The following is a 72,089-nucleotide window of genomic DNA, read 5'->3' on the forward strand; positions in this document are numbered from 1 at the left end:
CAATAGGAACCCTCACTACCAATCAATAATGCATGCATGGTTTTCAAAATATTAATGCTCTAGAGATAGTGTGAGTGGCATAAATTCAGCGCATGGAATAATAAATTGTTGATCATAGTGTCAATTTCTTACTCTGGATGGTGATTGGTGATTTAATGGCACACATTCATTGGATCGAATAAAAAGTTCTGCAATTTTCCATGTAATTTTATTCACACACTATATTTTTTTTTTCGAGAGAATCATTAATCTTGTGGTGTAATATTGGTTAATAGAGTAATTAATTTTCTTTGCCACTTTTATTAAAAAAGCACTAAAATTATCTTTTAAAGAATATTGTATAGTTGTGCGCAATTATATGGCAATATACTTTTGGTGGAATAAAATATAAGCTAAATTAAATAAGATTGTTTTTTTTGCTACAAAAGAAAATATTTGGGTGTTTAATAATATTTGAAAAATAATAATCAGTCAAAATAATTTAAATCTGTTTTATTTAAATTTATTAATTATCGATATTTAAACATTTTTTTACTAAATTAACCCAGGTTTCATAACCTTTCTGTAAGTTTACTATTAATAGAACTATTTATTTTTACACCCCTTAAAATAAAATAAATTATTTAAAACTAATTGAAATAAAAAAATAGTATCTATCTATTAATTAATATTTTTTATTTTAAAATTATATAATACTTTTTAATTTATCTCTTAAATAATCTTGTTTGTAACAACTATTTTTGGATTAAAAAGTATTTTATATCATAAATATTATAACAAATAAACTTTCTAATTCAATGGGTGGTAATTAATATTCTATTATAACAATTGTTTAAAAGTATAGAAGTTAATTTTGATATATTAAAATATATATTTTTTTACATAGTCATTTAATTACATTTATTCTTTTAGATAACTATTTACGTGATGAATGTAAAAAGTTATTTTTTTAATTACAATATATAATTAAATAGATACATAAAATCTTTAATCTGAATGAGTATCAAAAATTAAATTAAAAAATACATAAAAAATTTAATTATTTAAAAAAAAGAGATAAAAATAATTATAAATTAAGTTTTTATTTTTTATATACAGGTTTAGTTTTTTTTTTTTTTTGGTATTTATATATAATTCTAGTTTCAAATTCTAAATACTAGTATATCAATAAACGCTAACGTGTCAACTAATTCACTCTTTTTATTATTAAATGTGTATAAAAGTAAAATTAGTTAGAATGACAAGTTATTTATAATTTAATTAAGATGTTTTAAGTCCAATTTTAAAATAAAAAATAACTTTTTATAAATTATATATAATAAATAGTATTTTAAGAATGAAAATATTTATTAACTCTTTTTAATTTTTATATTTCTATTATATTTTTAGTATAATTAATAATGTTCAATAACATTTATTTTAGTATAGATATTTTACCTCCCACTCTTAAAATTTTTGGTCCGTCATTGTTTTTGGAGGAATAGAATATAAGCTAAATTAAATTAGATTGTCTTTTTTGGCTACAAAAGAAAATATTTTGGTGTTTAATAACATTTGAAAGACAATAAAAAATCAGTCAAAAATTTAAAATAGATTAAATTTATTTTATTTAATATTTATTAATTATTTAAAATACAACTATTTATTTTTACACACCTTAAAATAAAATAAATTACTTAAAACTAATTTTTTACTAAATTACTTCCATAATTTCTTACACAACCAATTAAACAAAAAACAAAATTGTTGTGTACAAACAAAAATTATTATAATAAAGTTTTTTTTTTCCCCTTAAATATATAGAGCGCCAGCCACTAGCACACTTTCACCTTCAAGCTCCGGCACTCATACTCCTTCTACAACTACCATAAAGCATTTTCGTTATGTGCCGCGATCGCCATTGCGCTCGGTGGTGACGATAGCTGTGGAGAGAAGAATATGATTTTTCCTTTTTAAATCTTCTAAAATTCCACAATGTGATTGCCGACATCCATACACAAAACAAATAATAATTATATTAATAGTAAAAGGCTATTTGTAGTTTTGTACTGTAACCAACTAAAAGGGAGGGCACTGCTAATATCAGAAACAAAACATGAGAATGAAAATTAAATAAATTAACTATGTCGGCCAGACATAGTGGCACATGGATAATATTTTATGTAGCGTATAAAAAAAATGATTATGTAAACGAAAGCGATGTGCAAGTAAATAATTGTCTATTATTATTGGCTTCAAAATAAAACTCCATATCCTCGTAAAAAAATGTATACAGACGAAGGACCATAAAAAAAAAACATTAATTAATAAATTAAAATAAATATAATTTAACTTAATGATCGATCATTTTAATTAATGATAAATTGATTTCAATATATAGTAGCTTAATTTCTTAAAGAGAGTACTTTTGTTTATAATAATAATAATAATAATAATAATAATAATAATAATAATAATAATAATAATAATAATAATAATATCAACAAATTTTCTATTAATAATTTATATATGTTATAGAAGACATTTGATAATTTGTATACATTTTTTTTATTTGTCAGTTATATGTATTTTTTATTTTTTATAGCTAGTCCTAAAGAAAAATAGTACAACTGTTTTACATTGAATAAAAGAAAAAGTTTCTACAAATTAAAATTAAAGCTTGAATTTAATTAAATTAACACCTTTTATTTAGTTCAAAGGTTAATTATTGACATTGATTAGAACGAATTTAGAGTTTAGACACTAAATTTTAGAAAATTAATTTTGATTTAAATAAAAGATAATTAATCAACAAAGAAAGCAAAAGAAGACCCTCAATCTCTATCTATGTCTATTACCATTCAAACCATCACATTGTCTATTGATACAATTAGATATTATCCGCATATATATCGGTCACTACTTACTGGAGTTAGTTAATAATGGCTTCACCTCCCTCTTCCATTTCCAAATTAAATTTGCTGCACTACTTAATATTACGAAAATGTTTGATAACCTTCACTTTCTCATAAAAGACTTTAGCAATAATGTACCAATACATGATAATTAATAGTCCATAATCATACTGAATTATGAGATTTGTTTAATTTATTTCTAGTAAAACTTTGTATTTTATTTCTATATATTGTCAAAATAAATTAAAAAATTAGAGTCTAATTTATGAAAAACTTCAAAGTGAATGGCCAGAAATTAATTTATTTATGGAAGTTAAAAAGGTGATGTGCAACTATATTGTATTATGGTGAGTAATCCACAAATGTAGAACTGCTGAAGTCAGTAACCTGCAAAACGTAGCTTACGTTTTGACTGAGCTGATTTCAAAAAGGCTGCATGCACTGCAAAATGAAGCTTGTGTTTGGCATGGGAGGAGAACAAAGCTTCGAAACGTGTCCCTGCCCCCTGCATGCCAACACCACAAAGCTCCAAAGCAACATGCGTTTGGCAAGGTGCACAGCAAAACGCAACCTGCGTTTGGCAGCCTTCCCACCTGCATGTGTGACACGTGTAAAGGAGAGTGGTGGAGCCGGTCTTTAAAACCAAAACGCAGCCCATGAGAGTTTCAGTTTCCCTTTCATTTTACTTGCTGTGAGTGAGAGTTTTGAGAGTGAAAGGGTTGGGGTTAAGGGTGAAAGGGAGTAAGTTTGTAAGCAGAAAGTGAAAGTTTGGGGCTTCATTTAGTGAAGAAGGAAAAATGGTTCGTAATTTTACTTTACCTGAAGAACACATTATTGAATATTTGAATCATTCTCAATGGATAAGTAATTTTTTTTTAATTTTATGATGAATAAATATATTTATTTATATGTTTTAACTAATAAATTTATTATTATTATTATTATTATTATTATTATTATTATTATTATTATTATTATTATTATTATTATATGTTTATAATAATCATGTCTATGATATCAATAATAATTTTTTTATCATACTTGTAACAACCGCCCCTTCTAGAAACAAAATTAAATTTGAAGTTTGAAAATCAGTTAGAAGATAAGTTTAGAATTTTGAAATTTTGGATAGGAACCTGGTAACCACCCTCAGTTTGAAATTTAAAATATCCCAACCACCCCATCCCCAAATGTATATAAATAGGGGAGCACCCATAGGTAGAAAATCACTTCTCTCAAACACTTATCCTCTCCCTTCTCTCTCTACAAAGAAATAACATTCTGTGGGCAAACACAAGAGGCAAGCTCAAAGAAGCGTTAGAAAAGAAGGTAGGGAATTATGCCTTTCTTACTTATGTTGGCATGTAGTATGTTTTATTTTGTTTTCTTCCATCCATGCATGGCTATCACCTTTCATGTATTTTATGGCATGAATTATTCTTTGCATATACATTGAGCATGATTATCTATTTTGTCAATTATACCCTCTTGAAATCCATTAATATGTATCCCATATCTTTTCTATGTGCATTTACATGACCCTTTAATCACTATTCCTTTTATGTTAAGAGTACATGTCCCTTTATAACATTTTATTAAATTATTTAACATTCCCTAATTTTACTATGTGCCCTTACATGACCGTTGATACCGTTACCTTATTATTATTCCTTTTTATGTTAAGAGTACATGCCCCTTTATAACATTTTATTAAAATTATTTAACATTCCCTAATTTTATTATGTGCCCTTACATGACCTTTGATACCGTTACCTTATTATTATTCCTTTTATGTTAAGAGTACATGCCCCTTTATAACATTTTATTAAATTATTTAACATTTCCTAATTTTACTATGTGCCCTTACATGACCTTTGCTACCGTTACCTTATTATTATTCTTTTAATATTGAGAGTACATGCTCCTTTTTATATCTTGTTCAAGGAACCCTATTTTATTATATGCAACTAAATGACCCCTTATATCATTATTGCTCCTTTATTTTAAAGATCAAGGGTACATACTTTTTATAATATCTAATCCAAGTATTTCAAATACTCACTTTCTTACTATATGCACTTAGATTATACTTTTTACATTATATCATTAATATCTTCGTAGGGTCAAGAATATATGTTTTCTTATAGTTGTTTTATTCAGCTAATTAATATCCTATTTTCTATAATGTACATTTATTTTATACCCCTCTAGGGACGAGAGTACCTACTTTCGTATAAAATCTTATTTAAACATGCTTATTTTATCATGATATATGTCTCTCCTCTCGCATGGTTCATTCTTGTATATGCCTAAAATAACCGTACTTGTTAAAGAACTGAGGGAATGATCCTTCGGTAAGGGAAGGTGACCCCCAAAGACAAGATATCGAGATGATCCCTCGGTAAGGGAGGGTGATCGATCGAGATGATCCTTCGGTAAGGGAAGGTGATCGCCAAAACGTTTGGGATAAGAACCTTCGGTAAGGGAAGGGGACTCCCACTTATACCGGTTTGAGCTCAATACCCTCCATATAAGTTATAAATTAAGAAAGAAGAAGGCACGAATGAAAGCTTGAGTTCTATGTTTTCCTTAGATTTAATTATGATTATGTTGATGTTATCCTTCTATTTTTCTATATGTTTTCCCTTTCTTTTACACACATGTTTTACAAAAAAGAAGATGCATATTACATGCCATGTTATACGCTTGTTTTTAAAATCCCGCACGTGGGCTGGAGATGGATATGGAGGTGTTACATAGCACTCCTACTGAGACGTTAGGTTCTCACTCCCTTTCTTTTCCCATACTATCTCCAGAGGAACATGGCACAGCGGATAGAGACGACGCAGTGCCCCCCGAGCGTAACTTCTGAGTATGACCCCTCAAAGCACGCGTGGGTAGTTGCGACCACTACTACCGTACTCCAGACTATCCTCTTAGGTCGAGAACCCGTGGAAGAAGAACCCCAGCTGCCCGTCATAACCTTCCTAGATAAGAATGCTTCAACATCTAGAAAGCGGTCACCTAAGGTGGCACACCTCGAGTCCGACTCCGAGGCCGAGGAAGAGAAATCCGACGACCCTGGCCAGAAGGAAGACACCATGGAGGCGGATCCAGAGGAGAAGTTGAACCCTTGTGGAGGCCCAAAGGTGGAATACATGCCCTACTCCCCCACTTCGGCACCCCGTCGAGTTTTGGTTCATCCCACGCAATGGAATCAGGTCTTCACTGCGCGAAAGGGTGTTGGAGGGAGACCCCTGGTACCTCGATTCGTGAATAACTAAAGACTCCTGATCAAGGATAGGATGGGATGCAAGTAGGGGAGCCTCTTCGACGAGATTAGTTTAGGACGTAGTTAGCTTCTTTTCCTATTTTAGTTCCCTATAAGTATTTTGAAACGTACTCATGGTTAAGATGTTTATTTCACTCTAATTCAAATTCCAACGTTTTAGCGCTACTCGTTTTCCGCTCTACACGTATTTACTCTTGCCTCGCGTAACGATTAAGTCATTCTTTTTCTTGGATCAAGTGTGGCACCTTATTCTAAAAACCTCCACGATAGTATAAAAACTTAGGGTGTTACATTATTGGTATCAGAGCAAAGTCGATCCTAGGAGATATGACTAATGAAGCCTCTTCCTATGGTTATCCATAAACAGGGAATGTCCAACAGTTCCCCCACCCTCTGTCGATGCACCCCAACGTCAAGGACGAGTCTTTGCCCTCAGCAGGTCTGTCAGAGGGTTTGCATCCTCATTTCAAGTAGATCATACCTTGCTAACCTAGTGTGCCTCCCTTTAGTAGGATTAGACATCATCCTAGGAATGGACTGGCTCAACGAAAACCGAGTCTTGTTAGATTGTTTTGAGAGAAAAGTCATCTTCCCTCCTCAATCCATACGAGACACACGTGACCTTCCAAGATCCTCCGAAGACACCAGTACGAGGCAAGAATATGCCTTGCTAAATTCGGTAAAAGCAGACTCCCATCAGGAGTTCTGTGAGATACCAGTAGTACACGACTTTTCAGATGTCTTTCCCGAAGATATACCCTTATTTCCCCCAACACGAGAGGTTGAGTTCTCCATAGAATTGATGCCTGGGACAGGGCCAATCTCCATAGCCCCTTACCGGATGGCTCCATTGGAACTCACTGAACTGAAGAACCAACTAGAGGAGCTGCTGCAAAAAGGATTCATCCGACCAAGTGCCTCTCCCTGGGGAGCTCCAGTATTGTTTGTGAAGAAAAAGGACGGCAGCATGCGTCTCTGCGTGGACTATAGGCAACTCAACAAAATCACGGTGAAGAACAAGTATCCCCTCCCAAGAATAGATGACTTAATGGACCAACTACAAGGTGCAACAGTGTTCTCAAAAATCGACCTGAGATCAGGGTATCATCAAATAAGGGTAAGAGAGGAAGACATTCCAAAGACAGCATTTCGAACGAGGTACGGACACTACGAGTTCACCGTAATGTCTTTTGGGTTGACTAATGCCCCGCCGTCTTTATGGACTACATGAATAAGAATTTTTCGACCTTACCTCGACAGTTTCGTGGTGGTATTCGTAGATGATATTTTGATTTTCTCCAAGACAGAAGAAGAACACAGGGAGCACTTGCGTGTAATACTGGGAACCCTTCGAGAAAAAAAAAAGGTTGTACGCAAAACTATCCAAGTGTGAGTTTTGGATGAATGAGGTATAATTTCTTGGACACATGGTTTCCGGCAACGGAATATCAGTGGATCCCAGTAAGATAGACTCGGTACTAAACTGGGAAAGGCCGACGTCAGTCACAGAAATAAGGAGTTCTTTTAGGATTGGCAGGCTACTATAGAAGGTTTATAAGAGGGTTTTCTCAACTAGCCCTGCCATTAACCCGTTTAACCAGGAAGGATACCCCGTTTGCTTGGACGCCAGACTGCGAAAGAAGCTTCCAAGAGTTAAAGTGTCGCTTGACATCCGCCCCAGTACTAGCCTTACCTAACCCCGACATGGCCTTCGAAGTTTACTGCGACGCCTCAGGACAAGGATTGGGTTGCGTACTAATGCAATTCAAAAAGGTAGTGGCGTATGCGTCAAGACAACTGAAGACCCACGAAGCCAACTATCCAACTCACGACCTTGAACTAGCCGCGATAGTATTTGCGCTGAAGACATGGAGGCATCATCTGTACGGAGTTGAGTATTCTCCGATCATAAGAGCTTAAAGTACCTGTTCGACCAGAAGGAACTCAACATGCGACAAAGGAGGTGGATGGAGTTTCTTAAAGATTATGACTTTGTTCTAAATTACCACCCAGGAAAGGCTAACTTGGTGGCTGACGCTCTGAGTCGGAAGGTACTCAAGGCATCATGGCTAATGATAAAAGAGGCAGAGTTGATAAAGAATTTCAGAGACATGAACCTACAAGTCACCCTCGCTCCAAAAAGCATACGTCTGAACCACCTAACAATGGCAAGTCAATTCAAAGAACAAATAACTAAGGCGCAAAGTTCCGATCCCGATTTTCAAGAAACCCTGAGCCTTGTCAAAGAAGGAAAAATTGAAAGGCTTCACCGAAGGAGAGGACAAGGTACCAAGGTCGAATCTGTGTCCCAAAGGAAGGCGATCTTCAAAGCAAGATTGCGGAAGAAGCCCACAAAGGAGATTTTAACATTCATCCTGGCATGACAAAGATGTACCATATTTGAAAAAGATGTTCTGGTGGCCAGGGATGAAAAAGGATTTAGCTACGGTCGTGAATAAATGTCTGGTTTGTCAGAAGGTAAAAATTGAACATCAGAAACCATCAAGGGTATTGCAACCCCTTGGCATCCCAGAATGGAAATGGGAGGACATATCGATGGATTTCGTCATGGGACTACCTCGTACTCAAACAGGGCGTGACGCTATATGGGTCATCGTGGACCGACTTACAAAGACTGCCCACTTTCTACCAGTCAAGGCGACCGACTCATTGGAAAGACTAGCCACGCTATATATCAAAGCTATCGTGAGGTTACAACAACCATAGTCTCGGACAGAGACCCAAGATTTACCTCGAGGTTTTGGAACGCACTGCAGAAGGCATTCGGGACAAAATTGTGCCTGAGCACATCGTACCACCCGCAAACAGATGGACAAACGGAGAGGACCATCCAGACGTTGGAAGACATGTTACGAGCTTGTGTCCTGGACAGACCAGGAAAGTGGGAGAGTCACCTACCACTGATCGAGTTTGCTTATAACAACACTTACCATGGTAGCATCGGGATGGCACCATATGAGGCACTGTACGGGCAAAGATGCCAATCTCCTTTATGCTGGTACGGACCAGAAGAGAAAGACTACTTAGGACCGGAGTTAGTAAGACAGACCACGGAAGATATCAAGAGGATAAGAGAAGGAATGCGCACTGCCCAAAGTTGACAAAAGAGTTATGCAGATCAACGAAGGAAACCCCTCGAATTTCAGGAAGTCGATCATGTATTCCTAAAAATCACCCCCACCACCGGGGTAGGGAGGGCTCTTAAGGTACAAAAACTAAGCCCCCGGTACCTGGGTTCATTCCAAATCCTCCGGCGTATAGGAAAGTTGGCATACCATCTTGCCCTACCACCAAATCTATCAAGACTACATGACGTGTTCCATGTGTCCCAACTCCGAAAATACCAGCACGATCCAAGCCATGTGTTGCAGCAAGAGGATGTAACACTCAAAGACGACCTGACTTTTGAACTACCAGCCATAGAGATTGTAGACAGAAGTACGAAGCAACTAAGGAGCAAGACGATACGACTGGTAAAGGTGGCATGGGGTAGCGGCAATTCCAGAGAATACACATGGGAAAAAGAGGCAGACATTAGACAGAAGCTCCCGGACTTATTTACAAGTAACAATCGTGGTGAGGATCTCCTTTCTCCCCAACAGTAAGGAAATTTCAGTAGGACCCCTAAGTTATTTTAAACGACCCTTATCAACCAAGTTCAGACATGGAATTTGGGGACAAATTCTTTTCTTATGGGGGTGATAATGTAACAACCGCCCCTTCTAGAAACAAAATTAAATTTGAAGTTTGAAAATCAGTTAGAAGATAAGTTTAGAATTTTGAAATTTTGGATAGGAACCTGGTAACCACCCTCAGTTTGAAATTTAAAATATCCCAACCACCCCATCCCCAAATGTATATAAATAGGGGAGCACCCATAGGTAGAAAATCACTTCTCTCAAACACTTATCCTCTCCCTTCTCTCTCTACAAAGAAATAACATTCTGTGGGCAAACACAAGAGGCAAGCTCAAAGAAGCGTTAGAAAAGAAGGTAGGGAATTATGCCTTTCTTACTTATGTTGGCATGTAGTATGTTTTATTTTGTTTTCTTCCATCCATGCATGGCTATCACCTTTCATGTATTTTATGGCATGAATTATTCTTTGCATATACATTGAGCATGATTATCTATTTTGTCAATTATACCCTCTTGAAATCCATTAATATGTATCCCATATCTTTTCTATGTGCATTTACATGACCCTTTAATCACTATTCCTTTTATGTTAAGAGTACATGTCCCTTTATAACATTTTATTAAATTATTTAACATTCCCTAATTTTACTATGTGCCCTTACATGACCTTTGATACCGTTACCTTATTATTATTCCTTTTTATGTTAAGAGTACATGCCCCTTTATAACATTTTATTAAAATTATTTAACATTCCCTAATTTTATTATGTGCCCTTACATGACCTTTGATACCGTTACCTTATTATTATTCCTTTTATGTTAAGAGTACATGCCCCTTTATAACATTTTATTAAATTATTTAACATTTCCTAATTTTACTATGTGCCCTTACATGACCTTTGCTACCGTTACCTTATTATTATTCCTTTAATATTGAGAGTACATGCTCCTTTTTATATCTTGTTCAAGGAACCCTATTTTATTATATGCAACTAAATGACCCCTTATATCATTATTGCTCCTTTATTTTAAAGATCAAGGGTACATACTTTTTATAATATCTAATCCAAGTATTTCAAATACTCACTTTCTTACTATATGCACTTAGATTATACTTTTTACATTATATCATTAATATCTTCGTAGGGTCAAGAATATATGTTTTCTTATAGTTGTTTTATTCAGCTAATTAATATCCTATTTTCTATAATGTACATTTATTTTATACCCCTCTAGGGACGAGAGTACCTACTTTCGTATAAAATCTTATTTAAACATGCTTATTTTATCATGATATATGTCTCTCCTCTCGCATGGTTCATTCTTGTATATGCCTAAAATAACCGTACTTGTTAAAGAACTGAGGGAATGATCCTTCGGTAAGGGAAGGTGACCCCCAAAGACAAGATATCGAGATGATCCCTCGGTAAGGGAGGGTGATCGATCGAGATGATCCTTCGGTAAGGGAAGGTGATCGCCAAAACGTTTGGGATAAGAACCTTCGGTAAGGGAAGGGGACTCCCACTTATACCGGTTTGAGCTCAATACCCTCCATATAAGTTATAAATTAAGAAAGAAGAAGGCACGAATGAAAGCTTGAGTTCTATGTTTTCCTTAGATTTAATTATGATTATGTTGATGTTATCCTTCTATTTTTCTATATGTTTTCCCTTTCTTTTACACACATGTTTTACAAAAAAGAAGATGCATATTACATGCCATGTTATACGCTTGTTTTTAAAATCCCGCACGTGGGCTGGAGATGGATATGGAGGTGTTACATAGCACTCCTACTGAGACGTTAGGTTCTCACTCCCTTTCTTTTCCCATACTATCTCCAGAGGAACATGGCACAGCGGATAGAGACGACGCAGTGCCCCCCGAGCGTAACTTCTGAGTATGACCCCTCAAAGCACGCGTGGGTAGTTGCGACCACTACTACCGTACTCCAGACTATCCTCTTAGGTCGAGAACCCGTGGAAGAAGAACCCCAGCTGCCCGTCATAACCTTCCTAGATAAGAATGCTTCAACATCTAGAAAGCGGTCACCTAAGGTGGCACACCTCGAGTCCGACTCCGAGGCCGAGGAAGAGAAATCCGACGACCCTGGCCAGAAGGAAGACACCATGGAGGCGGATCCAGAGGAGAAGTTGAACCCTTGTGGAGGCCCAAAGGTGGAATACATGCCCTACTCCCCCACTTCGGCACCCCGTCGAGTTTTGGTTCATCCCACGCAATGGAATCAGGTCTTCACTGCGCGAAAGGGTGTTGGAGGGAGACCCCTGGTACCTCGATTCGTGAATAACTAAAGACTCCTGATCAAGGATAGGATGGGATGCAAGTAGGGGAGCCTCTTCGACGAGATTAGTTTAGGACGTAGTTAGCTTCTTTTCCTATTTTAGTTCCCTATAAGTATTTTGAAACGTACTCATGGTTAAGATGTTTATTTCACTCTAATTCAAATTCCAACGTTTTAGCGCTACTCGTTTTCCGCTCTACACGTATTTACTCCTGCCTCGCGTAACGATTAAGTCATTCTTTTTCTTGGATCAAGTGTGGCACCTTATTCTAAAAACCTCCACGATAGTATAAAAACTTAGGGTGTTACAATACTGTTAGTCATGAGATATTATTATTATTATTATTATTAATAAGATAATAATAGTAATAATACTGTTTAGTTGCCGTTTTTTATTATTATTATTATTATAGAATACTGTATAATAATTATTATTATTTTTTAATAATTTATTATTATTTTTTAAGATAATAATAATAATACTGTTTAATTATTGTTGCTATTTTTTTTTGAATAAATTGTTAACTGATATTATTTAGAATTTAATAATTATCATTTTTCTTTTTACAGACTATCAGGAATTTGTTGCCCAGAAAACTCGATCCACTAGATACCTTTAACGAGGTAGCAGCAGTGGCACTGGTATTGATTGGGTTTTAACATGTTTCGCGTGTAGGCAAAATGAGAGGTCATTCTGCACTATTGAGTGCCTTGGTGGAACACTGGAGGCCGAAAACTCACACATTTCATCTTCCGGTCGGTGAAGTAACGGTGACGCTGGAAGATGTGAGCTATATTCTTGGTCTCCCGATTAATGGGGAGGCCATTACGGGTAGATCAGATAGCAGTCACCAGTTTTTGGTGGAGAACTGCATTGTGTGTTTTGGTCGGGAGCCCGGTTCACAAAATCACGTGTTGGGGAAGGTTAATCTTGCATGGGTCCGGCGATGCAGAGACACCGAGCCTTGTGACACTCAGGATTCTGTTGAGCGGTACATCCGGGCGCACATTTTCTGCATGCTCGGAACAGTTGTGTTCCCGGATAAGTCGACCACTTCATTTAACTCGAAGTTTCTACTGCTACTTCGGAATTTCCACCGGATTTCAGAATACAGTTGCGGGCAGCTAGTCTGGCACACCTATACAGATCATTATGTCGTGCTTCACGATACAACTGTAAAGAGATGGACAGCCCACTGATACTGCTTTTTGTTTGGGCGTGGGAGCATATGCCGCTCCTGGCACCTATACCCCGCGATCAGCTCGGCGATGTTGGTATTCCACTTGCGCGACGGTATTATTTTTTGTTGTTGTTGTTGTTGTTATTATTATTATTATTATTATTATTATTATTATTATTATTATTATTATTATTATTATTAATTTGTTATTCTTATTAATATTATTATTCTGTTTTTTGTTAGGTGGAGTCATTGGCGCCGACATACAAGATATATACGGAGGCCTACTGCACATTTTAGGCGAGGACTCAACGACATGGGAGTTGACGATGTAAGTTGTAACCATTAATGTCAAACGTTTTTATTCAGAAGAATAATTTTTCTAATCGGCCTCTTGGTAACTAATGTGCAATTTATATGGCGGCCGTATATGGGAGTGTGGGTTCCGGATATTCTCGCTGCCCATTTGGTTATGTGCTTCACCCAGTCGCCGCTAGTGTCATTCGAGTGCATAGAATGGCACCCGACAGACCGAGTTAGACGACATTTCGGGATACAACAGCTTCCACCAGGCCCGGCGTTCGACCTTGGTCGTGATCATTGCAAGCGGTTGACAGGAGTACAGAACCATGATTGGGGAGAGATTTACAGTCAATAAATTAACAGGTGGAGATCTTACCGCTATAACACATTGCAGTTAGGCGAGGAGATTATTGACTTTCATCCTCTCCCAGTGTACTACGAGTGGTCCACACAGTAGTATAGGATTCACCTGCGACTGTCAGATAGAGTTGCCGGTGAAAAGATTAGCGCTGATGAACCACAGCAGCAACAGGAAGAACCAGCTGGCCCTCAGCAGCAAGTCCCACCTCATGAGCAACAGTTTCAGGTATTATTATTAATTACTAGTATTATTATTATTAATTTTACTGTTTTAAATTATAATTAATTATTATTGTTTAGGTTTATCTATTATCATTAATTACTATTAATTATAATTAATTGTTAATTAGGTTCTGGCATATGAGCACCACTATCAAGTCCCGGCATATGCCCAGCAGTTTCAGGATCCGGCCTACGGCCAAGAGCAACAGCAGTGGCCGGCATACAGCAGCAGGCACCATATATACCGGAACCACAGTTGCAGCAGGTACCTGAGCCCTACATACCACAGCTGGTAATTCCAGCCGAGGGTCACTTTAGTCCGTTGGGTAGATCTGACACCATCAGCTTCTCTCAGGTCCTGAGAGATACAGATTATCTATTTCTGACGCCGCCGCAGGAAGGACTGCTACATCTCAGCAGTCTGGTGGTCGTCGCGCCACTTCAGGTCATGCCAGTGACTTCGACTTTGATCAGTCGACGGGTCATGTAGATCCGCCCGGTCCTTCCGCACCACTACGCTCCCAGTTGTTTGATTTGAATAAGTACCCGCAGCAAGAAGAGGGAGATTTGGGGTACGACTTGCAGCACTGGTATGATCTTGGTGGAGCGAGTGCTCCGGGGATGAGTGCTTCACCTACGACATGCGCACCACCATCAGTCAGACAAGGCAAATAAAATAAGCACTATAGGAAACTTGAGTTAATAATCATAACATATCGGTATTCGCATACTCGAAAAATTTCGGGGCATGCATGGCTTCGAGATCTAGAGTCCGCATAAAAGACAGAACACCAAACGGGTGCTGGCTTACAATCGCATTCGCTTCATTTTGCACCGCCGGATTGCCTACCAAGTCTCCGTCATCGTTTTCGTCATCGACTTCATAGTTAGCTTCGAATTCCTCTTCATTGTCATTATTATCTTCTTCTCAATCTATATCCCCGAACTCATCAACATTGACCTCCTCGCCGACCACGCCCAACCCTGACTGCTGTTCAAACTCAACGTACAGCTCTATCATCGGCACATGAAATCGGGTTTGTAGATAAATACACAACATCTGCTGCATACTGGCATCGTCAGTGATGAGTATTATTTGAAACTGTATTAGCCCACCAAATACTTGCACAGGACTTCTGTATAAAAGATTGCTCGCCCTTTTCAAAATGTGGCTTTGAATGTTATTACAAAGCCCATTTTGCAACTCGACAAAATTCATGGTACATGGAATAGCAAATGACAATGGACATTCACAAACAAAAGTCACTCTTTCATGTGTGTTTGGTATAACTTCACCGTTATAATATACTCGCAAATTTGTAATATTTTTCATAACTTCAACCTCACCTAATCCGACTTTTTTGACACACCTAATTGCCAAAAAACTAAGAACTACAACATATGTACAAGAAAGAAGAATAGGATGAGTAGAAGTGGAGTGAGGCCATTTGGGCGAGTCTTGCTTCGTATTTATAGGCAGGCCTTTTGATTAAAATATTTTTCTTTTCACAAAACGCAACCTGCATTTTTTGTTTTCCAAAAAAATAATCTGACACCATAAAAAACGCAGCCTGTGTTTTGTATTTCCCAAAAAAAAAAAGCTGACATACAACACAAAACGCAAGCTACGTTTTGTTATTCCGAAAAAAAAAATATATTGCCCATCACAAAACGCAGACTGCGTTTAGGCTAAAACAAAATAAAAAAAATTGAAAACCATGCAAAAAAATTAAAACGCAGGCTGCATTTGTTGTTTCCTGAACCAAAAAAAAGAAAAATGAGCCAAAAGTAAAACATAGCATAACTTTTAAGTCTGACACTATAGCAAGAAAAAATTTGTCCATATATCCATTTTATTAACAACACCAATATTTATTCCATAACCAAAAAAAAAAAAATGAGCCGTGAATGGCATGTTTATTTTTCTGGGAGATAAAACATGAAAGAATCTGTAGAAATGCATATGCCATGATATTAAAGATGCAAATAAAGGCAGAGATGTCATCTATATATATAGAGAGAAAGGGGGAAAAAATATTGTCTTCTAAAATTTACTAATATCTAGTTGAATTATAATAATTTATTTACATTAAATATGTATTAATATAATTATTCAAAAATTAATTTAATATTTTTAAAATTTAATTAAATATAATATTATTAAGTACTTTTTATATAATATTTTTTAAATAATAATATCAAAGAGTTAATATAATGCGGATGATACATATATTTTCTGTTCATATTTATATTATTTTCATATCATAGAAATTTTAAAAAAATTTTTATTTTAAACTTCTATTGAAATTTTTTTTCATTTTATTTTGTTAAAAAAAATCTTTCAAATCACTTATTCTTTCTCTTTCCTTTTTTTTTTCAACAAGTATACTAGAAGAAAATTTATTATTTTCTTTTGGTGACTAAAGAATAATTCATTATCATCATATATTTGTATAATTATTATACTAATAGAAGAAGATGAAAAGATTAATTTAATGCCAAGATATTCCTTAAATAATTATTAATTATTACATAAAAATTTTCAAACCGAATTAAATTTAAAAATAATAAATTAAGATTGACTTTTAAATTATACTAATAAACAATTGACTTTTTGTTAGCAAAAAATAAGCTTTTTTTAAACGTTTTGTATAAAAAAAATCACAAAAAAAAAACGTTTAGTATATATAAAAAAAATTTTAAAAAAAATTAATAAATTGGTCCACTACAAGATATTATCTACATAGCGACTGATTCTGGCAGTCGCTAAAACCTTTGTCGATAAATTTAAAACAACGACCGATGTTTAGCAACTGAGCGTGACTGATTTTCAACCAAGGCCACTAAACTCTAGCAAACATTTTCAGTCACTAAATCAACCGCTAACAAGATCGGTCCCTAAATTGTGACCAAATTTTTCATATCTAAATCGGTTGCTGAAGCAATTAGTCGCTAAATGGCGACCAATATTTCAGTTGTTAAATCAGTTGCTAATTAGTGACCAAAACTTAGTGATCAGTTTTAGAGACCAATTTTTTGGTCACTAAATTATTTTCTGATGGCCAATTACCATTCTTAAGAGTGACCAATTTTTTTGTGGCTAAATCAGTCACTAATTCTAATTTTCATATAATAAATTTTCTTTTGTTAAATTTCACATATATTATTTTTAAACCTTGATTTTTATATATAATTATAATTCAATAAAATATAAAAATCATCACATAGAGATTTATAAAAGTAACTAAAATCATAACTACAATATCTTTAGTTACTATAAAATATAGAATGTAACTAAAATTATAACTACAATGAAAAGACGAGGACGGCAAACTCCGAAGACGACGGTGACATTGTTACGAACTTAGAAGACGACGGCGACAATGATGCTAAATGAGAAGATGATGACGACGCTGCAAATTCAAAAGGTGACGACGATTCTAAATGAGAAGACAGCAACAGCGTTGAGAAGTTAGAAGATGATGGCACCGCATGTTGTGTTGTGAGGTTCTTCCGACGGTGTCCATGTGTAAGGTACTTTTGAGATGGTGTGGCCATATGGGTGTGTTAGGGTTAGTGACGGTGGAGTAACTATTTTGTTATATTTAAAATAGTAACCGAACCGAATAGTTTATAACGTTATTTTTCACGTCACTAATTCGTCGCTAAAGATTAAATTAGCGACCAATATAGCAACCATGTCAGTAACGACCGATTTAGTGACCAGCTATGTTTATCCAAGTATATGCTCGTCGCTAAATTAAAAAATATTGACCAATTTAGCGACCAATGGTTTTAAAACCAGTATTTTATATTTGGTTGCTTAATCAGTCGCTATCTTAACAATTAGCAACCAATTTAGTGAGCAAATTCTTAGCGACCGAATTAACGACCAACTATTTTTCAGTTGATTTCTCTATTGGTTACAAAATTAGTCAATAAATTAATAAATAGCGACCGATTTTGTGATCGAAAGCCCTAGAGACTAACTTCTTTGTTTTGGTTGCTAACATGGTCGCTAAGTTAAAAGATATTGAGATTTTAGCGAGCAACTTTATTATGGTCATAGAGAAGACCTATCGGTTACCGAATTGATTACTATTAGTGACCAATTTTTTTGGTCGCTAAAATCTGTTGCTAAATGAAATTTAGCGACCAACTTTTTGTCTTGGAAATCCTATATTGGTCACCAAATCAGACGCTATTAGCAATCAATTTTGTTGGTAGCTAAAATCGGTCGTTATTCTAGTAATTTATTGTAGTGTGGTGATAGTTGATTAGAATCGATAATAGTCATTGTTCATACCATGATCTAATAATAAAGTTAGGCCCAAGGTGGACAAGTCCAATCTAAAAAATGCAAAAGACCTTTTCTTGTATGTTCGACCTGCGTAAGGAATAGATATATCTGCACCTATGGATTTGCCTAACAATTTAAATAGGAAATTTCAACAAACCCCTAAAAAAAAGGGACGTAGCAACCTCTCATTATAAGTGGATAAGTTAAAAAAAAAAGTAAGATTATTTTTTTTACTGTACAAATACCTATCAAGCATAGGTTTCTCAATTTTAATCGATAGAAAACCTCCCTCAAATCCTTGATGTTCCTGTCTGGTGAATCTGGGAAGAGGTATTGCTCGTGCGGTCCAGAGTTAAACTTACTTCTGCCAGGGCTGGGCGAGATATACATCGGACTCTCAAGAACGGCGGAGGTGAGCACATGTAAAGGCACTCCGACGCTGAAGTTAGAAAAAAATGAGGTGAGTATAATACAATTCAGAGTGAATAGCGTACCTATGACATAGTGAGCAGTTTGTATTTAATAGGAGTATTGTGCTATAGGTAGTTATTAGTATCTGCAGAATCGTGGAGTGATATTGTCCTGATTTTCTAGTAACTGCTTCGAACGTTATTTGATCTTATAGAAAAGTCCGTTGAGATAGAAAAATGCGTTCTGTTTGCTGACACACATGTTTATTTACTTTGTTCAGGTTCCGATTTATAGGTGTTCCTGGGCCGGGTTATAACGACCTAGTTTTCGAAAAGATGGAACTTTTTCTAAAGAAACAGAATTTTTTTGGAAGTTCAGTGAAGCAGGAACCTCCAAGAACCTCTACTGCATCATCAAGCACCTCAATCTACATCATCATTGCATCATCCTCAGGCAAGTACTTCCACTGAGTTAAGCTCTCGACGACTTAGTCGCAAAAAACCTAGTTTTTGAGCAACTTCGGTTAAGAATTTTGAAATTCTGATTTCGTGATTAGTCTCAGTTTAGCGAGTCGGACTCGAATTGCGAGAGAAAAAAATAATATAATAATAATATTATATTATTATTATTTTACCTGCTTGAGTATTATTATAATATTATTTGATCTACTTTTGTTAAAACGGGACATAAGTTTAGTAATATAATAACCGGTCTCACAATCTACTCATACAAGTTAATGCCAGCACTCTTTGATGACTTTAGCAATGCTAATGCTTCATCATATAAATAACTTCTATTTTCATGCTTATCATGTTACTAGTTTCATATATACTAGTAGCTCAAATGTTTATCTCTAGATATTTTACTAATTGTATCCTAATACATCTAACTTTAGTAATTATCCACCTGAGATATTTGTAACAAACCTTTTTACCAACCAATCACCATTAGCCACGGTTTCTCCACTCACAAGGTGACACCTAGCAGCCCTTATCTCTCCTCCAACCGAACTTGAAGAACAAGAAAAGAAAAGAGAAAAAACTCCATCGTTATTTGATCTTCAAAATTTGATTTCTTCCTAACCAAAACTCCAATAAAAATTATGAGCTGATTAAAGTAATCCTCTCTTCTTCCTCTTCAGATCCATGTCACTTTTCATGTTGCTATTATTGATTGGATTTAGGATGAAAAGTGAGGCTAGAAACATTTGGAAGTGCAGCTGATCTTTGGAAGAGCAAACTAAGGTAGAATTTGGTAAAATTAATCTTGATTAATTGTGTTTGTGTTGTGTGATTGCTGAATGGTTTGGTTGTGCTTGAAATTGATTGTTTATACGCATGTTTCTTGTTGAAAATTTGATGAAATCTTAAAGAAAATCAAGCTTGTAAGTTCGGTTATGAAGACTGCTGGGAAAACAAAATTCTAGTCTCGTTCCAGCCTTAAATTATTGTTGAAATTGAGTTGAAATCATGTTGAAAATAAAGAGTTTTGGTGGCTGAAAATTTAAATTGAATTTTGGTAAAAATCGGTTACCGAAAAGATTGAAAAACTAGTTAGTTAGAATTTAAGAATTTGATAAATTTATGAAGAACATAAAAAACACTTTGAATGTGATCAAGAACATGAAACCCTAGGAGTTTGATTATTTTGGGGTCAAAGTGAAATTATCAAAAAATTTTGGGATGAAAAGTTAATTAATAAAAAGTTTAGGAGTTAAAGTATAAATATCAAAAGTTAAGAGAGTTAAAGTATAAATACTAAAAAATTGGGGTCAAATATAATTTTCAAAAGTTTTGGAATAAAATATTATTTTATTAAAAATAATAAAATAATGATGAAAAGACAATTTTTTTTAAAAAGTTTTAGGAAGACAATTTTAAGTTCAAAATCTCATAATTACCTTCATAAAACATCTAGGGAGTGGTAAGAACATGTTGAGAAGATAAAGAAAAAGAAAGATAAAACATTAAAGAAAAGATAAAAATAAAAAAAAAAAGAAAATAAACCCTAAGGGTGTGTGTGGTTAGAGGTAATACAAGTGTATTCTCAGGAATGTTGAGATGGGAATATCTTATTTCCATGTTTGGTTCAAGAGTTAAAAATTTATTCCTGGATATATTTTATTCCCTGGAATCAAAATTCCACTCATTTCATTCCCATATCCTCCCTAGGTATCTCTAATTCCAGTGGGAATGGAATGTTAATAATAAAGTAAAAAGACCAAAAACACCCTTGTTAATTTCACTCCAACCCTTCTCTTCAGATTTTTTTCAATTCATTTCAAACAAAACGAAACCCTAGCAGAAACCCCTCCTCCATGAAAACCAATCCCTAGCGAGGCTTTTCTTCAAATTCACGGAGGTTCCACCGGCGTCGGTGCCGCCTCGCCGCCGATTTCGATTTGCACGACCACACGCTCCTTATTCTAGAGGAAAATCGTTTGCGTTTGTGTCATCATCACAGCTCACGGTTCCTATTCGTGCTTCCTGTTCGTGTTCATCGTCTCGAGTGGTGCTTCCTGTTCGTGTCGTCTCCTTCGCTTCTCTCCCTCCTCGCGTCTCAGCAATAGCCATCAAAGAGAGTTTAATTTTTCTTCTGCAACCTTGTTCATCTTTTTCAAGCACAAAATCTTCTTCTTCAGGTAAGGATCTTTTATTTATTATTTATTTATTTTTCCTGAACAATGTTTGTGCTATAATTTATTGGCATGAAGGTTTGTGCTAGGTTTAAAATATTTTGTCAAATAGTTGATTCATTGCTGTTAATCTTATTGTTGATTGGTTTGTGATACTGAATAAAATATATGGTTCTTTGAAATGCAATGTCATTAAGGAAGCATAACAAGAGGTTCTTTGATGATTACTACAACACTCAAAGCCCTTTGAAAAATGAAAGAAATTCTTTTTTGAAATTGGAAAAGGCTTTTTTTTACCTTTTGATCAATGTATATATAAGACAAAGACTATGGTGGATTGAATAAAAGGTTGAATGCTGAGGTTATAAAATAGAGTTATGTTTATTTTTTTCTTTGTTGATTCTGTTTTCAGTCATATGCTGTAACTTAGAATTGTTATTATTTTTTGGTCTGCATTATGAAATTTTGGGTTTGATTCTTGTGGCATAAGGATTCATAAAGACTGTGGAGTAAACACGCTAGTCCCTTTGCTTTGTATTCTCATAGCTTGTTCATAGAACAGAGTAGGATGTGGAGGAGCATGAATTACTCCAGAGAAAGACTGAAAAAGTAGTAGTTACAAGCTAACATGTTAGAAACAAATAATAATTATATAACCTCTTATCAAGGACTAGTAATCATTCAAGTGTAACTGTGAGAGTAAATAATAATAATAATAATAATAATAATAATAATAATAATAATAATAATAATAATAATACCATCCAAAGAAAGGATTGTGTCTTGGCCCTCCCAATTTCGTAATCTTAATTAATTATAACATTACATAAGTGTGATCATGATCTTGCACCCTGTAGCTTTCTCCTTTCATATCCAACAATTCTTATTTTCGGTTTGGTTTTATTTTCAACTCCTCACTAGTCACTAGGTTTGTTCCTTTAGAATTTTCAATAAAGGCATATACATAGATAGATAGATAGATAAAAGGGTGAAAGTGAAAGCAGGTAGAGAGGTTAATTAACAAGATAGATATATGGCTGATGCATTTGATGAGGAGTGTGATTATCTATTCAAAGTTGTTCTGATTGGGGACTTAGGGGTTGGAAAATCAAATCTGCTATCAAGGTTTTTGGGTCTGTATTATAAAATTTTGGGTTTGATTCTTGTGGCATAAGGATTCATAAGGACTGTGGAGTAAACATGCCAGTCCCTTTACTTTGTATTCTCATAGCTTGTTCATAGAACAGAGCAGGATGTGGAGGAGCTTTCTTTGCTTTAAACCCTTGTGTTAAATTTCTATGCTGTTTGACTAATATTGTGATTCATCTTTCATCTATTTAGAAGAGAAAAAAAAAAGCAGGAACAAATAAAAGAAGGGCAGGGATAGAAACTTTATCTTTATACAACTAGCTCTAGTCCACCTCCAATTAAACTCATTTATATATCACCAACACACACCCATAGGGCCAGAATGAATAAGCTACTAGAAGTGATTGAGTAACTTTGGGAGTAAAAAAATTTGATTTGAATTGAGGAAGTAAAATGACTATGCAACGATGCAGCAACAGCAAGTGAAGTACGTATGATAATGAACCAAAAAAGCAAATAAGCATGCATTCATTCAATTTTTCTTTCCATGTATTTTCAATACTATCTAACTTTCTATATTGACTCCTAACGTTCCTCATAATATATATTATATATGATCACTTCCCATTCTCTTTCTGGGAGTAATTAAGCATTTTTACAGTCGGTAACCTACTTTAATTTAATAAACCAATTGTTAATTTGCTTCTGATCTAGCCCTGTTGACTTAGCCAGTTCAATCTTGTCGGCTTCCTGGAAGCATCAACAATAGTTAATGTGTCAATGACTCATTTTGTTGTGTTTGTGCTTAGGTGACTATTTCTATTAACACTAATGAAGATGATATTGTAAACCGTTGGATGATTATTCATAATAACATTTTCAAGATGTGTTCCTTGAAGTAATCCTCTTGTGTTTAATTGATTTTCTTGAATTCCAGTAGTAATTCCTCTTGGCTAATATATATATCATGTGTTGTGAGATGTTCTTTTGGCTATTAATTTTATTTTTTAAATGATAGAAAAAAGTTTACATAGAATAAATAAATAGTAAAGTCTTCTAACTAAATATTTTAATATTTTTTTTGACAGAATAGATCCCAAACAGAAGATGAGAGTTATTGCCTGCTTGATTTTACATTTTAAATTAATGAATGACCTTATGGTTAAGTTGTTGATGATTTTCTATGTTTTGATTATATTGCAATTGAAAAAAAAGAAAAGAAAATGGAATGATAGTTACAATAGGCAAGTAATAAGGGATGTTAGTGTCGATAGGATTATTTATTTTAGTGATCTAGCATGTATAGAAAACACAAGAATGGATAGATGTGCCTTTCATGCATTGTGTAACATGCTTAAAACGGTTGGAAGGTTAGAACCAAGTAGGAATATGGGTGTGGAAGAAATGGTTGCCATGTTTTTACATATTATAGCACATGACGTCAAAATTAGAGTAATAAAGAGACAATTTGTGAGATCTGAAGAAACAATTAGTAGGCGGTTTAATGATGTATTGCTTGCTATTTTGAGATGTCATAATCTCTTACTGAAGAAACCTCAACCATTTAGCCAGGATAGAATGGATGAACGATGGAAATGGTTCAAGGTAATTTATCTTGCTAATGTTATTAAACCTAATATGCTTGGTGTGCTTTAGAATTGAGTTAATTGATATCTTTTCTTGGATTTTAGAATTGTCTAGGAGCCTTAGATGGTACTCATATCAAAGTCAATGTCCTTGAGGCTGATAAGCCTAGATATCGAAACAAAAAAGGTGACATAACAACCAATGTGCTTGGAGTGGTTGCTCCTGATATGCAATTTATCTAGGTATTGGCAGGTTGGGAGGATTCAGCTGCGGATTCTAGGGTATTGCGAGATGCACTATTTCGTAATGGGTTTAGTGTTCCCCAAGGTATTTTTATTGAGACTTTAGTATGTTATCAAAGTAACTATTTGATCTTTCATTAATTTTGTTCAATTTTATATGTTACACTAGGTCATTACTACTTATGTGATGCTGGATACATGAATTGTGAAGGATTTTTGGCACCTTATAGAGGACAAAAATATCATTTGAGTGAGTTTAATCCACATAATCAACCCAGTACAGCTCAAGAGTTTTTTAATATGAAACACTCACAAGCTAGGAATGTCATTGAAAGGGCATTTGGAGTATTGAAAGTAAGATGGGGAATTTTAAGGGGAAGATCATTTTATCCTATTAAGACTCAAGGAAGAATTATAACTGCTTGTTGCCTTTTGCATAATCATATTAGAAGAGTGATGGTTGTGGATCCTATTGATGAGATGGAAGATCAAAATATACTTGGAGTAGATGGTGAGACGATCCACCATATTGAGACAAGTGATGCTTGGGGTAGATGGAGAGATCAACTTGCACAAGAAATGTGGAACCAATGGAGGAGAAGACATCACGCTCGATAATTATAATAATTTTTCTATGTATGAGGCTGTCTGTCGTAACGTTGATTTCATTTTGTTGATGTGTTTGTGTTCTTGTATAAGAGTTGTGCATGTATGCTTATTAGTGCAAGTAATTTTTTACTTTTGAGACTTCTTTGTAACTTTTATTTGGATAATAGTAATGCTTTTTTAGTAAATTTAATTGTGATAATGTTAATTTTAATTAAAGATATTTGTTATTAAGGGTATTTTAGTAAATTTAAAAAGATTAGAATCGATAATAATTTTAATTAAACCTATTTTTATTAAGGGTATTTTAGTAAATTTTTTATTAGAAGTATTTTTGTAAATTCAAAATGTAAAAAAGTAATAATTTTAATTAAACATATTGTATTAAGTGAAATTTTGGAATCAATAATAATTTAGCTAAAGATATTTGATATTGTGGGTATTTTAGTAAATTTAAAAAAAATTAGAATAAAAAATAATTTTATTTAAATATATTTGATATTGGGAGTATTTAAGTAAATTTTTAAAAAAAATTAGAATCAATAATAATAGGAATATTAGGAATATGTTATTAGTAATAATTATTTTAATAATAATTATTTGATATTAAGAATATTTTAATAATTTAAAAAAATTTAGAATCAATAATAATTTTAGTTAAACATATTTGATATTGGGGTATTTAAGTAAATTCTAAAAAAATAAAATCAAGAATAATTTTATTTGAACATATTTAATATTAAGGGTATTTTAGTAAATTCTAAAAAAATTAGAATTAATAATAATTTTAGCTAAACATATTTATTATTAGGGGTATTTTAGTAAATTTATTATTAGAGATATTTTGTAAATTAAAAAAAATCAATGTAAAAAAAATAATATTTAATTAGCTTTATATCTATTTTTTAGTCATTAATATTTTAATTTAAATGAGTAAGGGTAATTTTGACATATTACATAATATGACCAAGAAATTTAAACTCAACCAAACAAAAATTTATTCATTCCTAGGATTATTACATAATATTCCAAGATATTAATTTTTATAAACAAACATAGGTATCTTATATTCCAAGTAATCTTATTTCTAAGCATTATATTCCTAGGAATGACATTCCTAGTAATAAAATTTAATCTTTGAACCACACACACCCTAAAAGTAAAGATGAAAATCACTTAGAGAAGTGAACTAGAGACAACATAGTTAGTACTTAACATTTCGTTTAGGGTTAAGCAAAGTATGAAAAGTCAAACTAGTTTAACATAGACTTAATGAACCTTTAGGTTTAATTTAATTCTCTGAGTTAATCTTAGCATGTAATTTTTCGAGTTAATTGTTGTTTTATTGTTGATTGTTGTTAATTTTCTGTGTTAATTGTTGTCTGAGTTAATTATTTTCTGATTTAATTAGTTGATTGTTGTTAATTCTCTGAGTTAATCTTAATTTGTTAATTTTTTAGTTAATTGTTGTCTTATTATTAATTGTTATTAATTTTTTGAGTTAATCTTAATTTGTTAATTTTTTAGTTAATTGTTGTCTTATTATTAATTGTTATTAATTTTTAGAGTTTATTGTTATTTAAATTAATTATTTTTTTGAGTTAATTAATTGATGGTTGTTAATTCTTTGAGTTAATCTTAATTTATTTATTTTATGAGTTAATTATTGATTTATTATTTATTATTATTAATTTTTAAATTTATTATTATTTAATTTAATTATTTTTTGAGTTAATTAGTGTTGTATTTTTTCACTTGTTAGTTTAAAAATTATATATTAAACTTTTAAAAAGGTCCAATAAAGTACCATAAATTACAAATAAAGTTTATGCTGTATGTAATAATGCTACAAAATAGTATTGATAATAAATTGCCAACTTATACTTAAAGAAAAAAAAAAGAACGAAGCATCCACAATAATAATAATAATAATAATAATAATAATAATAATAATAAAGAAAATCCAACAAAGCACCCTTTTATGAGACTAAGTTTAGGGTGCATGTGACAAATATTTTTCTGAAATGATTTTTCTTTCAATTTAATAATGAAACATCATTTTCACTTTAATCAAGCGCGTAAATGCATTATGTGAATGACAACTGATTGATCCTGTTATTGCATTATTATTATTATTATTATTATTATTATTATTATTATTATTATATGGACAATCTACCTAATTAAATAAATTGTGTGAATCGTTTATCTGAATATACAAAACAGAAACTTCTTACATGCATGTGCAATTTTAATTTTATGTAAACTGTAGGAGCTAACCACAGTTTTTAGTTTTTACGTATACGGTTGGAGGCTACGAGGGTTTATGGTTGGAAGAGTTTGGGCATAATCCGTGGCTACCTACCACGGATTATGAAGGAAAAAACTTAGGCATAAACCGTGGTTGCTTCCCACGGTTTATGAAGAGGAGGCCTTGAACGTAAATCTACCTTGGTTCCCATGGTTTACATGCTAATTACTATAAATACATAATCTGTTGATGGTCATGACGGATCATTTGTGCTGAAACAAAAATTGAAAGAGCTTGGGGGTTGAGAGAGTTTGAGGGAGAGGTTTGGAAGGTTTTGGTGAGATTTGGATAGTGGAACCATGGAAGACGAAGCTCGCTTTTATCGACTAAATAGCGTTGTTCACGTGGCTGGATACGTCACGAAGAGGTTAGATATTATTATTATTATTATTATTATTATTATTATTATTATTATTATTATTTTTAATTTGTTATTATGACTTCATAGTAGCAGTAGTAGTTGTATCATTATTACTATTATTATATTTGTTACTATTATGATAATGGTAGTTATTATTATTACTTTTATTTTGTACTAAAATTGGGAGGTGTTAACATTATAATTATTGTTATTGTTAGTAGAACTATTCCTGTTAGTATTGTTGTTATTCCTATTGTTTCGTTGTTGTTATTACTATTTATTAGAGGAAATAGAAAACCAAAGTCGGTATCTAATAAATTTTTTTACACTATGTTTGATGTTATTAGTATTGGTCGTATGTTGAGGGATTTTGTTACCCACATTTTGTAGCCTACTAGGGTTATTAGCGGCGTTAGGAGACAGTAGAATATGCCTTTACACGACTGAATTATACCGTATCTGGAGACCGCCGGCTTGTATCATTTGGCTAGGCTGAACAGTCACTGGTTCTGGGTTGATGAGCCTCTACTTAGCGTATTTATTGAGCGGTGGCGTCCTGAGACCCACACCTTTCATATGCCATTTGGGGAGTGCACTATCACTTTGCAAGATGTGGCATATCAGCTGGGTTTGCCGATCGATGGGGAGCCCGTCAGTGGGTGCCTGACTGAGTTTGAGAATCTGATGGAAAATGGAAGACCGGCATGGGTGTGGTTTCACGAGTTGTTTGGGGAGTTACCTCCGCAGAGTAAAGTCAAGTAGATGACAGTGTGTTACACATGGTTCCATGAGAGGTTCCGGGTTCTCCCAGCAGATGCTAGTGAGGAGACCGTGCGTATATACACGCGTGCCTATATTCTGATGTTGTTGTCCTCTCAGCTATTTGCGGACAAAAATGCAAACCGGGTCCACCTTTGCTGGTTGCCTTATTTGGCATCGTTGGACGAGTTGGGCAGATATAGCTGGGGCTTGGCGGCACTGGCCTGGTTGTAAAGATGTCTTTGTCGTAGGACAAACAGAAATGTTGTTAACTTGGCCGGGCCACTACAGCTTCTACAGTCTTGAATTTTCTGGAGGTTTCTCACTTTGAGGCCTAGTGGGTTTGATGGATTCGAGTTTCCGCTTGCATCCAGGTATGGTTTAAGATTTTCGGTTCATAACTTGGTCAATATCATGTGTTCTTGTTGGTTATGACATGATTTCAATGAAAATTGTAGGTGGGCTACATATCTACCGAGGAACGATGCAGGGGATCAAAGAGTGGTGTCTGTACGCCTTACTTTGGATCGATTGCGTGTCCACGATGTGAGTCATGTAGTTATTGCTCTTACTTGGACTGTTTTATGTTAAATCTGATGGTCTTACCTAACTGTAACTTTTTCGATACAGTTTGTGTGGGAGCCGTATTCTTCTACCGAGGTTGCTTCTGTTATTCATTCAGAGATACTAGTTGACGAGCACCGTAGGCTATGGACCAGCATCACCAGCCTGATATATTTTGCTGCGATTGAGTGGCATCAAGTGGATAGGGTGCTACCTCAGTTTGGCGGTGTTCAGCATCTCCCTCAGGGGGCTCTGAACATAGATTGGCTACATGCGAAGGATGGCAGGGATGGGGATCGATGGTTCCCCAGATATTATTAGGAGTGGCATCAGCATTGGGAGAACCGGCTTTATTCAGTCATACCGGTCGATCGAGTCCCTGACCCCGGTCCATCAGCTAAGTACCTTGAGTGGTGGTGCCGTGTGGCCCACAGATTCCTATCCCCGGCAGTCGAGCTATGAACTGGAGCTGATGTCCCAGAACTATCGACTCCAACCTCCAACTTCGCGAACAACTCGTGTATTCTGACCTCCGGAAAACTCCTAACACAATGAAACAGAACCCTAATATCTTCATCAGCCGCTAGCACAAAGGTATCATACTTAACACCGGTCGAGACAACTGCGATGGGAATCTTGTAGAATAGCTTCTTCACCCACTTGCTACCAAATACCCCAAACTTCTACAAGATGCTGTTCTTCAAATCTGACAAAGTGCTTGATGAACTGATGAAAACACTCAGTGGTTCTCTGTCAGTGAACTTCACACCATATATTTTGCTTTTTTGGATTTTTCCAGAGCAATGCACTAAGACAAGAAAACTCTCTTCCTCACTTGCCATTGTGACAATAATCTCTTCACCAGCTTGAATCTCACTCACATATATATAGAAGGAAAAAGTTTGGTAACCAAAATTTTCCATCCATAATTAGCCAAAACTTTTCATAATTCACTTCATTTATATCATTTAATATCAGTTTTATTTTTTATCTCACTCTCTTATCATTATACTTATCACCATTCTTATCAAATCTACTTATTAATGATATTAATTATAAAATCATAGCCCTTTTTATTAGGCATTATTGTAATCAATACTTAATATTCCTTTTTATAATTTAATTTTTATATATAAAAATACAATAAAGATTAATAATAATTATATTTAAGAACGGTAATTATAATATCAATTACATTAAATAATTGCAATTGATTCTTTGTCCGTTATGGTATTTATCATCAATTATTGGAGATATGAAACATGAAACCTATCCTAATATATACTTTATGTTAATTCAATCATATTCATTCAAAAATCACAAGAATAACACCATTGCAAGCACAATAGTGTATGAGCCAAGAAATTTTACAAGAAATTGTTCTTATCATTGTCATTTGTATGGCAATTGATTTCGACCTTAATACAGTACCTATGGCAGAAGGTGCTAAAAAATTTGAACAACAGACAGATTCACCTGATGAAATTGTTGCCAATCAATCAATTTCTGAGAATATAAAAAACTACGCTAGCTCTGATAAGATATAGTAATAGCCTAGATTATTTTTTGTGTATTTTTTAGCACTTTAATTATGTGCGTAACATTCTTGATAATTATTTGTTTGCTATTTATGTCTAGAAAAATAAATTTTTTATTATTTTTGTTATATTTTTTAATTTTTAAAAATAGTTTTATGAAAATAGAAGCATTTAAAATTTTTTTCGTAACATGTGAATTCACCTTTGATTTATTTTTGCATCTTTTTTTCAAATTTTTATTTGTAGTATCCTTAATTATATCTTTGGATCTCTTGTTAGCAAAAACCTAATTTTTATAGAGACTAAAAACTAAAAAATCAATAATTATTTTAGAAAAATGTTTTATATACCATTTTATATACGTTTCAAATGTATACCTTCAATTTTTATATATGTTTTAAATGTACACCTTTAATTTTTTAAAATAGTTTTATGATGTTGATCGCTAAAATAAGAAATATTTTTTTTTATATTTAAACTTTCTTTTGGTATTGGTATTTAAATCTTTTGATTTTGCTCACTAATTTTTTTTTTTTTTTAGTTATATGCATAATATTCGTATAAAGTTCATGCTTTACGCAATCAATAAGTTTATATGAATAACATCCATAATTACATGAAGTTAACATCCACATTAACATACATAATAAAACAAATTAGCACCTAAAATTATAGTATTGTGTTTTATTTGTTATACTCGATAGTGAAATTAGCCACTTTTTGTATAGTTATCCTTTATGGTAAAAGGTGCTGATGAAAAATTTGAACAACAGACAGACTCATCCGACGAGATAATTGTCAGTCAACCGATTTTTGAGAATATGAAAAATCACACTAGTTTAATGAGGTATGGTAATAAACCGATTTTTTTTTATGTTTTTATGTGTATTTATAATTATATTGTACTACTATGTTCATACACATAACATTCATACGTTTATATACATAACATCCATAATTACATACAACTAACATCTAAAAATTAAATTCATGTTTATTAGATATTACAACCATACACGTATCATTTTTTAGTTATTGCATAAGTAACTATTAGGTTAACACAAATATTTTTAAATTTTATCATAATTTAATTTAAAAAAATGTCAAATTCTTATATTAATTTATTTAATTGATAAATTTACTCATAACATCCATAAATTTATCCACATAACATCTATAATTTTATATTAATAACATCCATAATTTATACTCATAATATTCATAATTTCATACCTATGATGTCTATAATTAATAAATTTTTATAATTAATATTATCAAATTTTAAACTATACGTCTTATTGTATTCTTCAAATTATCTCATATGTGCACTAGTAGGTCGTGAGTTTAATTATTTTAATATTTTTTTAATATTCATATGTATGCTTATTTATTGATTTTAATATGACGAGTTAATAATTATTTTTAAAAAATTATTTTTAAATTTTTGTTTATATTTTATTTTTTATTTTTTTATAGTCTATATGTAAAATATAAGTTGTACAGTAGAAGTTGTTAAAATTTTTTAATTATTTAACTTTCATAATTTTTGCAGAGAATTATTGTATTTAATGGATAATAATGTGATTGAGAGATGTTAGAGATTTGATTTGAGAGAAACTGAAATTGATTTTGGAAAGAACATTAATGACTCCAAACATGCAGCAAAATGACAGGTGATAAGGAGGATAAGTGATAAGGAAATGTATGTCACTTGCTTATCAAGAGAATGAAAATTTTTACATGACATCTATATTATAATTATTTTTTGGCTACCTATCATTACCCTATATAGAATTTCTCTCCTCATAAACCGTTGCAGCTAACAAAGGTTTATGCCTACTCAAACTCCTTCATAAACCGTTGCTGCTTACAACGTTTTATGTGCATTTGCCTCCCTTAGTAAACCGTGATAACTTGCTACGGTTTATGAAGAATTCCATTCACAAGTAAACCATGCCTTGTAGTTACGGTTTATGTATTAAATTGAACCCGTGGTTGGCTCTCACGGTTTACATAAACATAAAAATGCATATGCGCGTAAGAAGTTTCTGTTTTGTGTATTTAGGTAAACGATTCACACAGTTTATTTAATTAGGTAGATTGTCCTTATTATTATTATTATTATTATTATTATTATTTATCAAATACTGACGTGGCTGAAATTAAATAAGTGAAATCTCCTAATTAAAAAGTAGTCTATAGTGTGTATTAAAAACGTGCGTTTTCTGAATACTATGGTGTATGGTGGGTTGAACAGGTGGATATATAATAATATAAAAATCAAAGGAAGTCTTAATCCACGTTTTTGTTACCCCGAAGATAGTGGGTAACAGAGGACCACTTTCTCTGCTTTCTGCTGTTTAATCCACTGTCTCTTTTTGGTACTTTTATGATAAGAGGGACATGCAGAATTTAACTCCATTAATAGAGGGGTCAAGCACTACCAATTTGTAGTTATCAATTTCAACTCTATTTAATGTATTTGGTATATAAATACATTGACTTAATTTTTTAGTGAACATCTATCTTAGTCTTTGTGTTTAGTTTAAATTAAGGTAATATTGTTGGTGTTGGCAATGTTAATAGTGTGAAAAAAAAGATAATAATGATAATAAAGTACGGTAATAAAATAAATGTAAAAATTACGATTATGATTTATGAGAATAGATTTAATTTAAAACCTACATAAATTAGGATTAGTTATCCTTTTCTTTTTTTTTTGGTTAAGAATTACATCGTTTTTTCTATAAATAGATATAGAATGAATTGTGTGTTTATTATTAATAGTTTAATAAATTTAAGAAGGAAAAGAAACACTTATTTTAGAAAGGAGATAATACTAAAAAATTTAAAATCATACTTTAATTATAGTAAAATATCAAATGTAATATCTATCTGTTTCGCCTGAATTTTGTTTGTTTTTTTTACCTGGATAGGAGGTGTCAACTAAACTTGTGTCAAGATTTTAATTTGAGAAGCAGATACGATTTTTTTTTTGCGAGTTGTTCTTAGGATTTAGAGATCGTACCCAATAAAAATGTAAAGAAGAATAATAATTAGAGTAAATAAGAAGTAAGAAAGAACAAATGCAAAAAATTAAAAATTAAAAATTATAAGATTTATATTAAAATATGTAAAAATTTACAAGAGTTTGAATAAAAATAACAAAATTTAATTAACAGAAAGAAAATAAAAGAGAAATTGGAGTTTTTCAATACTTACATAAACTTGTAACCCATATGTTTTCGTGCATCAGCGTGACTATGAATTTTAGAGTAAGTGAGTGTGTGAATGAATAAAAATTCTCCTAACTTATTGAAACTAATTTTATTTATAAAAAAAATTCTAAATTAATTGATATAATCTTAAACTTCAAGTAACTTGCTCTTCGAATAGTCTTGAACTTTAAATAAATTTAAATTTTAAATAGTCTTAAATCTCAAATAATTTTAGACCTTAAATAAATTTAGATCCAAAATAATCTTAAACCTCATACAGATTTAGACACTAAATATAAAATAGTGTGTTTTATACATATATAATTTTTTACTTCAACTGTCAAATTTTTTTCGATGTCGATTATTTGTGCCAAATTTTACTTTCATGTTTAAAAAGTATTGAAGAAAGGCAGAAAGACATATTATTAAAGAAGTGATATTATTATATTTTGAATAGTAATAGTACACTCAATTGGTTCCACAAACAGAGAAGATAGGGATCAAACAACTCAAAATGTTGGTTGCAAATAGTTGAACGCAACTTAGTTCATTTGTTATGGGATTCAAATTAAATGGTCACAATATAATAATGCTTCATGGCACATGGTTTAATTCTTTAATTCTTATCCATTATTTCTTAGGCATCACAGGCAAGAATTTTAGTCGTCACCACCATTATTCCTCTTTTTTTTATTCTTTCCTGAATAATTGACTCATGCAATCATTAAATTTGAGATATTAAAGAAAGAAAGATATAAAAAGGACTAAAACGTGATTCAAACATTTTTTTTCTTTTTTCTTTTAAAAAAATTTAATAACTTTAATAGCTTGAATTTAATTAACAATAATCCAAGTTTAATAATTTTTTATCTTCCATTTCCTTTTAAAGAAAAAGATAATAATATTGCTCCGAGGAAAAAACAGAAGAGCTATCTTGAATTAATAACCCAATAATTGTACACATATTCTAATTAATTCCACAACCAAGATGGTAATAAATTAGGGCATAATTGGAAAATCACTTTTGGGAAGTCAAAGATTCAACTTGAGATTTTCCACATGGTCCTTTGGTCCTAATGTAAAGTCTATATTCATCAAATGTCATTGGTGGATAGAGTGGTGGCCTATCCTCACTCACAAGCTCCTTAGCAGGTTGAATTAGTAAATCACTTCTTGGATTGTAAAAGAAGGCCAATGAAACTCTATCCTTGTTTGAGTTCACAATTACTCTATGTTCTATACTCTTGTACATTGCATTGCTTAGCACCTGAAATTAACATAACCAAATTCTACATTAACAATAATAAGTATATATAATTGCACAAATTTAAGGGGCCTTAATTAGCTTTTCCCCTAAATATTTAGTTCAATGGGTTATATAATATAAGGTATATATAGAAAAAAATTTAAGATTTGTTAGCAAATTCTTTTACGATACTAGTTTGTTAAATCCTAAAAAGTTATAACTTTAAAATAATATAAATATTCTATATATTTTTGTTAATTTTCACGGTACGATAGGATTAGATATTTCAGTAAATATTATCTAAAAATAATATATTATTGATAAATTCTATTTTTGTTATTGATAGACTTTTATTTTATCGACAGATATTGTCCGTCGTCAATAAAAATTTTGTTCAAAATCTTTATTTATTGAAAGATCTTTTTATTTGTTGGTAATTTACCGACGAATTTAACTCTTCTAAAGCCTTTTATCATTTAATATAATTATACAAATATTTAAAACAAAAATAAAAATAAATCTATTTAATTTAACTCTTTGCCCTTTCTAGTCTACCACTCTACTACCCTTCTTATGAGTTGAATTATTACTTCATTAAGAGAGAATTAATAAAATAGAGATTAGAGAGTTTATTAGTATTAGATTTGAAAATAACCTGAATTTGGTCACCAATGTTGATGATGAATGCATTTGGGACAGGCTTGACAGTGATCCAATGTTCTCCTCTGCGGACTTGAAGACCAGAAACATTTTCATCTGGTAAAAGTATGGTCATACCCCCAGGGTCTGAGTGAGATGAGAGCCCAAGAGTTAGGTCTGGTTGAGGGCATTTTGGGTAGAAATTAACCCTTAAGCATGCACCAATCTCACTCTCTCCACCAAATGAATTCATCAAGAAATCCTCCTTCAAACCAAGGTTTATTGATAACAATTCAAGAACCCTTCCTCCTAGCTTAACCACTTCATCACCATATTCATTAATCACATCCCTTTTTTCAAATAAAATAAAATAAAAATTAATAAGCAGTAATAATAAAAGAGTGACATAACTAATAAAATCCTTAAAAAAAATATTAAAAATTAATTAATTGTTATTATTTTTTAAATAATCTCCTGAGGAGAGCCATATAAATAATAAAATAAAAAAGTTGTTATTTCTAGTCCACTCTATTTATATAACACTAAGAATATTCTTGACTTACTATTTCACTTTACGAAAAATTTTACCTTGAAAAGTTTGAGAAATAATAATTATAAGATAACTACTCCTATTCAAATATTTTATATAACGGTAATGTTAAAAAGATAAAAGAAACAACCAAGAACTTATCTTATTTAATATTCATTAATTGTTATAACAATTAATAAATACTAAATAAGATAAATTACTTCTATTTTTTTTTATTATCAAATATTTTTGTTTATATAAAACATCATGGTACGAATAGTCACCCAATTAAACTTTTTTCCATCAACACATAGTTTTGGTTTTATCAATCAAGGATCTAAAATTTCCAATCCAAAATCCAATGTGCTGCTTGAAAATTCTTTCCCATGAGTAGTCAAGCTCATGCATGTTATTCATTTACATACTTTATGTGGATAGAGATTGTAAAACTTTATTCATCATAGATAGTGATAAGGTTGTACTATGTCTCTAAATAAAAACTCCAACAAAGAAACGACATGTCTTGCATACATACACAAATACACACACACACATACATATTTCACCTCAATTAACCAAAACAATTTATTATCTTACTTTTTTTGTTGAGACACAAAATAAATGACAAATATTTAGAAAGAAAAAAAAAAGTGGGTGGAGCTCAATTAATTGTTTTAATTTTTTTTTAAAAAATAATATATGAAAAATAAATTAAATAAATGTCCACATCCTATACGGCTGGTATTTTGTTTGTATTATTGTAAGCATACTTCTTTAATTAATTATTCTAGTTTTAATATATTTCATTTTGTAGTCCGTTGTTGACATTTGGCTTTAAAAATCTATAGTTCTCTATACACACGTTTTACATATGGCATATACCTGTTTATTCACACCAAATAAATAAAATAAGTGTACAGGTGCCTATTAAAAATATAATAATAAACGTCACTTTTTATTGTGTGTCGTGATGTGATTTTGTGTTTACTTTTAACATTTTAATAACATCTGGTCACTCAGCACCACTCGATTAATTAATGGCAGTGCTTTTTTTTTCTTTTATTTTATTAATTTTTGCACTAAATGTATAAAATCGGTTAAAATTTTTATATATGAATAATTTTAGTATGAAATATGAAAATATTTAATTATTTTAATATTTTATATTATTATAATAATAGTATAAAATATGACGTTTGTAAAAAAATATTTTTTAATTATTAAAGACAAAATATTATTAATATTTTGCAAAAAATATATTATTTTAATTATAAAAAGATAAAATATCATTTGACATTTTGTAAAAATTCACAATAATATATAACATAAAAAAAATAAAAAGTCACTGACATCTGTAAAAAATTCATCACCCATAATTCAATATATAAAAAAAGGTTCATAAAATCTATGTTAAAGATATGTCCATGAATTTTCAGTCTCATCATTATGAGTGAGACACACATATCTAGAATATAAAATAGCGGTTATTGAGCATGTGAAAATTTTCTACTAATGGGAGATGCAAGTTCCCAAGGATGATATGGTACTCCTACCCTTTCACTTTTTTTGTATAAGCATATCCGAATTAAAAATAATAATATTTAATATTAATAACAATAAAAATTGAAGATCCACTTCATGGGCAACACGGATTTGTGAACCAACCCTCTTATTTGACACGACCAATAGAATATAAACTTGTCACCTTTATACCTACAATCCCCTGCTAAACCTAATTAAATTTAATAGACAAAACTATATCTACTTATTAGTGAAATTATATGTTGTTTTTTATTAAATAAAATGCAAAATTCACATACATTTATCTACATATATAAAAAATATTTTAAGTATTTCAGTATTTTAAGTGTTTTAATAATTTTAATTATTAATTTTGTTAAGATGGTTCATTATTTTCGAATTGTATTAATGACAAATAGATCATATTAAAATTTTTTAACATTGATGGCTGATTTTATAACGTTCAGAGTCAAGTTATAATATGTAATCGTCCATAACGAATATATCATATCTCAATTATAAAATATGTAAGATTGAGATGAATAATAATCACTACAAAAATACTTGAAATATTTCTAAATGTATACTATTTTTGTATAGGAAAAACAGAATAAATTAACAAAATAATTCTTTTTCAATAACTTAGCATGTTAGTTGCCCCATCTAATTAATCTGACCGTACAATATATAAAATCAGGGAAGATGAATTAACGAGATATTTACAAGATGAAGTAAGTGTGTATAAACTTTGAACCAAGTTAAACAACTACAAACTTAAACATTATATTGTTTAATATTCAAGATAATTAATTTTTTTTCCCTTTTTTTGCACTGATAAGTAGTTAGAACTTGGGGCATGTAACATGATCGGTTACACGTTTGAAAAACATATTTGTCCCACAAATTAAAGTTGATTTGCAAACAATAATGTCAGATACAATAAATAAATATTGGGTCAATTCCAATAATATGTGTGAGCTAGCTGTTCATGTTCTGTTTTCTGTGGATGTTCTCTCTAGTTTCATTTCTTGTAGATTTTTTAGAAAGAAATCAATGAAAAATGAAACAAAAATCACATAACTTTTTTTTTTTTACTATATATAACGTCTAAAAAAAATCAGAAACACAAGAACCAAATTAGTAAAAGAATGTTAGCATAGGAGAATAAATTAAACTTGAGTATTTTCTAGAGTAATTAATTAATTTAATCCTTTTTGAATATAATAAAAAAGAAAATACCCATGAAAAAAAATTCTAGACATGCACGACGTCAACAAAAAAGAAAGGTTTGATCTAAAAAGCTGATACGAAATAAACATTATAGACAATAAATAAAAAAATCGACAGAATATATAAGAATTTTTCGATATCCCAACAAAAAGAATACCAAGTACAGACAGAAAGACAGAAGAGAATCTTTTAGAAACATAGGATATAAATTAATCATTACCTTAAAGAGTTTGGCAAAGAAGGCCACTTTTCTTGGTCCCTAAGAGAAGAAGGCATGTAATGGAGAAAGAAGTAGTCACTCCAATCCAAAATGGCACCTTTTTTAATTCCCAACCTACTCCCATAGCCTTCATAGGTAAGTGGTGAGTTAGCATATTTTTCTTTAGCCTCAATTGGTTGGTGAAAGAACTCACGCCAAACCTCTCTAGCACTCTTCATCAAATCATGGTTAACACCATGGTTAAGCACTTGGAAAAAACCCCATTCCCTACAAGCCTCAGAGACCCTTTTAAGTGTTTGTTCCTTTAGATTCTTGTCTTCACCATACAGGTCTTGAAAATCAATAACCGGGATATTGATGTTCTCAACATCAACATCAACATCAACATCATTAAAACCTTGTTTTGTTGGGACAACATTGGATTGTGTTTTGGGCCTTTGGGATTGAGGTTTGATGAAACGTTCAGGGATTGCATTTATGCCACTTTCAGCTAAGGATTGGACTCTTATTATTGGTTCTGGCCACTCTTGGCATGCCATCATTTTTTTTTCTTTTAATGAAGAGCACAAACAATTATAAGAGAAGGGGGAAAAAAGGAGAGATTTTAATTATGGGGTGGAGTTGGAAGCACTAGCAACTGTTTGTTTTGTAGGTTTTGATGTTGTTATTGTGTGAGATTGAGAGGAACTAAAGAGGTGTATATATATAGATTAGATGGCACTAAAATCAGAGAACACAAATTTCGGCGCCGTGATAAAATTGATGATATTGTCCTCATTATATTATATACTATTTAATGAAATTTATTGCGATTTGCCATAATTATGCATTTATTTATTTTTGTCTGTCGTATCTTTTAATTTTGCACGACAAAAATTAATGCGTCATAAATTGTAACTCCATTTAAAAATTTATTGTTGGTCAATGAATTACTGTATATCTGTATGCACAAGATAAAATTCAAATTTTCGATACTTATTTAAATAGACTAATAAACTAAATACTAAATCAACCTAACTTGATTATAATTTTGCATATATAGCCCTTTTTTTTTTTTTCATAATTTTTTGTATGACCTAATAATTATTACGGCTATAGTTAGAATTTAATAGTATATAATTATATAGCTATATTATGGGACATACATCAAAATCAGTTATTAGTATAAAATATATATTAAAATATAAATACACATTAAAAATAAATTAAATCACACATATATTTATACGCAAATACATTGATATCTAATTTTATTAGTTAATTTTGATGTATAAATAAAATTTTTAATAATTATGACCAAAAATATATTATACTCTCTTTAAAAAAAATAAATACTTGCACATTAAAAATTAACTACTTGCTTGTGTGTGTGTATATTCGGATTGTTTATTATGTAATTAAAAAAACATCTAAATTGATATATATATATATATATATATATATATATATATATATATATATATATATATATATATATATATATATATATATATCAATTTAGATGTTTTTTTAATTACAAACAATCCGAATAATCAAATTTGTCTTATAGTAAAATAATCAAATATATAATAATAGAATTATCAAATTTATTTACAGTAATATAATAAAAATATTTTAAAATGTCAAATGCGTATTTTTATATGTAGTGACGGATCAATAATTAATTTTTTGTGTATATGTAATATAATTATTTTTAAAAATATTATATATATTAAAAATTAATTACTATATATTTATGTATATTTATATATATTAATTTATAATTTTTTAATTAAATAATTAACTACCAATAAACAAATAATTAAATTTATTTATAATATTATAATAATTTTTTTATAAAATATTAAATACATACTTTTATATACAATAATTTATTCGTAACTGATTTTTAGTTTGTAGTTTTTTCTTTATATATGTATAATTGTATATATATACACACGAAAAGCATATCATGTAACATTATCTATAAAAGGAAAAGAGGAAAAGAAGAAGTGAACTAAGAAAAATCAAATTGGTAACGTTTGGGTTTGTGTCCCCTTTCCCCCACCAAAACAAAAACTAATTAAACAAACACAAAGAAGAAAATTGTGGCTTCATAAAAATAATGGATTTAGTTTAATTTGAATTGAAAAATCCAAGATTCATAGGCAAGCTAATAAGGTTGTATGCAGGACGGATTTAAAAAATTTTAGTGAAGGGCTGAATTTTAGATATTTTTTTTATTTTATAAAAATAATTAACATATAGTTTTAGAGTTAGTTTTTTAAAAGATTTATTAATATATATATATATATAATTATAATTTTTTTCATAATTTTATTTTTAATATGATAATTATATAAAAGAAATATAACAATATCAATAGTACATTATAAAATTATAAAATACCAATAATTTATAGCATGTTTAGTTAAAAAGTATCACATATTTTATTAATTAAAATTAATTCTTTTAAAAATTTTAAAAAATTTAAAAATAAATTATAAATTATTAATTATTTGAAAAACACAGTACCCTTATACTTATAGAATACAAGATATAAGATATCTTTATAAAATTTTTTCTTTTAACAATATAAATTTAGAAAAAAATGAATATTTTTTACAAAAAAATAATATATAAAGTACATAATGTGATTACTAAAATATAACTACGTACGTTATTATTAATATAATAATATAAATATTAAATATATTAATACAAAAAAATAAATTATTTTTTTAAAATAAATATAAAAATTATTATATAAAAACTAATTTAAAAAATACAAAAATTCGAGAGTATAATATTAAATTAATTAAATAAAAAATATTAGTGAATTAAATAATTAAAATATAAATTTATTATATAATAAAAAATAATACATATAAAATTATTAAATTACATAATATTTTTTATTTTTTAAATATATATCTCATATATTAATATAATTTCTTAAAATTCTAGGACCTACTCGATAGCTCTAGGTCCGCCCCCTCGTACCTAAGATTGTTGAGTGGTTAACTTGTATGTGTATGTATTAAATCAATATGAAATAGTTGAATGGTAACTTGTTGGTTTCCTTAAACAAGTATTGGAGGCCGTTTGAAAAAAAGAAAAAGTTGTATGTGTTAATGGGTGCGGCGTATAAGACAAAATAGTTAAAAGTGGGGTCCACTAAGGCATTGCACCACGTTGTTTTTGCTGTTAATGTGGCTAAGTCCTAAGTGTGAGTGTGTGTTTATGTTAAGTCAACAACACACACATACACGAATCCTTTTTCCACTCTCCAAGTGTGCCACTAGCATCTGGAAAAATTGAAAAATATAATTAGAAATTAATAACTCTTACAGAAAGAAAGGCAAGATGCCTTTTCTCTCAAGTATATATACTATATATACTTGAGAGGGGGATGTTAGAGTTAACATTTTTAATTAAAAAATTTTATTAGTATTAGTTTAAATATAAAAATAAACATAAATCAAATAAAAAATGTTAGTCACCTAATATTTTTTATAAAATATAAATAATTATTTAAGATAATGAAATTTATATTTTTTTTACTTATCATATTCAGACCGCACAAAATTCACTTAAAAGTTAAAAATGATTCCTATAATTAAATACTAGCTTAATGTATGAGTATTTTGTTAATTATGAAAAGCATACATTGTTAATTAAGGAAAAATATGAAAAACTTAGAAATATATAATAATATTAGGGGATGTGTTGCTTTTTTTTTCCAGAAAAAAAAAAAGATATAAGTTCAAAACATGAAGTTATTATTTTGGAAAATACTTCCCTTAACCATCATTTTGGACACTACAATATTTTATATTTTTCTTTTGTGACAAAAATTCTGGGTATTTTTCTTAAAGCACTAAGAATGACATTCAATTTTGGAATGAAGTAGACAAAATAGCTAGAACAATTTTTCAAAACATTGATTTTTTTTTCTAAATTATTGTAATTACTTGTGGAAAAAAAAACTATATATAAATATGCAAAAATATTTTTCATTCAGAAATAACTTTAACGAATGTGCTTACGGAAATAAAATCTCTTTCTTTTCTCGGACAATCTCTTAATTAGAAATATATTATTTTAATTAGATGAAGCGTATCTATTATATTAACGTATTTTTATTTATTTTATTTGATTTATTTAAAAATATTAATTAATTAATCATTTATTTAATTTGATTGAAATAAATATCAACTTATTTAATAATTTGTTTGAACACATTAACTATAACTAATTATATTAATTATTTGATTAGAATGAAATAAATGACTTGATTTTGTTTTAATTTGTATTAATTTTTTTGTATTATGTATTTTTATTAATAATTTTTAAGAGTATCATAATTAATTATTTATTTGATTTTATTGAAATAAACATCAAATTTTTTAATACTATATTTGACCACATTAACTATAACTAATTATTTATATTAATTATTTGATTTAATTACAATAAATAAATTAATTTTATTTTAATTTGTGTTGAATTTTTTGTCTAATATATTTTGATTAATAATTTTTAAAAGTGTTATAATTTTTTATGATATATTTATAAGATATTTTTAATTTATTTTATTTATTTTATTGAGTCAAACAATTATAATTAATTTATTATATCAATTATTTAATTTAATCGAGTTTCTTAATTAATAATTAATAACGTAGCTGGCGTGGTATGTTCTTAACGTATTTTTATTTATTTTATTTGATTTATTTAAATATATTAACTAATTAATTTGATTGGAATAAACATCAACTTATTTAATATTTTGTTTGGCCATATTACTATAACTAATAAATTATATTAATTATTTAATTTGACTAGAATTAATCATTTGACTTTGTTTTAATTTGTATTACTTTTTTCGTCTTATATATTTTGATTAACGCTTTTTAAGAGAATCATAATTAATCATTTATTTGATTTCATTGAAATAAATATCAAAGTTTTTAATATTTTGTTTGATCAAATTATTTATAATTAATTAATTATATTAATTATTTGATTCGACTAATAAATAAGTTAATTTTATATTAATTTGCATTAAATTTTTTATATCATGTATTTTGATTAATAATTTTTAAAAGTATTATATTTTTTACATAGAGTCTATTTATAACATATCTTTTATTTATTTAATTTACTTTATTGAGTCAAATAATTATAATTAATTTATTATATTAATTATTTAATTTAATAGAATTTTTCAATTAATAACATAGCTGAAGTGGTATGTTATTAAGGTATTTTTATTTATTTTATTTTATTTATTTAAATATGTTAATTAATTAATTATTTATTTAATTTGATAGAATAAATACCACAATAACTATAACTAATCAGTTTTATTAATTATTTGATTTGACTATAATAAATAAATTAATTTTTTTTTAATTTGCATTAATTTTTTCGTCTCATGTATATTTTAATTAATAATTTTTAAAAATATTATAATTTTTTCATGACATATTTATAAGATATTTTTATTTAATTTATTTTACTAAGTCAAATAATTATAATTAATTTATTACATCAATTAATTAATTTAATAGAGTTTTTCCAATTAATAACATAGTTGACGTGATCTGTTATTAATGTATTTTTTATTTTATTTAATTTATTTAAATACGTTAATTAATTAGTCATATATTTAATTTGATTGGAATAAATATCAACTTATTTAATATTTTATTTGATCACATTAACTATAACTAATTAATTATTTAATTTGACTGGAATACATGGTGTGACTTTATTTTAATTTATATTAATTTTTTCGTCTTATATATTTTGATTAATGATTTTTAAGAGTTTTATAATTAATCATTTATTTGATTTCGTTGAGATAAATATCAAATTTTTTAATATTTTATTTGACTACATTAACTATAATTAATCAGTTATATTAATTATTTGATTTAATTATAATAAATAAATTGATTTTATTTTAATTTACATTAATTTATTCTTATTTTGATTAATAATTTTTTAAAATATTATTATTTTTATATGGCGTATTTATAAGATATTATTTATTTATTTAATTTAATTTATTGAGTCAAACGATTCTAATTAATTTATTATATTAATTATTTAATTTAATTAATTTAAATAATGTTATTTAATTTAAGAACAAGCAGAGATAAATCTGCTATATGCACAAAGAGAATATGTAAATTGTAATTCTGTAGATATCATCAATTGATTGATTACAAGTATTTAGTGCATAGACTAACCTGTGTATATATACAGAGGAAAACCTAACATACATGTGACAGATTAGACTGCAAACAAGATAACAAATTTGAACTTTACTTTGTTGAATTTTGCAGACTAAGTTACAGCACTTATACTAGTCTCTTTCATGACCGAATATTATTAGGCGCATGCATGAATCATTAATAGCTAAAAGCGAACAAGTTATTTTTAACCAAAATTTTAATCAAATGATTAAAAAAAAATTAGATTTTATATTTTTTTCCTCTTCTATTTTTGTTTCCTCTTCCTTTTTTTTGTGCTTTTGTTTATTTTTTTTTCTTCTTCTCTTTTCTCTAGTTTTTCACTTATATATAAAATAAAACCTGTAGTTTTCAAAAGTATTTTATATTATTATAAGAAATTTATGCGTTAGTTTTCATAAAATTTTTGTATTTTTTGTCATTAAAAAACAATATTTTAAAAATAACTAAAACATAATTATATAAAAACTTATTCAACTAATATTTCTCCATCATTATTTACCACATTGGAAATTATCTTAGCTTATAGGATCCGTGCATGATGTTAGAAAATTATTTAATTTTTTAATTTATATATATATATATATATATATATAATCACAAATTATGCTATTTTAAATTAAATGACTTATATAACAGTAATTATATATATATAATCACAAATTATGTTATTTTAAATTAAATGACTTATATAACAGTAATTTCATTTATTATTATAAATACTAAACTGAATAAGTCATAATTACTTTTGATTTGAAAATAAAACTAGATATTATCTTTGTTTGGACTTTAAATATTGTTTTTATTTGGACTTTAGGATTTAATGGGTGTCATGTTCAAATATAAATAGTGACTTCAGAATTTCAGTCTCCAATATACCAAAGCTGCCTCTGCAACTCTTTTTTGATGAGAGGAGTTACAATTCAATCTTACCAGAGATACAAAAAATTTTAGTTGAGGAAGAGTGAGACAACTTTTCTATCACTTTTATAAGTATAAATACGCTTCTAGATTGTGACATATTTTTCATAGTTTAATATAAATTATTTAAATTATAAAATAATTTATTCTAACAAGTGGTATTAAAATTATTTATAATTTATCATCGAAAATATTTAATTTTACTATTTTTTTAGATCCAAATATGTATATGTATGCGTTGTTTACATGGAGTCATGGAGTATTGTTGTACAACAAAATTGTATATTATGAATAATATTATGTGATTTGTTCATTGTTATTACATATATAATATGTTTAACTTTAATATATGTTATGTGTGTGCGTCATATATAATTAGTATTGTTATACGTGTAACATCCTTATTATTAGAATGTCACGCTTCTGGCTGTATTACTCTGATAGCTCAAATATTACGACGACTCTAAATATATTTAATATTAAGATAGGAGCCTGGCTAAAACTTAAAATCGTATAGCCTTTCAAAAGACTTTTAGTTGAAAACATAAATACATACTCACAAACTATATACAACACTTACCAAGTCATATATATATATATATATATATATATATATATATATATATATATATATATATATATATATATATATATATTGACTTACAAATATTACATAATATAAATGACCAAGCTGTTCGAGGTATATGCTCGTTAAGTCTATACTGAACCAGTTTGATCTTTCATACTTTACTAAACTGAAAACTCAAACCAATCATGGCTTCCGGCCCATCACATAATCAATCACGGCCTCGAATCCAAACAACTCAATCACCATCCAAAATCACCACAATCCAACCAATTTCAGTTACAAATACAAGTAGAAAGATTCAAACACAAACAAAGAAGTTACATTAAGTATAGCAATTAGCAGTTAAACATAATTATTCACATAGGCAAACCAATTACAAGCTGCACACCCAAACAATGTCACATAGATGCATATGATGAATGTCTATCCTATTGGCTTGTGATATCACTTGTCGGTTCAAAATGCCAACCCGACACATCTCGGAATGTCGCCTTTCTGCCACGACTAGGGTTATAGTGCCCTACTCACTCTCTCTAGTTCTCAGCACTTTATCATGCTCCCTGTGAGTTATAGTGCCCGACACACTCTTTCGAGTTATAGTGCCCGAGTTCACTCTGGCAGCAGAAAAGTTATGTGAGCGGGAGACTGCCACAGTCCTCACATCTCAACATAGGCGGGAGACTGCCTCGGGCCCTATACCGGCACCGCTACCTCGACAAGCGGGAGACTGCCACATCCCTTGCCAAAAGCGCATAGCGACTTTTCAAAAATCAATACATGTCACGTGAGTGGGAGACTGCCACAACCCTTACATCCGAACGTAGGCGGGAGACTGCCACAACCCTACGACGGTGGACAATGCACTTCACAACCACATACTCAAACTCATCATCAAATTTCCAATTTCTCAAATCAATTTCCTTTAAAACCAAAACTCATTTCCTTGGTAACATTTTCCGAAACTTCAAACAACTTCAAAATCATATAATTGTAAATCTCTTTCAAAAGTCATCAAAATCATTCATTTTAAATCAGGATTTGGTAATGGAATTTTACAGTAAAGTCTCAAAGTTTTAGGGGAGAACAATCTATCTCAATTTCTTAAAGTTTATAGAAAACTCTTAAAATTATAGCTTCTTGGTTTGAGTAAATAGAAACAGAATTTATTATAAAACCGAATCATCATATAAAGTCACAAGTCCAAACACAATCCAAAACCAATTCATTTAAATTAAAACCACTTTTAGGTTCCCTCTTAAAAACTAATTATCTGACTTCTTCCAAAACGTCACAAACACAATTATTCAATCAAAGTCCAATTTCCTTTTAAAATCACTAAAAGCTCCTCTAAACGAAATCCTTAAGTCTAACTAAAAACATAAGCCCTTTTTATATTTAAAATCGATATTAGAACATAATACTTTTCTTCAGTGATTCAAAATTGTAAAGTAATTCTTTTCTAAATAAATCGACCTCAAGACATATAGTCTTCTTAAATAAATTAAACTCGAAAAACATAACTATTTTCTTAATAAATCAAATAATACAATTTCTCAAATCCAAACCTTTCTAAATAACTTTTCAAACAAAGTCTAATATTTTTGTAGAAATTTCGGCAGCACCTCCCCTAAAACTTGGACTTTGCCACCCTTTCGGGTCCCAACTAAACCATTTCACAATCCTTTTTAGCGATCCAAAACCAAAATCAGTTCAAAAATAAGCTAAATTTAATCATTCATATCATTTTCATATCTCAAGGAAACCGTTTCAAGATCAAATCATTATCAACTGATCAAACTCATTTCCAAAATTTTAAAGAAATAATTCAGCAATAGTCCATTTATCAAAACCAAACAATAATCCAATCAAACATATAATCATATTTATCCAAAACAGCCAGACAATACATAAGACTTGTACAATCACTAAAAAGAGTATTTCTCATATCGATATCTATTTATAACAATTCTAAATTATAAAATTGAGTTTTAAGAAAAAGTCCCTACCTCGATTGTCGAAACTCGAAAACTCTAAGACGCGTCACAACTCGTTTTCTCTCGACCCGCAACTGCGGCAGCCGCAACCTCAGCTCCAACCCACTTTCTCGGCAACCACAACGACTCTAATCGCAACATATAATAATCAGGACTTGACTCTACGTTACCAAAACTTCAGAGTCTATAACCAAACATAACGGAATAATAACGCAAGGATTATCGAAACGTAAATACTTATTGTAATAACAAAACGAAGCAACCGCGACTCTGAATCGACCCAGCAGCAGCTCCGACAATAACCTCGAGCGACAGCGGCGAGCGAAAACCCCAGTGACGATGACTGTAACAACCATGCAGCGTCAAAATCTTGCTAGAACCCCAAAAGAACAAAAAATCAAACTTAAAACCCTTACCGGCAGTGTTTTCCGGCGACGACAGCGGCTTTTCTTGGTGGCAGAGCACTGCGTCGCCGTTGGTTCCTCCTCCGGCAGTGGCTTCCCTTCTAGGTTCTCTCTCTTACTCGCAGATCCTCTCTCTCCCCGCGGCTCTGCTTGACGGCGACGGATTCAGAGGTGGCGGCGACACAACGCGCAGTAGCAGTCCGCAATGATGGCGACGGCGGCACTGGCTTTGTGGCGACGGGCTTCATGGCGAGGACGGCGGCGGCGACAGGGACCCCATGAAGACGAGGACGGACATAAGGCAGCAGCGGTTTGCAAGGATGGTGCGAGCTCCTTCCTCCTCCACCGGCGCTCTCCTTCTCTCTCGAATCTCCTCTCTCCCTTGCCAACAGCGGTGGCAGCGGTGGCAGTGACACCCACCACGCCGCCTTCCTTTTCTTCCAAATTTCTCCCTTTCCTGCGGCTCCCTTCCCCGTTTCCCTTTCTTTCTTCTTTCTTTTTTTTCTTTTACCTGAGGCTGCGTGTGTGTGTTGTGATGTTTTGGGGGGGGGGGGAGGGTTGGCGTCTAGGTTAGAGTTTGGTGAGGTGAGTGTGTGTGAAAATTAGGATTAGGGTTAAATGTAAAAATTAGAATTTTGATTTAGGAATTTTAGGTTTAATTAGAGTAGAGTAATTTTTAATAAAATTAGGACATAGGGTATTAATTTAAAATCTAATTAAATTCTTAAAAATTACTTTACAATATTATTTGTTATACCAAAATACTAATTAATTTAAAATCAAATACTGTAATTGAAATTATAAGATATTAAGATTAATTTTCTTTATTTCTAAAACTTAAAGTATTGAATTATAAAGAATATCAACTATTTAAATTAAATCATATAAAATTCTTATTATTTCATAACTACTAACATTATAATTTTTTAAATGTAGAAAATAACTCAATAATTATAAAATTGAATAAGGATCTTAATTTATTTCAAATTCAATTAATCAAAACTTGTTTTAATTATCTTTAATAAAGAAATTTTTGAAATTAAAGCTACAAAAATAATTGAATTTGAAATTAGTTTATAATAAACCTTTTAAAAAATTCTGGGTCTTAAAGTATGAACATAAAATTTAGGGCAAATGACTAAAATAAATCAATGGGGAGCCAAAATTACTTGATTATAACTTTTAGATATTGCATATGCGAATGTAACTTTTATGAATCTATAGAAATTGTGACAGGGGTCCCACGGTTTCAAATAAACGTAAACTGCTACAGGAGTCTTGCAGGTTACGTCAATATTGCAAATGGCAAGAAACTGCTACAGTGGTCCAGCGATTTCTGTGTAAATGAGTAAATATGCATAAACTGCTACAGGGGTCCAGCGGTTTATGCTTACACCAAAAACGCCTATATATACAAACCAGGAGGGAGTTGTGTGATTGTAGAGGGTCATTTTCACTTCACAAAAGGATAGTGAGGTCTGAGGAGAGTTTTTTTGTTCTAGTCCATTACTCTGGAAAAATTAAAAAAAGCAAAAGACACGGTGTTAAGTTCACTGATAAAGAATCGGTGAGTGTTTTTATCCGGTCAACAAATACTTTGTCAAAGCTATAGATGAGTATATTACAAAAGGTAGGTTTGTGTAGGGCCAAGTGGTTGAAGAAGGTGTTCAACAAGATTCTGACTAAGGAGGAAGTTATGTTGAGTGTTAAGGATTATAGCACCCGTTGTGGAGTTGAGTATCGAGTGATAGAGTCAGATCATCTAAAATATCATGAGAGATGCAAGGAGTTCGAGAACGGTTGCACGTGGATGATTCACATCACACTTCGACAGTGCTAGCATAAGGATAATTGGGAGGTTAGAAGGTACAACAGACCTCACACTTGTTTGGCCACTTCGATTTCGAGCGACCACCAACAGCTCGATCACCATTCCCAAATGGGTCTGCCATCATACATCAGCTTTTGAAAATCTGTAAAGCACCCAGATACAGCCTTGCCATCTACGGACAACCCTAGCTGGTATGCAATATCCTGCAGCGTGACAGTGCACTTCCCGAATGGCATATAAAAAGTGTGTGTCTCAAGACGCCACCTCTCAATGAATGCGCTGACTAGGGACTCATTCAACCAAAACCACCTCGTGTTGAGCCTGGCCAGGTGATACAAACCAGCCCTCTCCAAATAGGATATGATCCTGTCATGCAATGGCATGTTCTGTTGCCTCCGAACACTATAAATACACCTACTTGGCTGTAGCATGTGAGAAAAATAACCAAATCACTAGAAAGTTTAAACCATAAATTATAAATGGAAACAAACATTACAAGTGTCATGTCTATCCAACCTTAACTAACATTTCAGATATAGTTTAGTTACCATTATTCCTCACCCTAATTTTATTAAGTTGGAAAAATAAAACTGCTAAATTTCTACATATCAGTTTAAAATATATCTAAATGTATCACACAACAACTAATAAATGTCCAACTTTTAAATTCATAAGTCCTACAATATAAAATTTAAAATAATAAAACTTAAATTTAAGACTCAAATCTTTAATTTAAAATAATCAAATACTAAACTTAAAATTTTAAAATTTAAATCCTAAATTTTTTACACAAAACTCCAAAACTTATAATTTTAAAATTTAAGAATATAAAATACAACTATTAGGTTCTATTTCAAAAATTTAATCTTTAAATTTTAAATACTAAACAACTAAAACTATAATATTAAAATTTAAACTTACATATTTAAAAGCTAAAATTTTAAATCTTAGTTTTCAAATACAATACTTAAACAATAACCCTACAAGCTGTACTATTTGAGCCTTATATCTCAAATACTAGAAAATAACTATTCTACTTAAACATTTGATCCTACCTTTAAATTTTACGTCTTAACTTAGAAATCCTAAACTGGCCAATCTTAAATTATGTTTTCCAAATTTTACACTCGAATACTACATTTTATGTTATATGAAATTCAATAACTAAAAGAAACAAAACTTACCTCTTTTGTTGATGCTACCAGCGACATGCGCCACGCCGTTGAGTCGGTAAAGGCTGCGTTCGTCTGCCATAGTCCCAGGCCCAACTAAATCCAAATGACCAAATCTTCTAAGCCTTAAGAACTTTGTCTTTTTCACCAAATTTTCCTCTGTCACTCTCTTTAAACCTATACCTTCTCTCTCTAGCAATTTTAAAATGGTGCAAAGTGAATAATCCACGACTCCCTGTCGCATATTTATACTAAAGCATAAACTACTACACTTCTATCGCGATTTATGCACAAACCTAATAATGCAGAAATCGCTAGACTCCTATCGTAGTTTCTGGTAATTTGCAATATCAACATAAATCGTAAGACCCTTTTAACAGTTTACGTTCATTTAAAAACTATGAGACTTCTATCACGATTTTTATAAATTTATAAAAATTACATTCGCATATACAATATCCAAAAGTTGTAATCTAGTAATTTTAGCTTTTCATTGATTTATTTTGGTCATTTGTCCTAAAATTTAATTCTTTTAAGACTAATGCAGTTATATATATATATATTTTGTCGTGCACTTATATATACTTGTATGTATCATCAACGCACTTATATATTTTTTTAAGGTATATGTATATATTATATGAGACCGTTTTCATTTTATTTAGTTTTGTAGAATTGTTTTTGATATAATAAGTAATAAATTGATTTATTCTAAAATATTAATAGAGTATTACTAAATTTTAATATTTTGAATTTAATTGTGTGTCATTAATTTAGTGTAAAATTAATTGATTATTCTTTTGGGATTTAAAAATTATTATATATGTAATTTATGTAAATATTAATTGATCTAAAAGATTTATATATTTGACCAAATTAATTGATTATCCTTTTGAAATATAAAGATTATTATGTATGTAACTTATGCAAATATTAATCGATCCAAAAAAATTATATTTGGCCAAGTTATATATACACATTAATAATATTTGAATAATAGAAAATTAAGAATAAATTGATGTTCATTATTTATCCGAACAATAATCTCCCCAAAAGAAGTTTATTGTTTGACCAAATAATAAGTATTGCACATTTTTGTTTATTTTCTATCAATTATACGGTCAAAAATCGGTCCAAAGAAAAGTTATTATTTTGGCCAATTAATAAAAAATATATGTGGTAATAAATAGGTTGCAAAGTTTAAGTTTTTATGTGCACATTTAGTCGGTCCAAAGGAAGGCTTAATGTGTGACAAAAATTTTTGACAATACTTAATTACTACAATGAGATTATCACTTACAGTTAATTTTTCTGTCCAAAAATTAAAAATTAATGTTGTTCTAGATATCTCAATATGAATTTTTTTCATTATTTTAACTAATATTTGTTGCATATTTTTTGTTATAATTCAGTTACTATAGCTTCAGCTACTAATATTTCTACACAAATTAGTAGTATTCCTATGTTGAATGGTACAAATTTTAAGGTTTGAAAGGACACCGTACAGATTGTTCTCGATTGTACGGATCTGGATATAGCTCTTCGAGAGAAGAAATCTACTTCCACTCCAAAAAATTTCTACGAGATTAAAATAGAAAAGTGGGAGAGATCCAATCGAATGAGCATTATGATTATGAAATGCTCAATTCTTGAAGTGTTTTGGGGCTCAATTACTGAGGATAAAGATGTCAAAAATTTCTGAAAAATATTGAAAAATTCTTTACTAAGAATAAAAAGGCGGAGGCAAATAACCTTTTGAGCAAACTTGTCTACATGAAGTATAAAGGTAAAAGGAACATAAGGGAGTATATTATGAAAATATCTCATTTTGCTTCTAAATTAAAAGCACTAAAGTTAGAGTTGTCTGAGGATTTACTCGTGTATTTCATTTTGATCTCTCTTCCTGCATAATTTAGGCAATTCAAAGTATTTATTACACTCTGAAGTACACTTGGTCCCTAAATGAGCTTATATTTTACTGTGTACAAGCTAGAAGAAGAGAGACTACAATGAGATAAGACTGAAAGTGCTCATATGGTTTCATCTTCTCAGTATAAAAGAAAGTGTGATACTACAGCTGATGCGCCTTTTCAGCAGAAAAAGACTAAGAAACAGGATCAAGTTTCACCTGTTTCTTCTATAAGAAGGTGGGACACATGAAGAAGAATTGTACCAAATATGCCACCTGGCGTACAAAGAAGGATATAATTCTTACTTTTATTTGTTCTACTAGTTTAAGTTATGCACATGTTGATATTTCATGGGTAGATTCTGATGCTACTACTCATGTAAGTGTTATTATGCAGGATTGTCTGTGGAGTCGACTGCCAAATGATGTTAAAAGATATATCTATGTGACATATGTAACAGTCCAGACCACCCCCTAGCACGATATTGTCCGCTTTGGCACACAAGGCCTCATGATTTTACCTTTGACAATAGGGATGATAGCCGAAAACCCCAACACTCACTCGTCAAAACGCGTCATGCTAGGGAGAGGTATCCACATCCTTATAAGGCATGCTTCGCTCCCCTCCCCAACTAATGTGGGACCTTACAATCCACCCCTCTAAAGGAGCCCAGCGCCCTCGCTGTGACATCGATCCGGGCTCCGGCTCTGATACCATCTGTAATAGCCCAGACCACCCGCTAGCACGATATTGTCCGCTGTGGCATACAAGGTCTCACGGTTTTGCCTTTGACGATAGAGATGATAGGCGAAGCCCCCCCACACTCACTTGTCAAAATGCGTCATGCTAGGGAGAGGTATCCACACCCTTATAAGGCATGCTTCGTTCCCTTCTCCAACCAATGTGGGACCTTACAATCCACCCCCTAAGGAGCACAGCGCCCTCGCTGGCACATCGATCTGGGCTCCAGCTTTGATACCATCTGAAACAGCCTAGACCACCCGCTAGCACGATATTGTCCTCTTTGGCACACAAGGCCTCACGGTTTTGTCTTTGACGATAGGGATGATAGCTGAAGTCCCCACACTCACTCGTAAAAATGCGTCATGCTAGGGAGAGGTATCCACACCCTTATAAGGCATGCTTCGTTCTCCTCCCCAATCGATGTAGGACCTTGCAATCCACCCCCTTAAGGGAGCCCAACGCCCTCGCTGGCACATCGATCCGGGCTTCGGCTCTGATACCATAATGTAACACCCTAACTACCAAAGCTCACGCTTCCAGCTGCACAACTCTGATACTTCAGACATTACAACGACTCTTATACTATTAAATACTAAAATATGAGCCTGTTTAAAATTTTAAACCGCAATACCGATCCAAAAATACTTTTGTTATGTAACGTACATCCATACATACAATAAAACTTACAGGACTCACACGGAGTATATATATATATATATATATATATATATATATATATATATATATATATATATATATAGTTTTACAAGCATTAGCCAAAACAATTCCTATCCCTCTTACAGAATACATATAGATGAAGGCGAGGGAACAATAAACAATAACTATAGCAATACAAAACATCACAACAATGAATAGATAAACTCTTCGTGACTTCCGCATCCATATCCTGAAATGGGAAAATTATAGGGGGGGTGAGAACATCATCCTCGAAAGGGTTCTCAGTAGAGAATTTTTGGGAATTACTGTGATAGGATACGTGAAGGTAAACCGTACCAGTGATTAATAACCGTCTTATGCATCTTTTCAAAAACAACGGTTTACAATAAAAGTAAAGTCAAAAATCTTTTCTGAAAGAGGAACTGTTCAATTCTCAAAAACTCAAAAGCCTTTTAAAAAGGTTTATCTATGCTGAACCAAATTAGCATTTCATACTTTTCCAAATCAGAAACACAAAATCGAAACCAACCATCGGTCCATCTCATTTCAACCATGGCCCTATAGGCCCAAACAATCCAACCAACAACCAATCACCATAGTCCAACAGAGTCTCAGTCGCAAACATAATTAGGAAGATTCAAGCACAAACAAACAGTTATTGCAAGTAGAACAATTAGCAGTTAATCACAAGTAGTCACAAAGGCAAACCAAGAATAATATGCACACCCAAACAATGTCACATAGATGCATATGATGCGTGCCTATCCTAGTGGCTGATGATATCATCTGTCGGTTATATAGCCAACCCGACAAGTCCTGGTAGCTAACCATTGGACTGTCCCTCTGTCGTGCATCCCCAACTCGAGTTATTCTCGATCATCATCGTGATCATAATCATATTACATATTGACAATCGGAAGATTGATGGTTTAGAATTCACAATAAATTCTCATTGTAAGTATAGTTTCTAAACCAAGCAATAATCTTTTCATACAAAAAATTTGTTTGTCATTTAAGCAAACCCAATAAAAATAATAAACCGAAGTATTTAAACCTCGGGTCGTCTTCTCAAGGAATTGCAGGGCAGTATGATTTATTATTGGTTATGAGTAAAAGCGTATTTTTGGGTTTTTGAAAATAAGGGGCAAATAATTTAAATGACAAGGAAAATAGATTGATAATAATAAAATCTCTTGGCAAGGTATAAGAACTGGGAATCCTATCCTAGTTATCCTTATCAGGTGTGATGAGAATTAGATTTTGCTCCCACTTAGTTAACCCTTACTAAATAGAGGAAAGTCAAGTGGACTAATTAATTTGATCCCTCAAGTCCTAGTCAACTCCTATGGAAAGACTAGATTTAGAAGAATCCAAATCAATCCGCAATCCTAATTTCCAATCAACTGCTGAGTTTGATAACTCAAGTGTTACCAATTAATCAACCAAAACCAAAAGGGAAGAAAATATACTCAAATGAAAATAATTTGGATAAATCGAAAACATTAATAACATAAATAGAATAAAACGATCTTATATCTGAAATACCTCAATTTATATTAATTAAGAAAATCCTAACATGAATGGTTCATAAGCCAAATTGAAAAGATAAATAACAATTAAAGTAATGAAATAAATAGAAGTAGAAAATAAATTAAAAGAATATTGAACCTGAGAAGAAGTTGAAATCCTAATCCTAAACTTGAGAGAGAGGAGAAAGCCTCTCTCTCTAAAACTACATCTAATCCTCAAATTATGTATTATCAATGTTGTATGAGTTGACTCTCCCTTTTTCTTTGATTCCTCAATTCTCTGACTTATATTCTGTATTTCTAGATTTGAAATTGGGCCGAAAAAGGGTCCAGAAATCGCTGGGGGCATTTTCTGCAGATTCCTGTACGTGGCGTCTGTCACGCGTTCGCGTGGGTCACGTGTTCGCGTGGTTTGGAGTTCTTTCTTGTCACGCATACGCGTTGGTCACGCATCCACGTCGTTTGCGTTCTGCTCAAGGCGCGTCCGCGTCAGTCACGCGTTCGCGTCGATGCCATTTCTCGCTAGGCACGCGTCCGCGTCATGCATGCGTCCGCGTCGCTGCCCTTTTCTTAAAAACTCCATTTTTTTTGCTTTCCTTCTATTTTTGTATGTTTTCTTTCTGTCCTCTAAGCCATTCTTGCCTTATGAGACCTGAAGATACTTGACACACAAATCACGGTATCGAATGGTAATAAATGATAATTAAAATTAATACTTTTAAAGCATAGGAAACATGTTTTCACACTTATCACATAATAATGAAGGAAAAGTAAAACCATGCAATTCATATGAATAAGTGGGTGAAGAATTGATAAAAACACTCAATTTGAGCACAAGATGAATAATAAAATAGGGATTTATCACATATCCAACACCCTCACTGGTGTATATTCACGGGGGCGAGCTCATCTGGGACTTTCACAATGCCCGTCCACACTTACGACATAAGGTCAGCAGAGTATCAAATCTCCACCTGGAGCACGTGGTGGCTAGCCACTGCTTTCACCCAAGGAAATTCGTATCTCAGATAAGTGGAAGTGCAAAATCACAATATCAATATCTCAGCATATATGTATTTATTCTCAGCCATAAATCAGCATTCATTTCAGCCATCCAGCTTAAATTCATGACTCATAGTCAGCCATCCGACTCATAGTTCAATCCAGAACCAGCCAAAATTCATAATCATAAACAGCCATTCTGGCTCATAACAAAATAGCATTTCCACCATCCAACATCATCAAATTCATAAAATCATATTTTCAAGTCATAAATCACTTTTTCTCAATTCAATTTACTCTGAAACCAAATTTCATCTATTTTCAGCCTTGGCTTTGAAGATCTCATTTCTCAAATCATCTCAGGCTCATAAGCCACTTTTACTCAAAGTGAGTTCCCTTTTTAAAAATAATGCCACTCTCGGCATCCTCTTTCCAAAACTTCCATAACCATGGCAAGTTAAAGATTTATTTTGAAATATTCACAATCATCCATCCAACAACGGGATTTTATAACAAAATTTTCTCGACAGAGTCTCAAGTCTTTAGGGGAGAATAACATAACTCATTTCCTCAAATTCACTTAAAATTCATTGAAACTCTTAAAATCATAAATTCTTGGTTCAAGTAAATAAAGGCTGAATTTATTATGAACCCGAGTCATATAAATTCACAAGTTCCAATCCAATCCAAAAATCAATTCACTTGAAACGGAGTCAATCTATCTAAATCAAAACTACTTTCAGGTTCCTCCTTAAAACCAATTTCCTAACTCCTTCCAAAATGTTACAAATGCAGTTGTTCAGTCAAAAGTCCAATTTCCTTTAAAAATATGGAAAGTTTCTCTAGACGAAAATCCTTAAGCCTAATTAAAGGCATCAGTCCTTTTGATGATAAAGATCAATATTAGAACATAATACTTTCTTTCAGTGATTCAAAATGAAAAAATCATTCTTTTCTAAATAAATCGAACTCAAGACATAGTTTACTTAAATAAATTAAGCTCGAAAACATAGATATTTTCTTAATAAATCAAATAATACAATTTCTCGAATCCAAACCTTTCTAAATAACTTTTCAAACAAAGTCTAGGATTTTTATAGAAATTTTGATAGCACTTCCCCTAAAACTTGGACTTTGCCACCCGGTCCGGGTCCCAACTAAACCGTTCCACAATCCTTTTCAACAGTCCAAATCCAAAATCAGTTCAAAAGTAAGCTAAATCCAACAGTAACCTCATTTTCATATTTTAAGGAAACCGTTTCAAAATCAATTCATTATTAGCCGATTAAACTCATTTCCAAAGCTTTAAAGAAACGGTTCAGCAATGATTCATTTATCAAAACCAAGTCAATTAAATTAAACCAGGCTGAATCCAAAAGTGTATTCTATTTTTCATATTCTCAAGAAAATTAACTCAAATCAATTCTCAACGGATTAAACTCGATCTCAAATCTTTAAAAGAATCAACTTGAAAAGCATTCCATTTCACAAAACCGCACAACGATCCAGCCAAACAACATTCATAATCATTCGAGACAATCAAACAATACATAAGGCTGATACAATCACTAAATACACATTGTCTTACATTAGTATCCATATGTAATAATTCCAATATATAAAAATATAGTTTTCGGAAAGCGCCCCTACCTTGACACGTTGAAACTATAGTCCAAACGCCTCTCAGAAATTTATTCACCTCGACCCAAACTCAATGGCAGCTTCAAAGCACAGCCCCACACATTTTTGCGGCAGCATAAACAGCTCTAAATTACAACAAGCAACCTCAGTTACTAAATCCTAAGAATATTAATATCATAAAGGCTTTAGTACACGTACGAGACATTAACACAGGGCTTTCAAAACATAATTACTTACCGAATTAACACAATGAGGCAGCTACGTTTCCGAACCGACCCGGCAACAGCTCCGGTAGTGGCCAGAAGCTCCGGTGGGTCAACTATAATAACCATGCAACATCAAAACCTTCTCAAAATCCAAAAAGACAGAAATCTCAATTAAAACCCTTACCGGCAAAATTTTCTGGCGACGGTAGCAGGGTCTCAAGCAGCAGAAACGGCCAGAAGCTCCGGTGTGGTTCCGGCGGCCACAACAACTTCTCCGGTAGCCGTTCACGACGAGCGATAACCACTACAGCAGCTGGTTGGACGGCGGCAGCTTCTGACGGCAATGGAAGCTCTGGCAGCGCCACGGGTGGCTTTTCTTCTCTCTCTCCCGTCGGGTTCTTCTCAGGTGACGGCGGCGTCCTCCATTAATGGCACCAGGGCACAACAGCGACGCCGGGTTGAGATGGAACGGCGATGGCGAAGGCATGGACAGCGGCGGCGGCGTGACGCTCCTCACGAAGCCTTCCTCCCTCCTCGCGCGCATGCCCTCCCGTCAGACTCTTCCTCTCTCGCCTCAGTTCCGATCTGTGACGGAGGTGACCCCGCGAACAGCAGCGGCGGCCTCAACTGGGCAGGGCGCGGCGGCAAAACAGCTCCCCACGTGTAGCAGCTCGGCGTCTCCTTACTTCAGCAGCATCGGCGGCGGTGGCGAAACCCAGTGGCGGCAGCGGACAGCCCCCTTCCTCCCTTCTCTCTTCCATTTCTCTCTTTTCCCTTGGTTCAGGAACCATGTGTGTGTGTTAGTATAGGGCTGCGCAGTTGTGTTGCAAGCTTGCCGAAGGGAAGAAGAAAGGGTGGCGGCTGCTGGGTTTTGAGAATTAGGGTTCCATTATTTTAAAAATTAGGGTTCGGGGTAATTTAGTAATTTCACACGAAATTGGGAATAATATAGTAATTGAAACCCAAATTAAATCCAACACTAATTATATGTAGAAAAATACTATTTGCTCATCAATTTTACAAATTATTTTCAATAAAATGTCCAAATCAAATAATTAGAAGTAATATAATTAAATCCTTTATTTTTCCAAAACAGTAGTATCAATATATTAATTGTTTAGTCCAAATTATATAAAAATCCTTATTATTTTACAACTACCAACTTTATAATTTGAATATAGAAAATAATCCAATAATTGTAAAATTGGATAATAATCTTAATTTATTTCAAATTCGATTAATCGAAACTTGCTTTAGTTTTCTTTAATAAAGAATTTCTGAAATTAAAGTTACAAAAATACTGAATTTGAAATTAGCTCATGATAGCCTTTTTTCAAAAGTTCTGACTCTTATATTCTACTCACCTTATAAAAAATTTCGTCCTCGAAAATTGATACAAAACGAAAGAAATTTCATAACAGTTCACCCTTGAACACATTTAAGGAAGAAGCAAAAACATCTCAACATATAAATATATATATACGGTTTTCAAATACTTGGGTTGTCGTAGGCATAAAGATACAAAAGTAGGAGTGTGATTGCAAGGCAAACGTTACAAGATAGGCTCAATGCAAAAGATGACATAGTTCAAACATATGATAGTAAAGCAAGGCATCGAAGGCTATAAAACGGGATGAGGTTATAACGACGTACTTAACACCCACACACTAATCTCGTACCAACCTCAACGCTTCGACTTCCCAACTTCATCAATCCCTTTAAACTCCCCGTATCCGGTCATAAGCCTAACTCCCGCAAACCCGTTGGTAAGGAACTAAACACCCACAACTCATAACGTGGTACACCTACCACTTCACCTTCCATATACATATATCATGTCTTAAAGGACTAACGCATCGCATTGCTACATCTATAGATCGCACATGACATCAAAACAATTCTCGAGTCTACTCAGAAGGATACAAGATTTAGAACGGAGAGACAATTGTCAAGGGTAATACTCATAGATTTAAGAGAGTGTATCCATTTCCAGATAAACAAGGATGCTCAAGCAATGAAGTTTGCTAGAAAAAATTCAATTGACAACTTCAAAGATAACCCTTGGATCAAAGAAATTCAATAGGATCAATAAGAAGAAAATCAGCGCATTAGTTTGAACAAATTCAAGCTGAGTTGAATAAGTATGAGGTTTACAGAAAGGAATATCTCAAACCTAAGACAAAGCTTACAGAACTCAAGAGCACGATTAAAAATACTTTCGAATACGTTGTTCATAAAAGAATCGAAAACTTGCGAAAAATTACTTCGCAGTCTAAAGGAAAAGTTAAGTAACAAACATTCTTCAAGAGAGTAACAAGAGCATAAACGTGGCTTTGCTTTAATACAAGTTCATGTTGAAGTAGATTATGTAGAATTGTAAAAACAAAATGCATACCGGTTTGGCTAAGAAATAAAATATTTCCCTAAGTATTTTAGAAAGATAGTTAGGTACACAACCTAACCAAAAGCAATCATAAAACTCGGAAGAGAAATCAAATGCTTGTTCAAAAATTTCCAAAGTCCATATTCAAACAAGCGTGTATAAAAATTATGGCAAGGACGAAAGAGAAAGTTAAACTCTATTTGGAAGAGAAAATCCGAGGTAAAAATTTGCTTATAAATTGGTAAAGGAAATAAGTGGTGCGTCACAAACGAACAGGTTTCCACTAAAAAAGGAAGCTTTTCAAAACTTCATTTTAAAATAGCGCATGCCAACTTTAAATCAACTTTGTCAAGATTGAACAACGGTTTCAATCTCAATCAAGCAACAAAAAATAAGTTTTTGTTTAAATTTCTTCAAGGAGAATTCAAAACTTCTTCAAACAAAGTTTGAAACAAGACTCCAAAAGTATACTTGAAATCACCATCTTAAAAGGATATTCAAGAATATTAGGATTTATTAAAAAAGAGTCAAGCCATACAAGAAAGGACCCTGAATCAAGGGAGTTCAAACAAGATCCACTAGGCATGAGATTCACTAGAGAAGGAATACCGAGATTGGTTGTAGTGCTCACAAGAGGTAGAGGGATAATTAAAACAGAATCAAATATGACATCCATAGAGATAAAAGCTTAATAAGGAACGAGTCCGCTCATAAGAAGAAAGCTATGAGTCCAACATTTTCAAAAGAACAACAATGGCATAAACAATGTAGTATGCTAGACCAAACTCAAGCCAAAAATAAATTGGGTAAGGTTTATCAACGAAAATCAATCGGAATAAAAACGAAAAATTTTTTCTTTTCAGAATTTTAGAAAATACCCAAATACATAATCAAATAAAGATGTCCATTGGAACTATAGTAAAATTACTAGAAAGTCAAACTGTATTTTAAGTAAATGCAGTCCCGTAAACCAGTAAAAGTACATGCGAGGTATTAGAAATAAATAGTTGTTAAACTGTATAAGTAATCTTCAAAGTTTCATATATAGATAAGTATATCTAATCAACAGCAATTTTTATAAAAATCTCAAAATTGGCTGTAATCACTGTCAAATAAGAGAAACACTGAATCAACAATTTCTCTAAGAATGGGTTCAAAATCCAGAGTTTAAAGGCACAGCGCATTAAGACAGTTCAAAGGTATATCAAAGAACACATGAATCAGGAAGAACTCAAACAGAGAAGGATAGATGCAACAAGGATTGCAAAGAAGCATATGCAATTAAGATCGAACCAGATTACATATGAATAGAGGAATAGAGTTGAAAAATCAAATTACTTTTCAAAAAGATTAGCAAACAAGAATCTTCAAGTTAGGATATGAAAGAACAGGTCGACTCGACCAAAATTCAAAACACACAACTGAATAGCCTCGAGAAATAGTTTCGAACGTTCCTAAAACCCGCGATTCGCTTTACCCAAAACTCGTATATCATCTATAATAACCCATTAGTGCTTTCATATACATAATTCACTAGTATTAAGCCGGCCAAACTTAATACCAAGAATTATGCAATGCAAGACTAACAACGTTAATCAATAGATCGTCATGTGCATAAAGCTCTAATTCTCGTCATTCGACAAGACTATTGCATGACAGACGCTCAGAGTATGCAACTGAAGTATAGTCAGTCCATTTCTCAGGCTCTACAGGAACGAATGTTCTGATACCATAATATCTGTAACAGCCCAGACCACCCGCTAGCACGATATTGTCCGCTTTGGCACACAAGGCCTCACGGTTTTGCCTTTGACGATAAGGATGATAGTCGAAGCCCCCACACTCACTTGTCAAAACGCGTCATGCTAGGGAGAGGTATCCACACCCTTATAAGGCATGCTTCGTTCCCCTCCCCAACCGATGTGGGACCTTACAATCCACCACACTAAGGGAGCCTAGTGCCCTCGATGGTACATCGATCCGGGCTCCGGCTCTGATACCATCTGTAACAGCCCAGACCACCCGCTAGCACGATATTGTCCGTTTTGGCACACAAGGCCTCACGGTTTTTCCTTTAACGATAGGGATGATAGCCGAAGCCTCTACACTCACTCGTCAAAACGCGTCATGCTAGAGAGGTATCCACACCCTTATAAGGCATGTTTCGTTTTTCTCCCCAATCAAATTATTTTTGTTCCTTCAAAAACAATAAAGTCAATCTCTTTCGTAATTCAAATAATATATGCTCTGATTATTTAATAGATAATCTATATAAATTTAATTTAAATTCTTATAATAATAAAATACTGTAAACGGATACAAAATTCAATATCTTGGATGCATATGCATGAATCATGAACATACATTATATTAATACACAAAATATTCACTATGAACAGTGGTGATACAAGTTGCCTAGCTAAATGTAGGTTACAACTTACAACTCATAATAAGTTATATATTGTGTTGCACGAATAATGGTTGTGAACACACATAATTCAATCACCACCACTTGATTAATATTATATTAATTAGGTAAACCTTCATATTTAATTAACTAATGGCGTATATAATTATTTTCATTTCACTACTAAACTGAAGGTAAAAAACAATGCCACTCAAACCTAAATTCTTAACCTAAAATTCAAACAACACACACCAAGGATTTGTTCAATGCATTTCAATCCTCCGATCCCATGCATGTGGCATTCTCCTAAAATTAACCCGTAGAATCTGCTGCTTTTGTCCTATAACATAACATAACGATGATATGAAATTTTAAAAAATTCCTAAATTATATTAAGCATTTCAAATACTAAATAGAATGGAAAAATAGATATTTAAAATCTTAAAATTTTAAGGGTACTAACCATTTTTTGTTTAATAATTAAAAAGGATATATAAATTTTAGAAGAATTTATTAGGAGATCAGACCGAATAAATAATATCTCTAGAATATATATATAATGGTTGTGGATGAGGCAGAAAATCATCCTAATAAAACATATAAAGCTATAATCAACTTGAGTTGGTCGAGAATAAATTTATTCGTCTATTTAAATAAGTGATAGAGGTTCAAATTTTATCTTATATATGTAATAATTTATTGATCAGTGACAAATTCTTAAATGAAATTTAGATCCACACCAAATTAGTTCTTAACTTGTCAGATTGAAAAATAATACCATAAAAAAAACGGAATAAATGGTCAAATTTGTACCTGAAAGATCACTCGTTCTCTAAATTGATTCTCAAAAATTTTTTTTAATCAAATTTATCCTTTAAAGATTTTAAATTAGTCATGTTAATCTTTCTGTCACTTTTTTTGTTGATAGTGTCAAAATTTGTTAATATGTATAGCACATTAAGTGATGAACACACATCTAAGAGTCTTACTTGACTATTAACATAATAAATTTATAAAATTAGATCAAATTAAAATCTAATTGATGAAAGGAGAATTTAAGACATTGAAATTTTTTAATTTAGTATTGATTTGATCTCATTTCATAAACTAATTAGGTTAATAGTTAATTAGGACTATTAATTATGTGTTTTGACATTACTTAACGTACTACATCAACAAATTCTGACGCTTTTAGTAATATGGAAGTGATAAAAAAAACTAACAAATAATTTAAAATTTTTAAAAAACAAATTTAATTAAAAAAAATTTTTAAAATTAATTTAAAAAATAATAATCTTTCAGAAATTAATTTCACTATTTACTTAAAAAAACATATAAAGCTGTATGCCTGTATCCATGCTATTAAGTGGGGGAATGGGTTCAATGTATTCTTTTATAAGAGACACATTTAAAGCTATGACTCATCAAAACATTTATTGACCAAGACCACCTCTTTTATTTTGTCCATAGAAAATTAAATTCATCAAATTCTTCCTAAAGCCGCTTAGGGAAATAGGATCTCCATTCAAAGACTATTCCCACAGGAAAATCATGTAACTTTAATTTACTACAGTATCCTAAAAAATCTCGTTTGCTAGTCCAATGGCATGTGCTGCTTTTCTTAAGCTATCTATATATACAGCAACAAATATTATTGCTTAAAACTAGGGGTGATAGTGGATTGGTTACTAGACAAAAGTTTGTGACTCGGTTCATTTTAGATTCAGTTTAATTTGGTTTATTTTTTTTAAAATAAAAGAATTCAACATAAAAATAGAGCAAAAAAACAAAAAAATAATAATAGACTAACAATAATTGTAATCACTTAGCAACTTACCAAGCAATAATATATTCTGTTATTTTTTTTGATATTGTCATCAACAACAAAAGAGATCCTCACACTTCTACTCCTGATAACTAAGACTAGATATGTTAATGATTTTTTCAATCTTTTTCTTTTTCGATTTTAAACTATCGTAAAGAAACATATGAACCATATCTTGCGCTCCTCCTCCTAAAAGTTGTACCTGTCCAACTTTAAAAATGTTCCTTCAATGTACCGGAAAAAGACCATTACCTGTCAAAATGAGATAATCATGCGCATCACACTTGCCAAGTAAATTCACATCCAAGAAACAAGTAATAAACATATTCCACATCCTTATTACATAGTACACACATATTATCCTCATGATTAACTATCCCAAGCTGACACAATCTTTTGTATTCACCCTACCAATCAATACAAACCAAGAAAACAACTCTATTCTTGGAGGAACTAAGCCTTTTCAAATAGTGTTGATGAAACTATAACTTGTTACGTCCTCCAAAACCATTTTCTCCTACAACACCTGCACAAATAAGTTAGTCAAAAATACACCTTGTCTATCAAATTTTTACACAATTTCTATCTACTGCTAGTTTAACTAGCCTCAAAGTGTCATGTAATTGATTCACAAGTTCTAACTCCTATTCGAATAGCTCACGTCTCCATTGGAAGCTCCAAATTCACTCTAACTCATCCCAAAACCAACAATTCCCTATTACAGATCCTTTTTGGATTTAAACTGAGAAGAGCCTTGGAAACTTATCTTTCATAGGACCACAATATAGCCAGACATCCTCCCAAAATTGAGTTCTTCTACAATCACCAACCTCCATGGTCAACCCAATTATCATCTTGTCTCTTACATGTTGCTTCTTGATCTGTAGCTGACAAATATCTTTTCATGGACCAGTAGGTAATGCTTGGGTGAAAAGTAGCTCGTTGGGATTGATTATTACAAGAGCATGCCACATTTTTCCACAACGAATATTCCTCCTTTGAAAACCTCTACCACCACTTAAACAAAAGTGATGTATTATAAACCATCGCATCTCCAACTTCTAAACCATCTAACTTTTTCGAGGCCTGAACCACTTTTTATCTAACCAAAATCATATCATTCTTATCATCCTCCTTACTCCACAAGAATTTTCTCTATAATGAAATCAATTTCTCATTAACAGTTTTCGACATCTTATACAAGCTTAAATAATATACCGACAGGCTATTTAAAACAGCTTTGATAAGCACTAACTTTCTTGCTTTGTTGAGCACCTTCGATTTTCATAAGCTGAGCTTCTCTTCCACTTTGTCTATTATTGGCTTCCAGGTCTTAACCAACCTCGGATTAGCTCCTAGAAGAATTCTAAGGTACTTGACTAGAAGAGTAGCTTCCTTGCACCCCAACAAGTTGCACATACTTCGCACCCACTGTTGGTCACAATTGATGATCAAACTTGATTTGTCAAAATTGATGCTTAACCCCGACATCAACTCAAAGCAACATAAAAGCCTCTTGTAGTTCTTAATAATCTCCTCCTCTAGCGGACAAAATAACATAGTGTCATCTACAAACTAAAGATGCGACAAGTCTATATTGTCTCTCCCAACCAATAAAGGAGAAATACGTCTGTTTATAACTGCCTCTCCGACTATTCTATGTAGGACGTCAACAAGTACAAACAAAAAGGGAGATAGTGGATCACCTTATCTCAAACCTCTTTCCATCTTAAACGGCTTCGTTGGTGAATCATTTATCTAAATCGATATAGAAGTTGTGCCGACACACTCTATAACCCACTCCCTCCACCTTCGCCCAAATTAGGGATAGCAAAACTTTCCGAGACGTGGGGATCTCTATGGGGACTGCCCCAAATGGAGATCTAACTGTGAAAAATTTTCTCCACGGAAATGGGGACAGGGGATAAAATTTCTCCAAGGCAGGCACAGAGACTCGAGCGGAGATCTTCGCCCCATCTCTGCTAATCCCCGAAATTTATAAATTTACTTAATTGTCCGTAATAGTTTATTTTTCATATATATTTTTTAGTCATTTCACATGCCATATATATATATATATATATATATATATATATATATATATATATAGAAAGAGAAACCCAAAATTTCTAATCTCTCATTTGCATAACCTTTCTTCAATTCATAGATCCCTAGCGTTGTCTATACTCCATCCAACTCTCTGCAGCCACCCCGTCGCCACTCTCTCGTCTTACCGCATTGTCACCCTTCACTGTTCCATCACCCTCACTACGTCGTTCTCTATATCCGTGGCATTTATTTTCACAACTCTGTGGTCGTATCTATTTTTCTCTCTGTTGCTGCGTCCTCACCTCGTCCACTACTTTGTGCTCTGACTCGCCATGGCGTCCTCCACTACGTCATTTTGAAAGAATTCACCATCTTGTCGTTTAGACTTGTTGTATAAAATCTTACTATTTTTGTATAGGATAGATACTTTTATCTCTATTCCTATGGAAATTAATAATTACATAGAACTATAAGAAAGATGGGGAATGGAGTCTCCGCGGGGAATAGAACCCGTGGAGAATGGGGATGGGGAACAATATTCTCCCACGGCGGGAATGGAGACGAGGACGGGGAGCAAATTTAGGGGCGGGGATGAAAACCAGGGAGGCATCCCCCGCCCCCGTCCTGCCCCGTTGACATCCTTAGCCCAAATCCCATCTTTTGCAAAACAATGTCTATAAAGCTCCACTTGACTCTATCATATGCCTTTTGAGAATCTAGCCTGATTATTGCCGCTTTTTTTTTTCTTTATTTTAAGCCAATGTACAGTTTCACACGCAATAAGTACCCCCATAATGTATTTTAAGACCATTGACAAATGCATTCTGAGTCTCCCCAACCAGTCCTGACATCACTGATCTCATCCTCCTAACTAACACTTTCGAAATCATCTTATACACACATTCAACTATACTGATCAGGCGAAGGTCTTTGCTTTTCTTAGCCCCAATGAACTTGGGAGCCAATGCAATTCATGTGATATTAGACTCTTTAGGTAGCCTGGACGTCTAAAAGAAACCAGTCACAGCTGCTATAAACTGAGTCCCAATCTCATCCCAACACTTCTTAACAAAGTTTATATTGTACCCATCACTTTCTGGTGCTTTAGATGATTGACAGTCGTACACTACCTCTTTAATCCCTTCAACTGACGATAATATCTCTAAAGCCACCGAATCTTCTTCAGATATTATATCCATCAGTCCATCCCTGAAACCCACCACAAGTGACTCCTCTTGATGATACAATTGCTTATAAAATTCTCTGATAACAATCTTTATTCTAGCTAAGTTTTTAACCAATCTTCCATTAATTACCAGAGCATCAATCCTGTTATTCCTCCTTCTTGAAGAAGCTATGTGGTGAAAGTATCTGGTGTTTTTGTCCATGTCTTTCACATATTGAGATCGTGACATCTGTTTTCAGTGTAATTCTTTTCTGACATATCATCTCTCGCAGCAAGTCACCAACACCTTCCTTCTTGCCTCTACTGTTCCATCATATGCCCCACTGCCTACCATGTCATCTATCTTTTTGACTCGGCTTATTTTATTAAACAGGCTAAGTTTGGACTTTTTAAAAGGCCTATTAATTAAAAAGATCTGGCCATAAGCTTTAAAAAGAAGCCTACGAAGTTCGTTTAGCCAACTCGTCAAAATATATTTTTGTAAAAATAAATTATTCTTAGTTTAGATTCTAACTATTTATTTATATTAAATAAAAAATAAATAAATAAATAGTCAAGACTAGTTAAGTTTGTAATTTTTTTGTTAAAAAAAAAAGTTTATGAATTGTAAATATAGTTATGATATGTTATTAACTATTAATATATAAATGAATTATACTTTACAAATTATGAATGATATATTTTAGAAGGCTTTTAATGTCAATTTAGATTTTTTAAGTTTATTATTTTGAGTTCTAATTCATAAAATAGGCTTTTTAAATAAGTTTACAGATTTATCAGGCTTTAAATAAGCTAGACTCGACGAACTTGAAAAACAGTTTATAAAAAATAACAGACTTAAACTTAGGCCATCAATTTATAATATGAGTCAGGTTCATTAAAATCAAAGTTCGGCACATCCTATTTCCTATCCTACTTAGAATCTAGAAAAGGGTATGGTAAATAAATGGATATAAAATACAGGGAGAATTTTTTTTTTTTTTGGTGTACAAATACAGGGAGATTTGTTTCTTTAGGAGTTTAGGTATACCCTCCAGATTAAAGTCTAATACACCTTAAGTCCAATTAGCTCATGCACTAAAATTATCCCTCTTTAAATAGGATTACACACGGATCAAATCGAATTAGATATAATTTATAATTTTATCCGCATTATATTCATTGGTTCAGATTGGATATGATATTCACATTTTTTAAGTCAGATCCGATCCAATTTGAGATCGGATATCGGGTATATCCGCATAATTAAAAAAAATTGTTTTAAGGTCCTGTTTGGCTGTTTTTACAAAAAAAAAGTTCAGAAAATTCATTTTTTTTATATGTTTAAATCTATTTACTCTTAAAATATTATTAATAAAAGTTCTCTTAAATAACAAAAGAAATAATAATAACACAAGATCTAAGTTTAAATATTCTGAGTTGAAATACAGCATAAAAAATAAAAAATAAGGTATCATAACCTATGCTATTTATATAAGACGTGTGGATATGCGGATCGGATCTGCGGATATCACTGCCAAATTCGCAATCCAATCCTACCATAGTGCTGATCCGATCCGATGACTTTGCGGATCGGATAATATCTTCAAAATTCGAATCGGATATCCGTATATATGCGGATATTATCCGATCCATGTGCAACCCTACCTTAAAGATGGTTATTGGAATTAGGGATCTGTTTCTTAACTTGAGCAATAAATAAAGATTTATTATATATAAATATATAATCTATTTTTTTCTAGTCTAATTAGATAAAACTTTTTTAAAATAATTTATTAAAATTAGTTTTTTGAAAAAATAATTTAAAAAAAAAATTGTAACAGTCTACAATTATATTTGGTAAAAGTATTTTAGTAAAGAATAAATATTTTTAATTTTAATAAATATAAATTAACTTTTAGAACACTTTTTTAAATATTTTCAAAAACTACTCATATGATTTTTTTTTTTATCAAATATTAAATGAAGTACTTACATTTTTCAAAATTACAAGCACATTTCAAAAATTTACCCAAATGGAACCGACCATACGCGCTTGTGCTTTAATATGGTAATATGGCATTATTATTGTGATTTATTTGTGAATTGTGAATAATAATAATAATGATAACATTGTTATTACCGATAATTAAGAAGAATTTTAATTTGGAGTTCAATGAA

At 31.7% G+C, this 72,089-nt stretch overlaps 2 protein-coding genes and 1 long non-coding RNA gene across 4 annotated transcripts; 1 reads left to right on the forward strand and 2 right to left on the reverse strand.

Moving 5' to 3' along the window:
• The first annotated feature begins 23,962 nt into the window (after positions 1 to 23,962).
• On the forward strand, positions 23,963 to 25,092 carry LOC112730421 (protein ALP1-like). The gene is made up of 4 exons (XM_029290440.2): positions 23,963 to 24,250; positions 24,337 to 24,418; positions 24,485 to 24,559; positions 24,644 to 25,092. The coding sequence occupies exons 1-4, from the start codon at positions 23,963 to 23,965 to the stop codon at positions 25,090 to 25,092; spliced, it is 894 nt and encodes a 297-aa protein (XP_029146273.2).
• A 9,657-nt stretch (positions 25,093 to 34,749) lies between these two features.
• On the reverse strand, positions 34,750 to 39,898 carry LOC112727996 (jasmonate-induced oxygenase 2). Its single transcript, XM_025777961.3, has 3 exons — positions 39,217 to 39,898; positions 35,733 to 36,066; positions 34,750 to 35,098 (listed from the first exon to the last, which is right to left on the reverse strand). The coding sequence occupies exons 1-3, from the start codon at positions 39,756 to 39,758 to the stop codon at positions 34,850 to 34,852; spliced, it is 1,125 nt and encodes a 374-aa protein (XP_025633746.1). The 5' UTR covers positions 39,759 to 39,898; the 3' UTR covers positions 34,750 to 34,849.
• Positions 39,899 to 47,090: 7,192 nt separating this feature from the next.
• On the reverse strand, positions 47,091 to 49,931 carry LOC112729358 (uncharacterized). Of its 2 annotated transcripts, none has more exons than XR_011868825.1 (4): positions 49,379 to 49,931; positions 49,200 to 49,305; positions 48,975 to 49,090; positions 47,091 to 47,831 (listed from the first exon to the last, which is right to left on the reverse strand). It is a non-coding gene; the product is annotated as an uncharacterized lncRNA (long non-coding RNA). The 2 variants fall into 2 exon arrangements; XR_003166501.2 differs by having other exon boundaries at positions 47,091 to 47,811; positions 49,379 to 49,930.
• Between the last annotated feature and the right edge of the window lie 22,158 nt (positions 49,932 to 72,089).

This window comes from Arachis hypogaea, chromosome 12 (genome assembly GCF_003086295.3).
Source record: "Arachis hypogaea cultivar Tifrunner chromosome 12, arahy.Tifrunner.gnm2.J5K5, whole genome shotgun sequence".
Classification (NCBI taxonomy): domain Eukaryota; kingdom Viridiplantae; phylum Streptophyta; class Magnoliopsida; order Fabales; family Fabaceae; genus Arachis; species Arachis hypogaea.

Excerpts from the sequence above, each read along its gene's own strand:
- LOC112730421 (XM_029290440.2), top strand. The coding sequence starts at position 23,963 with ATGGATAGATGTGCCTTTCATGCATTGTGTAACATGCTTAAAACGGTT. Across the intron at positions 24,419-24,484 it reads TAGATATCGAAACAAAAAAG|GTTGGGAGGATTCAGCTGCG; the intron begins GTGACATAACAA and ends AGGTATTGGCAG. Across the intron at positions 24,560-24,643 it reads TGGGTTTAGTGTTCCCCAAG|GTCATTACTACTTATGTGAT; the intron begins GTATTTTTATTG and ends ATGTTACACTAG.
- LOC112727996 (XM_025777961.3), bottom strand. The coding sequence starts at position 39,758 with ATGATGGCATGCCAAGAGTGGCCAGAACCAATAATAAGAGTCCAATCC. Across the intron at positions 36,067-39,216 it reads TCTTTGCCAAACTCTTTAAG|GGATGTGATTAATGAATATG; the intron begins GTAATGATTAAT and ends ATTTGAAAAAAG. Across the intron at positions 35,099-35,732 it reads ACATTGGTGACCAAATTCAG|GTGCTAAGCAATGCAATGTA; the intron begins GTTATTTTCAAA and ends TGTTAATTTCAG.